A 71571-nucleotide genomic window follows, 5' to 3' on the forward strand; every position below is an offset into this window, starting at 1 on the left:
CTCACCTAGCCTAAGGACTTTCACCCGAGGTAAAGCTGAGTTCCTACCAGCCTGGACTTGTTCTCAGTGTCTAGCTGCAACTCCTAGCCAGCCAGAGGGATCTCTGTGGTGAAAAACCACAGCAGCTGCCTTTGGCCGAGCAGCAAGGGCTGGACGAGCCCAGACACGTGCTATCCGGTAATATTGGAATATTATTCCAATAGTCTTGTCACCCACATCCAGCACCCTCAGCCTCTACCAGCCATGGCACAGCCCCAGGTGAGTGGTGGTGTGGTTTGCCACCCTGGCTGGGATGGAAAGTGTCAGTGGGAGGTGGAAAAAAATACTCCTTCTCCTCTGGAGGGGGCCCTCAACCCACTTGCTTTTTGCATGGAGGGATGAGGAGGCTGAAAGGGTCCCCTGGATAGCACAGGACCAGCACCCTCAGCAGGCAACACCTGTAGGAGTGGGGCACAGCAGCTTCAACCAGCAGGTTCCATCCCAAGCATGAGTGAACTGACTCACTGAGATGCCTTTTTGTGGGGGAGGAAAAGCAAGTTGTTGCTCAAATATTTTCAAGTACTTCTGCTATTTGGCCCTGACATCCTATTAAACAGTACAGCCAAGGAAGGAGGAGCTCAGCTGTGTTGTGAGGAGTTTCATTTCTGCTGTTCACTAAACATGCAGGGAAATGAAATTGAAAACCCAACACATTGCATTGTTATTTCCAGGACTATCACAAAGCTATCTCAGCAGCAGGGATTTCACATTTGCCTGACAGAACCCCTCCAAGGCCTTTTTGGGAGGCAGTTTTGTCAAGTCAGGAATTGTATTTTGAGGTGACAGCTGTAACAGATTCAGAATTGCCTTCGATAAACGCATTTGCTGCATTAGTGCTAAATATCCTAAGGCAACTCAGTGATTAATTAATAATTCACAATTCACTAAAAGTTCAGCAATAATTAAGCTTAGCTTCACCTGGATATCATCTGCTGAATGCTGAACTGCTGTACAGAGGTGTGGCTGCTCTTCTGAGAGGCTTTGGTGAGAAGAAGGCTGAGAGATTTTTACAAGGGCAAGTAGTAATAGGACGAGGGGGAATGCCTTTAAATTGAAAGAAAGTAGCTTTAGATTGGATGTTAAGAAGAAATTGTGCCCTGTGAGGAGGGTGAGGCCTTGGCAGAGGGTGCCCAGAGCAGATGGGGATGCCCTGGATCCCTGGAAGTGTCCAAGGCCGGGTCGAACAGGGCTTGGAGTAGCCTGGGACAGTGCAAGGTGTCCCTCCCCATGGCAGAGGGGTGGAACAAGATCATCTTTATGTTCCTCCAACCCAAACTATTCTAGGATTCTCTGGCTCTCTGAACTGGCTGTGAGGTGCCCCCTTGTCTGTGGACACAATTCATGTGTTAGGACATCCGTTTCCTTAATTGAGCCAAGTGCAAAGTAAGCAAGTGGTGCCCACTCGTGGCAACTCTCTCTTTTGAAGCAGCCTGGTCACTTCCACAAAAGCCAAATATTTCTCCTTGAGAATTAGTTTCGTTTCTGGTCCTTTTAGTCATAATGGGAAGGTGGAGCCTGTAAATAAAAAAGCATCTGAAGAAGTTTCAGAAAGTCACTGCTTCTCCTTCCTACAGGACGCTTACAAGGGTAAGTTTCTCCCTTCCTTCTTCTAAAAGAATAATGCAATTTTTTACTGTTATCTTCATTCCTTTTAAAGCATTCCTGCATAAAGCATCTAAAGTAAGTGTGATTAAACAGGGTTGTCAGGAGCAGGATTTTTTGCTTTCTGGGGTAGAAAAAAAAAGAAAATATATTCGTATTATTATTTCCTCTTTAAAAGGAGACAACTGAGAGATGGCATTTTATTTTTTTAAAAAGCCATTATTCAGCAAGATGATCTAGCCAGCACTATTTATGATTAGGATCATAAGCTTTGCATTGCTTCATTTTCTTTATGAGAAGACAGCTGGACTTAATAACCATACAACATGGAAACTGTGAGGTTTACCCAAATATCCTGAAGTCACAGGATGTGTCATGAGAAGTCCATGTGCTCCTCTGGCTGGACAGAGAGTGAATAAATCCAGGAACTCTGTGGGTTCAACACTGCAGCTCTGCACCTTGGGTTTGAGAGGGGATTTTTTAGAAGGGGCTTTTCATCTTCTACAGATGCAAAGCCAAAGGGTAGTTACAGAATGTGAAAAATGCATATTTTATGATTTCCTTTTCACAAATATTAAAATGAATATTATATGTGTTGTGTTGGAAAGTAATGCTGTGTTAATTCTCTTGAGTAGTGTGTTAAATATAGTTTTAGGTTATAAAAAAATGTTAAAATAGAAACTATGCTATGTAGGATACTTTTTTTAAAGAAAGGACTTGCAGGGAGATAGCAGCCACAGGACACCAAAATCTTTCAGAGAAAAAGAATTTATTGCTCTCTTATCAGAAGAAACAAACTTCTTCCTGCCTCCAAGGTGCTGTTAGGATTCAGAGGAAGAAGTTGAGGATGACCAGACAGAATCCTGTGTTTGAATGGAATTTATGCATCATGTATGAGATGTATGAATATGCAACAGGCTGTTGCTTTTAAGGGTTAATCCTCTGTTAAGGTGTGTCCTTTTTGTGCTGCCCAGAAAAAGGTACCCGGACTGTCTGTAACTCTTTGTTTCTATTGTCTCATATTATCCTAATCCAAATTGTCCAAATTATTATTACTCTAATTGTATTACTATTTTTACAATCATTTTATTACTATTAAACTTTTAAAATCTTAAAAAGAAGTGATTGGCGTTTTTCACACAGAGAAACAAAGGAACTCATCTTCAGAGCCATGGGCAGGTTGGTGTTTGTGCAGATGTGGGTGCGCAGAGAGCGCTTCGTGTTGTGCTGAGAGAGGTTTCCCTCACACAGGCAGGAAAATTCTAAAGATAAAGCTCAGTGAGATCAGTATTGTCCCGACAAAGGAGGAGGGGCAGCTCTGGGGAGAGGAAATTTTTTGGCAGACTTTCAGTATCATCGCGTCATCCGGGTGTCGTGTTTCACAAGTGGCTTCTGGCCCATTGTAGAAGGGCTCAGGGCTCTCTTTACAATTGCAGCTTTTTTGTTTCCATCTCCTCCTTTCTTTCATCCGATGTTGTCGCGGCTCAGTACACAAAGAAATCACTATGCCTGAGTGGCGCAGGGAAGGGTTATAGAACCCACCCACCCTTTCCTGGTCCAGGAGTGTAGCCCTAGAGATCCACACGGGTGTTTATTCTGGTGCTGCCTGCAGGTATCTTTGTGCAGAGGTGTTGAGTGTGTGTGTGCACCCTGTGGTCTGCACCCCACCTCGATGTTTGTAAAGGTTAACTAAAGATAGTTGGATCTCCTCAGCCCTCCCCACATCCCTTCCACTTCTGTGATGGCCATGGGGTTTGTCCTGGGTAAACACACCAGGTGGGTATTGCAGGATATCTGGATGTTTGCATAATTAATTCATTCCAGAGATCGGGAACTGAGATGCTTGTGATTGAATTTGGTGCACATTGACCACAAAAAAAATATAAAATGCTGGGGGAGGCTTGGCCAACAGGGCAAACTGGTGTCACGAAGCTGCAGGAAGTTTCTGGGTTGGTTTTCCCCCTTCTCCATCCCCTTCTCTCCCCATCCCCACCAGGGATGCCTACAAGGTAAGTCCAGCTCCAGTGCTTTTGGACAGGTGTTAAAATACCCAAGGTCCACCTAAACACAGGCATAAAATCCTAAAGTAGCTCCAGAAGTGCTTTGTTGCTTTGCAATGATGAATTCTGCAAGGCCAAAGACTGGAAATCTGTACATTTCCACCTTAACCTGCTCATATTGTAACCCTTTAGACATGGACTGCTGACCAAATCTGGGACTCAAGTGGAGCAGCTTGCACCTAGACTGCTCTGAGAAGTTTTGGAAGCAAGGGGGTCTCACTTGAGACTCAGCAGAAGGACCATGACCTGATTACAATCCATTGTAATAGATGATGGAGTTGTTATTTTGATATTGCACTGGCAATATTTACATGCTGTATTAGCAATCAATCTAATTATAAATTCCCACACAGCCACTGTATCCAGTTTCTCATGCCTGACCCCAACCTTCTTTCAACTGCTTTGCTACAATGTGTGTTTTTTTCCTAAACTTGTTTTATACATTGAAAGTATAACCTACATTGTGTCTGATCATCCTATTTTGGCATCTGTTTAAATTAGAAAGCCTGTAAACTTAAATCAACTCCCCAAAAATTAACAGGAAGTTATTTCAAGCAAAAATGTGGTTCTCTTAATTTGTTTGAGTTAAACAGATCTTAGTTTTGGCAGAGGGAAGCTAAAAAAAATCTGGGTTTGAAAAATGGCTCTTGGGTTTTTTTCTCTTAAATCACTTTTTCTGGAAATCCCTTTCCCTGGATAATGTCACACCAAAAGCCGCTACTTTCCTCAGTCACCCATAGAAAACAAAACTTTTCCACAAGGAAACACTGAACAAGGAAATAAATTTTAAAATGCCTCCTATCCTCCCTTCTCTAACATCATGTGAAGCAAAGTCTGCTTTTGGCAGAGGGTTTTAAGCTATAGAGGAGGGGACCAAGATACAGAGCTTCAAAAAGAGGTGTCAGACTTGCCCCTGACAAGTGTTTCTTCCACAAAAGAGGTGAGATGGGCACTTAGCAGACTACGGATGGGAGCCAGCCCACAGCCCTACACTCCTGACCGCAGGAAGTCAAGGATTCCCATTCCTCCAATCCTGCCCTGATACTGACTGAGCTTCTCCAAACGCCTTTCAGCAATTTTTTTCATTGAGGAGAATTGGCTTTTTGCAAAAACTGGTGTAAACTTTGTTTTTCCCCAAAAACCAAATATTGTTTTTCCTGTGGCAATTTTTTTTTAATACCAAAAAGGGAGTTTAAGAGAGGTAGGGAGAAGTGTTTCAAGTCTATCCTCTGGAGAGCAATTTCAGTGATTTGAAAAGAGCTGTGGTGCTTGGTACCTACCTAGGGTTTGGATCAGGAAATAAAAGTGGTGTTTGATTTTCTCAGCTCTGATCATTAATGCCAGGTGGAGTCACTCACTTCCCCATGTTTGGTTTCAGAATCTGCACCTCAGAGTGGTTGGCACTGATCAATGTTCAGTGGAGCACTTCCAGACAACATACATTCAAGCCCAGGAAATCATCTGGCCATGGACAAAAAGAAAGCAGCATTCAAACAACATGAAAGAACCAAAAATACCCCCAAGAAAGAGGGGTTTGCATTTTCTTTTGTAAAACCATTTCCAGAAGCTGCTACTGTGCCTCTCCCACCAGAACCAGAAGATGATCCTGGGCTGTCAGAGAAACTGTTTGAGAGCAAACCTAACTATGACCAGGACTTGGAGAAGAAGTTTTTCGCAGAAGAGGACAAGGTAAGGCAAGGAGAGGGCACAGATCCTCCCTGCTCTTACTCTGTTGTTTCATTTTGTGCCCCAAAATTAATTCCTTTGTCTCTTGGGCAATCTGCACTTGTTAGGTCTAAGGAGAACTTTTGGGATGAGGCCTAGCAATTACTCATGTAAGTGGCCATAGAGGTACCTGCAATTAATCTGCAAAAATGAAAAATGCTGGTCTAAAAAAAGAGATGGCTGCAGCCTAGAAGCCAATTTAATGTGTGACATGTGTCTGTTTCAATCCTAGCCACAAATGTTGAACAGAAATCCTAAAAGCTGAGGGCTCTTTTTCTTGAAGCTCTTCAACCCTTAACAGAAATGCACAGAAAGGTTAATAATAACCTGCTTGGCTATTTAACACTGAACACAGGTTGGTTTTAAGTCTGTGATGCAGTTATTGAAGTTTTTTGAGAATTTACTAGCTATTAAACATTGTAGTGAAGAGAGTGGGCAGGGGTTACCAAAAAGGGTTTAAAATGCCTGCCTCCAATAATGTGTGCTGCCTTCCTCATCTTGAACCAAAAAATCTGCTTTGTTTGAGTGCATTTGATCCATAGACATACTTCTAGAAGTATTTTTCTTGGATAAAAGTGATTCAGAGAAACTTCAGTTTTTCTTTTCAAAAAATCAGGTTTGAATGTGCCTGGCCCAATATGTCTGAAACATATTGGTGTTACCAAAATTGCAGCAGTCACTGGAATATGGAGAGAGGAACAGGGAGAAGAGACCAAGCTGATCTTTATATACTTTAGCTGAGCATATTTAACAGCAGATGGACCAGTTTTGCCAAAGACTGGAAATTATTTGTTTTGTTTCACATAAATGAAGAGCCTGTGTTAATATCTGGACCTGTATCAAATCCAGCAAATGACAATAATCAGTCATTTAAAACAACCCACTCATATTCATGCCTTATGTGAGCCTAAAATGAGGCAAAGAAGGAAGTGCCATGATGATCTGAAAGATTTCAGCCACCTGTTCAGAATGTTACAGCAGAACCATTTTGGTGCCTGTGCACAAACTAAATCTTCAAACTGCAAAACAAAGGTCTAATAAGCTATTTTTTTCCAAAATCAGTGATTTCTGGGATCAGTCTTCATTTGCATACACATGCCTCAGTACATCTGTGGATGAGTGGAAGAGAATGGCAGTTGTTAAAAAAAATGTTATTAAAAAAATTAACAAACACACTTAGTAATGTGTTCTTTACATTCTCAGGATAGCTTCCAAAATTTGTTATTTTTACTAAGAATGGTCTGCCTCAACAGTTTCATATTTACAGACACCTGTTTATTACATGGAGATGCAAGGATGCACAGTGACACGAAGTAGAGCTTGATGCCAGTAAATAACTTTTACTAAAGAACGATGAACAGAAAATACATCCTCTTTATTATTATTTTTTTTTTAATTATGGAAAATTCATTGTAAGCTTAACTCTAACAGGCTGCAGAACACACCTTGTGCAACCAATATGAGCAGAAGATCCGACCCTGCATTGATCTTGTTGACAGCCTGAGAGCTCTTGGAATAGAAAAGGACCTGTCCTTGCCAGCGATTGCGGTGATTGGAGACCAGAGCTCTGGGAAAAGTTCTGTCCTCGAAGCCCTGTCTGGTGTTGCTCTCCCCAGGGGCAATGGTAAGAATTTGCTTTCTCACTTTTTCTCTTTGATGAGCTGGAAGGGATTTTTTTTTTTCTTCTTTTCTTTTTTTTTTTTTTAAATTTTTGGTCTAGAATTGGATAATTCCATTACTGAGAAGTGGAGGTGCAAGTGAGGCACCACAAGGTAAATCCAAGGCACATGTTCCTGGTGGTCAAGACACCAGGATTAAGTGTACTGTGATTGTCCCAGCTGACCCTGTGCATTTCCCAGAAAGCAGCAGTGCAGCAAAGTATTAATTTCACATGGAAAACCAGCTTTTTAATTTGCTTTTGGGGTGGGTTTGGGTTTTTTAAACTACATTTTCTTACAGATAACTTATTATTATGTAAAAAGTGTACAAAGATCTTTCCTTAAAGCATTATTTAAGTCAGAGATGAATAAAGACTTTACAGCTCAAGAAGAGTTGTAAAGTCTTTCCAGCTCTGTGTGTGTATTTTTGCACACATAAATTCTGCACAAGTTCCATGTGAGTTTGCAATATAATCTAGTCTTTCAGGCTGGAGTTGTGGAAAGGTTTTTCTTAGGATTTAGTTGCAGCACTGAAACAGAACATCCAGGGAGGAGCAAAACTCCATCTGTGGAGGTTTGCAGGGCCAGACATGTCTGGGAAGAGCCATGGTTGACCTCATCTAGCACTGGTGACAATCCTGCTCTGAGCAGGAAGCTGGACAAGTCCCCTCTGGCAGCATTTCTTGGAACATTTCCACGTTTTTGTGTGAAAAAGGCTACCCTGTGCACACCACACACCTCAAGGCTGTGTTTCATGCACAACCTCTGCCTTTGGAACTGCTGCAGGTATTGTCACTCGGTGTCCCTTGGAGCTTAAACTGAAGAGGTTGCCTGAAGGGCAAGCCTGGAGAGGGAAGATCTCCTACAGAAATGTGACCCTGGAGCTCCAGAATGCCTCTGAGGTGGACAGAGCAGTAAGGCAAGGTGAGTGGATTTGGCTGGCTCCATCTCCTCTGAATCCTCCTCTTAGACTGAGCAGCATCCACAGTGATTGTGGAGTTACACCAAGAGCTGGATTCAGAGCAGATAAAGCTGGGTCAGCAAAACTCATTTCTCTCAAGGGAGTTGTACCGGTGCTTCAGCGGTGAAGATGATTTGTGATGATGACCCCAGAATGGCCTGGATTTGAAGGGACCTTAAAGGTCTTCTGGTTCCAACACCTTGGGCACTAGATCCATGATCCTTTTATCCTGATCCATGATCCTTTTATCCTGATCCATAATAAAGGCTCAGGCTGTGTCCTTACCTCTGTGGTGGCTTCCTGGTTTGGGGAGGTTGTCTGTCAAATTGTAAACATGCGACCTGCATGGTTCCTATCATCAGTTCAAAAGCCCAGAGAGTGCTTGAGGTGTCTCTGGCTGGAAATCTTATTATTTTGGAGGACATAGCAAGAAGGCAGAGGGGAGGACAGAGAGCTTCTGCCAGGAACTGTGACCACAGGCTCAGTCACTTCCCTTCACATGTCTCAGCTTTACTGTTATGACCCTTCATGCTGGGAAAGAAATCAGTGTTCCTCCCCAAAGGGCAGTAAGCACTTGCCCTAAGTGTGAAAGTTGGATTGTCCTTACTTCCTTGACTAGCATGATTCCTAGAGAGGCTACCTGGAACAGAGGCTGGGCAGTGTTGAAGGAATAAAGCAGGGATTTATTACAAAGGCCTTCAAAGGACACACCTTGGGCAGTACCAGAGCCTGGCCAAGGCTACACCCAAGATGGTCACACCTTTTCACATGTTTATAAGTTTTGGTCCGTTTACATATCAGGGTTAATTGTCCACTTACAGCTCCAGGTTATACAGTCCCATCTTCCCAGATTGCTCTCCTCAAGTGTTTGCACTTTTTGGGCCTGAAGCTGCAATGGTTATGAATATAGTTAGTTATATATAGTTATACATAGTCATATATAGTTATGGTTATAACTATAATTACTCCTTGGTTCTGGGGCTGGAAAAGGATTGTTTTGTCTGACTAAACTGTGAGGAGAACTTGCTAATACTTAATATGAAGTTCAAAGTCACACACTAAGGCAGTACAGAATCTAAACTAGATGAAAGCTAAAACTTAAGGTATCAGGCACAGCTGTGAAAATTGTTATTCTTTCTATTTTTTAAATTACCTTTTCAATACATTATTTGGGTATTCTCAAAACTGGCCAGGCGATTGATATGAATTAAGGTAATTAAAGAGTTAAAAATCTCTGAGAATGACTGGGGTTTCCTTGCTTCTCTGTATTCAGAGTTCAAGCATTGTTGCCTTGTAGTATCTGGGACAATTTACTCTCAATCTCCCTATCAGATTAGGAAGAATATAGAACAACACCTATATTTCTTTCACAGCACCCAAGGATTAATTAATGCTTACAAAGTCTCTTGTTGTTGAAGAAGCATTTCTACAACTGACCATGGTTTTACCTGACCCCTTTCATTGTGCTTTATTTACATGTATTTTGTCTGCAAACATGAGAGTCCATAAATATATGCTCTGTAAAATATTACAGCTCATATTCCAACAGGAATTCACATCAACTTGTTCTGCATGATAATTTCCTTTAGATTATTATTCTTTCTATTTTTTAAAATTAGCTTTTCAATACATTATTTGGATATTTTCAAAACTGGCCAGGCAATTGGTATGAATTAAGGTGATTAAAGTGTGTGGCTGGATCTGAAAGAAAAGCCAAGCCTGAAAGAACCTTTGGGGATAGTTGGTACATTTCAAAGTCATTGTGTGCAGCTTTGGTTTGGTGCATCATTTGAAGCTTGTATTCATTGCCTTGCTCTTTTCACAGCCCAGGATATGGTGGCCGGTCCTAGAGGTGCCATTAGCAGTCAGTTAATTTCCCTGGAAGTTCAGTCCCCTGATGTCCCAGATCTGACACTAATTGATCTCCCTGGAATTGCCAGGGTGGCCGTGGGGGACCAGCCAAAAGACATCGGGGACCAGGTAAAACTCAGCCTGGGTGTGCCAATGTGTGCCCAGGGTCTCATCCCTTGAGGGCTCCCAGCAGACCTTTTGTGAAGTAAACAGAATAAACAGAGGGGATCCCTGCTCTTCCTCTGGCTGCTTTTAGAAGAAATGCTGGGAAATGCAAAAAAACCTCAGGTAGGATAAGGCCTGCTGTGAGGGTGATCTGCAGGAGCTGGGTGTGTAGTTTCTCCTCAAATACCTTTAAATGGGAACTTGCAATAAAAGGAGCCCAAACTAAACTAGATATACCAAATAGAAATGAGACAAGATTGGATTGTTCTGGGCTTTACTTTCTGGGAGGAGAGTAATTTAATTCCCTGGTTAGATAGCAATCTTTCTCTTGTATTGAGAAGAAAGCAGCAGATGTGATAAAATCCAAACATTTCCCTTGTTCCCAGCTGTCTGCATGCTCCAGAGATGGAGTCTGCAGTACTGCAGCCTGTCAGAAGCTGGGATGGGTGGGAAGTAGAAAAGAGAAGCATCTTTACCAAAATCCAGGAGGAAAAAAAAATTATTTACTGTGGAATAAGTGCCACAGAGCTCTGTGAAGCTTCTACAAAACAACATAAATTATGAGGAACTCGTTTAGTTTAGCATTGAAACATAGAAAAATGTCAACTGGATGTCATGTGCATCTTCAGTTTTGGTGCTTTTTAAAATTTTCCTACAATTATTCCACTGAAAAATAAGCCAAAGACATTTGTGCTCCTTTCAGAGATACAAATTTGAGATTCACCAGCACAATCGAGCTTGCTTTCTTTCCATAAGTGTATACCTACCCATCAGAACCTGACTTTCTTACATGTGTTAGATATCAAATACCTTTAATATTTCCATAATGAAAGATTATATATGCACAAGAGGTTGAACTCCACACAGCTGTCAAGACAGGCTTAACATTAGTCTGGTCTCATTCATGCCAGAATTAATCCTGGCATAAGAAAAGAGGCTGCATTCTTCTGCTGGCCCCTTTCCATGCCATCCTCTAGCATGTAACACTATCCTCAGCATATGTGGCATTTAATGTCATCAGGCAGTGGCTCATATTGCTAGAAATTGTCACATCCTACAAGGAAGTGTCTGATTTCACTGAACCTCCTCACTGCTGTATTGAATTGCAGATCAAAGAGCTACTTAAAAGAATTATTGGCTGCAAAGAGACAATCAATTTGGTAGTGGTGCCATGTAACGTGGATATTGCAACAACAGAAGCATTGAAAATGGCTCAAGAGGTGGACCCTGCTGGAGAAAGGACAATAGGTGAGATCATTTTTTAAGCTATGAGCTGAAAAGGAGGTCAAATCTTTTTTTTCCCTTCCCATGAGGTCTGATGTTCTGGGCTTTGTGAAATTAGCTACTAGAAGAAGAGGGGGGGAAAAAAAAAAACAGCCTAAAGAATATATTTGCAAGTATTTCTAGTCACAATTCTTGAGTTGCTCCAAGAATCCCTTAGTTTGGTGTCTTGCTGGCACTCCTGTTAGAAATAACTGGAAGCTGAAAATCTCAGTTAATGGTAGTTGATCTGAAGTGAATGGTAAAAAAGCTGTGTTTTTAAAAAAAAAACTAAAAGAAAGGTTTGCAAAGCTAAAGGCGTGGTGGGAGGAACTGCAGAGTAAATTTTACAGCCTGGGAGCTGAGAACTTTCTAGGAGAGAGAATACAAAAAAAAAAAAAATTGTTTTATTAAACATGGTAGAGAATGTTCCTGCTTAGTGGTTAACTTTCTCTTTTCACTTCGCAGGAATCCTCACAAAACCTGACCTGGTGGACAGGGGAACTGAAGAGGCCATTGTTAAAATACTGCGAAACAGGGTAATCCACCTCAAAAAGGGCTACATGATTGTGAAGTGCCGTGGGCAGCAGGACATCCACAACAAACTGACCTTGGCTGCTGCAATCCAACAGGAGAGAAACTTCTTTGAGAATCACAAACATTTCAGGTACTCCTCACAGAAAAGTTCTCATCAAAAAACATGTTAAAGTCAAAGCTTCCTGTTGATTTGCTGAGATTTAACTACTTAGGGGTTACAAACAGGTATTAGTTATACTCAGTATTTCTCATTGCCCATGTAAGGTTGTGTTTCAGTAACCCAGAAGATTTTTACATACCAAATAAACTTTTTAAAATGCTTTTGGGTTTTTTTTTTTGGATGCAAAATGCATGGGGGAAATGCTATGAACTTCAGAAGTTCTGAATAGTCTCCCAAAGAATTCAAGTTAAAGCCTCTGAGCACTTCAATCAGGCACTGAAGTATTTCTGTTCACTGGAAGACGTGGAGGAAGAGCATGAGAAAGAAAGGCTGTGCTGAGGACACAGCCTGCCCAGATGACTCAGCAGCAAATCAATCATAACACAGAGAATGGCAGCTGACAAGGGTTGTGGACTTCACACAGGAAGAAATAATAGAACAGCACATTCATCTGCTGTTAGAATTTGCTTTTTTCGGATTTTTCTCTGTTTCCCTTTGCTCAGTCAATAGCTGTCAAACAACTCTTGAATAAACCCAGAGAGTCCTGGGCAGTTGCCACATCTGCACCAGCATGGCCCAGTGAGCTGTTCTTTACTCAAACTGTGTGATAGAATTAGTGAACACAGAGCAGAGCATCAGTGCTGCCTCCTTGCCCTGCACAGCCTGGCTATCCAAACCCACTTTTTCCTCTTTTTTCACAGGGCTTTTATGGAAGAAGGAAAAGCTACTATCCCCCATCTGGCAGAGAAGCTCACAAATGAACTTGTGAGACACATTATTGTAAGTAACAAAAGTCCCATACTGAGCTGTTTGTATCAGTTACTACCTAAAAACAAGTTCAACCCTTCAGCCTTGGACTGCAATTGGATTTCATCTTTTTGTGCTTAATGATGCTTCAACTCAGTGATCAGAGAACAAACTGAACTGAGAGGCAGAGGTAAAAAGCCCCATGCTCTATCCTCAGATTTGCCTTTTAACTGCAGATCAGCAATAAACAAATTATTTCATCTATTTGTGACTCATAATTCCTGCCTTTTCAATGACAGCCATGATATTTCTTTGTGTTTATGAGTGTTGATCACCTGGGTGATGAGTTACTGCTGCCAGCTTACTGAAACAGTGATTTCTATTCCACTGAAAATGTCTTCAAAACATCAAGATATTCTACTATATTAATATACTAGTGTAGGGCTATTGGGGGTTTTTATTTGGTATAAATATATCTGCACATAATATATCTTATTCCATTAAGAGAAGATGCTAAAATATAGGGAACATCTAAATTCAGTCACAAATGAGAACAAAGGTTGCATGAGGTATTTATCAGGAATGGAGCAATCACCACTTTCCTGGCACAGCCTGTGAGGACATTGGTTTTGGCTCACTGTGGGTGAAATTTTGCCCTAGACTGCAGCTGTTCTGCCCAGCTCTCAGTGAGGTCCAGCCTGATCCCTCAGGCAGATCCTGCCTCCTGAGTTCCCTCAATAAAGGCCACATTTGCTTTTCTGTGTCATCCCACTATCATGCATGGGACACAAATCCAGCAGCAAGCTCCTGGATTTGTAAAAACAGCCAAGATCCCATGCAGGTGTAGATCACTCTTAGAGGGATTTTGTTTTCCTTCCAAAATCAGACAGGTTCAACCTATCTCAATGCTCTTCTTCACTGTCTCCTCCCCAGAAAACTTTGCCAGCACTGGAGAGCCAAATTCGTGACACCCTCCATAAAACATTGCAGGATCTGCAAAGGTACACAAGAGGCACACCCCAAACAGAGTCTGAGAAGCTGTTTTTCCTCGCTGATGTAAGTATCAGTATTGGGCATAGAGCAGAGCAAGGAGGTAACTGTAACAGAGAAAAAGAAAATTCCTGAATTAATCAAAACATCAGCATGGACCACTGGGAAGTTTGTGGTATCCATAATTTCAGTGAGGGTAACATAGACAAACCACACCTGCAAAAATAATGGACCACAGGAGCTCATGGCCTCTTCTAAATTGTTTTTTCCTGTGATTATGGGACATGAAAAATAAACAACTTGGTTGATTGGGTCAAAATCATGCATCTCAGCAAGGGAAAACAAACTCCTGCATGCTCAACACTTTGAAGGGTTCCCATTGTTTACACTCATAAGATCAAATGTACTCCTGATGTCAAAATGTGGTTTGCAGGCTCATCTATCTAAGTGCCTCATCCCATGGAGTAACTCCCTGATTGAGCCTTCAGTAGGCTTTAGAGGTGTTTGTGGGAGCTCATCAGACTTCATACAAGTCTGGCCTATTAGAATTTAGTAAATGGCTCTAAAAGTCTACAGGGGAAAAAACAAAAGAATATAAAGTTTGTTCTCCTCTAGCTGTTACAGTTTGGTGGGGAAAAAATAAAAAAACCAAACAAAGCAGGAGCTAAGACCATCAAAGATGTAAGAAAGGGATGTTTTTTATTAACTGTGTCCCTGCTTTAACATCAAACAACTGCACATTTATTTAACATCAACAAATTAATCTGCAGAAATGAAACTTCACTAAATTGCCTTCTTGTTGTTCAATTCACTGCAGTTAATCAAACTCTTCAACCATAACATCTCTCAGAGCACGCGGGGAGAGGAGCCGGTGTTTGGGGATGAGGTCAGGCTGTTCCCCAAGATCCGCAAGGAATTCCGCACGTGGGGCATGATTCTCCTGGAGTGTGCTGCGAAGGGTAAGCACAGAACAGTCTCAAGCTGGGCCAAGGGAAATACAGGTTGGATATAAGGAAAATGATTTTTACAGAAAGGGTGATAAAAGTACTGGAATGGCTGCCCAGGGAGGTGGTGGAGTCACCATCCCTGGCTGTGTTTAAAACAGAGTGGATGTGTTGAAAATTCAGGTCCACTGACAAAGGAAGGAATTGATGAGGAGGACTCCATATTATTAGAAGGCTAATTTATTACTATATTATACTATATTATATTAAAGAATACTATACTATACTAAAGAATACAGAAAGGATACAGACAGAAGGCTAAAAGATAATAATGAAAACTCGTGACTCTCTCCAGAGTCCTGACACAGCTTGGCCCTGATTGGCCAAAGAGTCAAAACAACTCCCAGCAGAATGCAATGGAACAATCACCTGTGGGTGAACAATCTCCAAACACATTCCACATGAGCACAGCACAGGAGAAGCCAATGAGATAAGAATTGGTTTTCTTTTCTCTGAGGCTTCTTGCTGCCTTTCAGCTTCCCAGGAGAAAAACCCTGGGCAAAGGAGTTCAGGGAATGTGAACGTCACAGGATGTGGCACTGGGTGCCAGGGTTTAGTTGAGGTGTTTGGGCTGGCTTGGACTCGATGATCTTGAAGTTCTCTTCCAGCCCAGTGATTCTGGGAACTCTGTAATTTGATTCTGTGAATTCTGTGAACCCATCCTGGCAGCTGACCTGAGAGCCCATCCCCTTGCTTTTAAACCCAGACACAGCATCTTCAGTAAATGTTTTCCAAGAAAATTAAGAGCAAGAAGCCAGGAGCATCCATCTGTTGTGGTGTCCTGGGGACATAGACACAGTTTGTGTTCAATTCTGTCATTACAGAGAGGTCAGTGCTTGTCTCTCTTCTCCCACCACAGCAATAAAATCAAGACACTGGCACAGAATTTGTTGGTGATATTCTGAAGCATTCTTCTAAGTAACAGCAACACCAATGAATAGTAATAAAAAATAACAATCTGGATAATAATTTTTCTTTTTACTCCTAATGTTTTTATTTTATTATTGTTATTAATATTTTAAAATCTGGGTGGGTTTTTTTCCACTTTAGCTCTGGGCTAAAGTGATACCTCACACAAAAAAAATTAGCAAATTTGTATAGTATCAACAAAGAAATACTGCTGTGATATCTGAAATAAAAATAACTAGTCAACAGTAGATTCCCAGAAAAAGTGTTTAGTGACCTTGGAGGTTTGTTTTTTTCGGGTTTTTTTTTTTAAACTTGGAAGTGACTGGTAATGACCAGCTACTTCTGTGAGGGTAAAAATGCCAGGAAGAACCAGAATTTTTGTGGCCCATCATAATTTCTGTCAGTCAGATGCTTGATGCAATGTGTGAGATGGCTCCTTCAGAGAACAACAACCTGTTAGCTCTGTTCTGTGGTAACAAAAAAACATCTCAGTAGTTTTTCCTCTCAAGAACAACTCAAAGAGGAGAAATAGACTTCCTTCTTAAACCTGAAACATATACATTGAATGATTTAGTAGCAAAGCAATGTATTTTACCATTACAGCTAAAAAAACCGTTCCTGGTAAAGTGTGGAAATATGAAGACCAGTACCGTGGGCGGGAGTTCCCAGGCTTCAGCAACTACAGAACTTTTGAGGACATTATAAAAGAGCAGATCAGAGAACTGGAGGAGCCAGCAATTGAGATCCTGAACAATGTGATGAGTATGGCCCAGCCCCTGGGAGGTTCTGGTGTGGGGGGACAGTGCTGGGCCTGGTAAGTTTATTTTCCAGGAGAAGCTGATGCTCTCAGGATCCTTCAGAGTGTGGAAATAAATCTGATTCAGCTTGGGGATTGCTCCTTCTCTAGAGCCTTCATTGTCTACACATGGTCTCCAGCATTTGTTAATACTTTTCCCAGTGGCTCTTGGAAGGGAATTAGAAAATAAGTATAATAAATAGAGCATAACTATAAAAAATAGAAATAACTATAATAAGTAACACAGCAAGGAAACAGTACAGTAGAAGTACCTGGTGTTAAGTGGTCACATTCTTGGACCTGGAAATCTAAATTTCTGCTTGTTTGTATGTGCCATAAAAGCAGAGTGCACCAGTACAGCAACTCAGTTATTTCTGAATGAATAGAGAAAATGAGAAGTCTTACAAGTCTCATATTAACAATAGCTTAAAACCCTCACTTACTTACCTGACTTTATTTTGTCTCTGTCTTTCCCTTAGAACTGGTTGAAGAGAAATTTATGGAACTTGCTACAAGGAATTTTGCCAATTTTCACAATCTAAGCAGAGTTGCCAAGGTGAGACACTACTATAACCTGAGATTCTCAAAAAACAGAATGGCATTTGTAAATACATCCGTGCTTGTGGTACCTGTCTCACCACATTACTCTTATGCAAGTGTGGAATTTCTTGCAGGAAAATAAGAAAGGGCCTGAAAATGATAACATGATTATAATGGCACTAATGAAAGTGCATTTTGCACAACTTTGACAAGATCTAATATGTGCATTTATTCATTCTGCTCACATTCTTGACATTTGCAATACAATGCAAAGAAAACCTGGTGTGGCTACCTTCAAGAGTTTATCATTAATTTCAGATTTAAGTCCTGCAATGATTTCTCAGAGTGCTCAACTGTTTTTCCCTCTCTGAAAGCAAGGCAGGTTTTTACCCAGTGCAGGAATGTCATCTTTGCTGAAAGTGAGCAGGAGCAGGCAAACCAAAAATCATCCAGCCATGACAAAACTGGAAGGTGACTGTTCACAGTTTGGACCTGAGCATGTTTTGGGATGGAGTTCAGTGGGGTGGATGACCTTGAAGGCTTTTTCTTAGAGCTTTGAGGAAAAGATGAGAAGCATTGAGGAAAAGACAAGAAGCAATGCTGGCAGCCAAGAAACAGAGTCCACTCACAGGGTACTGCTGAAAAAGGAAACTCAGAGGCAAATGTGAGTGAAATAGGTGGTTTGCTCTTTCACTTGCCTGGTCAGAGCCTACTGAGCTCCCAGGCCAACCAGACAGTGAAGAAATAAATTACTTCATCCGAACACAGAGGTGTTCAGGCGTAACACAGTGAGAGAAATGAAGAGGGAAGAAGTTCTGGCAAACGCTGGACATGAGAAAATACATGGGGTGTTTTCTTAGGGATGCTAGGAAAGCATTTTAAGGGAATTTGAGCATGACTGAGGGAACTTTGCCACCTCCACAGACTTTTAGGTGGAAGTATCAAAAAGACCAGAAAGAGTCAGATGGCTGAAATAAAAGCACCAGACAGAGGGGGGTTAGACTGGGTAGGTTTGCTGACAACAGATATTTTCCTTTGGGTTTCAAACACCACGTTTGGAGTGATCCTACTCATGTGTTAGGAGGGGACAAAACTACCACATTTTCCTGCTCTTTCACAGGAGAGAGATCACAATCCAAAGCATTACTCCATGTTCCCATGTTCTGGGGTTAGACAGGGCTGCACAAGGGCAGTTGAACACTGTGCCCACCTTGCCATTCCCTGGGGACACTGCTAAGCACTGGCACCTTTCCAAAGGGAGCAAATATCTCAGAACTTCTTGTTCCTTTCTTTTTTAGGTGCAAATTGAAGGCATTAGAGAGAAACAAGCTGCAGATGCTGAAAGACATATCCGGACCCAGTTTAAAATGGAGAAAATAGTGTACTGCCAGGATGACCTTTACATTGGTGATTTAAATAATGTTAAGGCAGAAAACGCTCTCAACGCGTCCTTAGGAAAAAATCTGCAGTCTCAGATTGCTGCAAAGGATCCCTCTGTTGTCGTGGAGATGGTTTCTCACACCAGTGCCTATTTCTCTGTGAGTTCACAGGCAGATTTGCTGCCCCCTGAATGCCACAGCAGATCCCCCTCAGCCAGATCTTGCTGGAGTCAATACAGCCTTGTATGCCCTGCTGGTACTGTGCAGGGAATAGCCAGGGGTATCTCAGTGTCTGGTTCAGGTCCATGCTCAGCTTCTCTGCACACCACTTGGAGCTTCTGACCAGTGATGAGAGTGTCAGGGCAAGGCTGGGCTCTGTCAGCAGGTTGCAGGATGCAGGATTTGGTGATTAGAAAAGCCTGAGTGTGCCAAAGTGACAGCTGGCTCCTAAAGCACTTGTTAGCTACCTCCCAGTCTGGCTCAGGTCAGCCTCAAGCCACTCTTCACAATCCTGCAGCCAGCAGAAAGTGGTGTCAGTGGCTTGCAGTCAGATCCTAAACTGCTACAGCAGGAGGAACAATAATAGAACATTACAATAAAATTTATCAGCTGTCTGTAGAGATCAGAGTGCATCTGCTATACTGCAGAGAGCACCCTGTAAGTGAAGCCTCTGAAGACAAGTGGGGTGTTTTAACAAAGAATCACATAAAAGAAAGGAAAGAGAACATGCAGGATCAAGATTTGCTTTGTTGTAAAACTCCCTCAGAAAGCAACAAGTTCAATATTAATAATTCAGGAGGGTAGGTAGCAGCTCACTTTGAATTCCAAGAGCAGGCTTTATGATGAATCCCTGCAATTAAATGGACAGGCAGCTCAGGCTGATGAAGACAAAACCCTTGGTTTTCATTGAACAAGAAACAAAGCCCTAAGTGCATAAGCACCTCCATCCCACCTTGCTATACACTCTGCTATGTGTTTTATCTGCAGGTAAATATTTTTGTAAATGCCCTGAGAGCCATTTTTAACAATCCCCCAAATGCCAGGCACCACAGCTCCTTGGGACTGACTTATGCAAGGCCAAATAGAATTTGAATGAGATGGAAGTTGTGTCCATAAATCCTATAGGACCTACAAATGCCATTTTTCAAGCTGTGCTACAAAAAGATAGACAGAACCTCTCAATTGCAGCCAGGCACTTAGGTCTAAGTGCTCACCCAGCACCAGGAGGGCTGGAGGCAGCCACTTCCCAGAGCTGGGAGAGGTTTAGAACCCAATGTTGCCCTAAAGCACCAGGTGGGCCCCCAAATCCTGTGGATATCCGTGGGAAAAGGGCCCCAAAAGCCCTTCTGGATCAATTTATTTCAGTTTGTATCCAAAAATGAACCAGGCAGTTGGTCAGGTCAGACAGATTATCTCATGGGGATAAAAACAGAAGTAATGGAGGCACAGTCTGGCCTCACTGCTGCTGAGGACATTTCCCCTTAGGGCTAAAGCTTCCTCCAAAGCTGTCTTAAGCTTAGAAGGACAACCACATCAGAAATACCATCTAAATAGCACCATCTAATAGAGGAATTTACCAGCTGTAGGAAAAATCACTCTGTGATTTCCTGCATCAAAACAAATTGTTGGCTTTCAGTGAAGACAGGTTGGACACCAGAAACTGGGCACAAGTTCTGTTTGTCAGGAGTGTCCTCCTTTAACTTGTCCCAGAGGCAGATGACAGAGCTGAGCAGAGGACAGTCTGCCTTGGCTTTAGTTTGCTGAGGGAAGAAAAGCAACAGCTGACATCCCCATTAGTCTTAATTTCTAGATTTCAGGCACAAAAGACATTGGTTGCAGACATTTTAGTTCATAGCAGCACTCCCTTCTTGAACAGTAGCTCAGTCCAACATTTTAAAACCTCGAAACCACTCTTTTTACCAGATTACCTATAGACCCTTCATTTTTCAGTTCTTTTTACCAGTTTAGTATTTTGCCTTTTTCTTCCTCCATCTCACAGGAAGCAAGTAAACGCCTGGCCAATCAGATACCTCTGATCATCCTGTCCTCTGTGCTTCACGACTTTGGAGAAAACGTGCAGACCTCAATGCTGCAACTTTTACAAGACAAAGAGAAGTTAAACTTTCTCCTTGATGAGGACTCTGAAGCTGCTAAAACCAGGAATTACCTCAGCCAGAAAGTTGATCGTCTCACCAAAGCCTGCCAGTACCTGAGAGAATTGACCTTGCTGTAATTTCTTTGTTTTTCACAAGGTTTTTTTTTTTTCTCCTCATCTTCTAGCATTACTGAAGAATTTAGTATAATCCCATAAAAATGTAGCATCAGCCTAGACCTTTAATACTAATTTCTAGTGTTTAGCTTTTCTTTATTTTCCAGAACCATATGCAAACAGCTGCCTTTGCATAAAGAGCTCCACTGGGGGAGTTGTGATTAAATAAACATTATCACATTTTTAAACATTTTCTTTGTAAACTCTGTGCAACCACTGGAATAATCATTAAAATGCTAACACTCCGAGGATTGTATGTTTTGTTGGGTTTTTTTTAATCTTATTAATGATGGAAGCTGAATCATCACAAACTGTAGAAATCAAATTATCTAGCTTTCCTCCATGAAGCTTAATGCATCACTCTGATGATCTCCCACTGCCCTTTGTGATTTTGGCTTGCTGGGGTTGTTCTCTTTCCTGCTATCACCTAAAAGACGCCTCTGCAAAGCGTCACCACTAAATCTCAGCCCAGGAGGGAGAGAGGAGCACACAGCAGGCATGAAATCCTTCCAGCCTAGAAGGAAAAGAAAGTTTATTTCCTTTATGTGACTGGTGCATCCAGAGGATGCTGTTGGCTCTGTTCAGTCTCCTTTCCCAGCTCTCTGACTTGCAGAAGGCCAGGAGGCTCTTCCTCTCAGATGTCTGCAGCATCACCTGAAATTTTGGGATTGATGGGCAGGATCCGGATGTCCAAGAGGAAAGAAACCTCCCAGGATGTTAAACATTACAAGGGTGTCTCAGCAGGTGTTTTGCTGCCTTTCTCCTTTCCCTCCCCAGGGCAAGGAAAACCTTTCCAAAAGCCCTTTCATTTCATGAAAGCTGATGCAAAATACATCACACACTGTGTTCATGACATTTTTCACAGGGAAGATTTGGTTTGATAACCAAAAGTAATGTCTGCATCCAGCTAGAAAAAAATGTGTTACTACCAGCGTGTGATGGAGTCATTTCCAAGTTTCTTACAAGAAAAGCCTTCTCCTCAGGCTAGGTATGACAGAAAGGGTTTGTCCCTGTGGCATGGAACTGCAGCTGGTGCCTGACTTTTGGTACAGCATTCACCCCAACATCCAGGTTCCTCAACCTTCTTGCAGCCAGTTTCCCCTTTCTCCCAGCACATTATTTTGCTATTAGTGACTTGCAGTGCTGCAAAAAGCCACAGAAATAGCATCTCATACCTATAACAACTAAATTTTTAATTTCTGCTTTGAAAGTACTTTAAAGTCGTTGGTTATTTCATGGTATTCCCCCATGCCCCGAGCTGCACAGGTGCTATTGCAAACATCCATCTCACACCTGGAGAGGAGAGGCAAAGACACATTGTTCCAGGCAGCAGGAGGGGGAATGACAAAATAGGGTGTGACTCCCTCAAGCCACTGCCTGCAGGCTAAACTTCCTTATCTAATTCAATTAAGTCAGAGTGATTTCATGGGACCCAGCCACCAAAACCACTCAGTACTCCTGGACACGCTGCCCTATTTCCCTGGGTTTGTTCAAGGACCTGAAATATTGAAATTAAAATAAACTCTCAGCTCACCCCCTTGAGTTTTCTTTTTGTTGTTGTTGTTTGTTTGTTGTTGGTTTTGATTTTTTTTTTAATCAGACTCTTAAAGCACTTCATACACTGAATCCAGCAACTACTTTCAAAAACAAAATCCAAGTAAACAGATATAAAGCACAACTAAGAAAAGCTATTTGTAAAAAAAAAAAAAAGAAAAAAAAAACCAATTTATTTGGTGCAATGTTTACATGTAAGATAATTGCATTTCAGTACCAAAAGAGAAAACAAGACTAGTAGAGTCATTTCATTCAATCAAGATTTATCCTTCTTAACAAAGTGACTTGATATGGCTTTTTGATCCTCTACCACGATTATAAATTATTCTCAAAATCCTCAGTTGGGTGGCACTCGGATTCAAATTACATTTTGCTCAAAACATACAGGTGGATACATAAAGGAGAGCTCTAAGGAATCAGAAGCCAAATTTAACAAATGAGGTAGTTCATCTCGTCCTGCAGAAACGCAGCTTTGTGTTTCCTTGTACAAAACATCCAGTCCCTGTGTGTGTGTGTGTGTGTGTGTGTGTGTGCAGCTCGAGGTGCAGCACAGCCTGCCTGGACTCCTTTGCCCTTCCACAGCAGGGAAAGACCAAAAGTCACCTTCAATGTGCTCAGCCAGGGACCTCAGCACTGAGACTGCGACTGCTGCAGCTCTGGGGCATCCCTGCCCAGGGCATCCCTGTCCGGGGCATCCCTGTCCGGGGCATCCCTGTCCGGGGCATCCCTGCCTGGAGCATCCCTGCCTGGAGCATCCCTGTCCAGGGCATCCCTGTCCGGAGCATCCCTGCCCGGAGCATCCCTGCCCGGAGCATCCCTGCCCGGAGCATCCCTGCCTGGAGCATCCCTGTCCAGGGCATCCCTGTCCAGGGCATCCCTGTCCAGGGCATCCCTGTCCGGAGCATCCCTGTCTGTGACATCCCTGTCTGTGACATCCCTGTCTGTGACATCCCTGTCTGTGACATCCCTGTCTGTGACATCCCTGTCTGTGACATCCCTGCCTGTGACATCCCTGTCCGGAGCATCCCTGTCTATGACATCCCTGTCCGGAGCATCCCTCTCCAAATCCCACATCCACAACTCACCCATTTTGGGTTCAGAGCAGCTTAAGGCACATTTTTGTAAGGTCTGAGGCAGCCAGACTGCACCAGTCTGACTCTGATTGACGGCTGTGTTGAGATCCTGAGGATTTTTAACTACCTGAATAGACAGTGTATTTTTTTATTTTCTTTTATTTTCTGTGCCTGTACTGTAGTGCATGAAAAATTCCCTTCATATAAATGCCTCACCCTCTATTCTCCCGAGACCCCACCTGGAGGACTGCATCCAGCTCTGGGATCCCCAGCATGGACCTGCTGGAGCCAGTCCAGAGGAGGCCACAAAGGTGTTCCAAGGGCTGGAGCACCTCTGCTGTGGAGACAGGCTGAGAGAGCTGGGGTTGTTCAGCCTCTAGAAGGCTCTGGGGAGACCTCACCAGCTTCTCCAGTCCCTAGTGAGCCTACAGGAGAGCTGGAGAGGGACTTTGGACAGAGACATGGAGTGAGAGGACAAGAGCTAGTGACATCAGACTGAAAGAGGGCACATTGACATTAGATTTTAGGAAGAAATTCTTCCCTGTGAGGGTGGTGAGGCACTGGAACAGGTTGCCCAGGGATGATGAGGATGGTCCAGCCCTGGAAGTGTTTAATGCCAGTTTGGATAGGGCTCTGAGCAACCTGGGATAGTGGAAGGTGTCCCTGCCCATGGCAGTGGGGTTGGAAGTGGATGATCCTTAAGGTCCCTTCCTAGCCAAACTATTTTGTAATTCTATACTAAAAAAAACATTAATTTCTTTTAAAATTGCCAACCAGCAGCTCGGAGATTCAACATTCACATTACTTAACATTTAATTTAAAAACTACTAAACCAACTGTCTCAGCATCCTGCTACGAAAATCTGAGATTAAATTGTGATTGAAATTGTCATTATAAGCCTGATCATCAAGTGAAAGTTACTCAACAAAAGAGAGACATTTCAGCAAGCAGTTGACAGAATGACTCTGCCAGGCACCACAAGGAGAAGAAAGGGGCTCATTGTGATAATCCTTCACTGATTAAGATCTGTCACTGCAGCCAGCACAGAACCAAGTGTGCAATCCTTCATGTTACTTTTAAAAAGAAAAATCAAAGAGGAAAAATAAAATCAACCACAAAGTGAATAAATATCCCAGGCCCCCATGGCTTCATTCATTCTTGTCCTCAGGAACATCAATTAGCAATGAGTGTTGTCATCTGTTTGCCTGTTTAAAAGACAAAACAAAACAGAAAACAAAGGTTCAGGTTCTGTCTTAATCACTTGGATGCTTCCCAAAATAGCTTAGTTATCATGCAAGTCACTTTTTTTTTTTTTTTTTTAAAGTAAAACCACATTTCAGGATGTGGGGCCTTAAAATTTATGGGAAAACTCCGAATGTTTTACCTGCATATTTTTATAAATCCAGTCTGTAAACACAGTCATATTCCCATAGACTCCAGGTTTGTTGGGAGTGGCACAGCCAGTGCCCCAGCTGGTATCTCCCACCAGCCACCACACTGAGTGGTGGTGAGTCACCAGAGGACCTCCACTGTCACCCTGCAGGGGACACAAACACCTTGTTAGTGGCACAGCCACCAGGAAAAACACGACCCATTTCACCCAGGCACACAGCTTCAGTTTCAATATAAACCTGCCTGCCATTTAGGGAGCCACTAAAACAAGGTATGGTGGCAATTTTGGTGTTTAATGATGCCTGCTGCCAATAGGGATGAAAATAATTTGCCCAGAGCCCTCTAAGTAAGATTGGCATTATTTGCTTTATTGTGCACGAGCACAATGCTGTGATTAATAATATAATAATGATAATAATGCTGTAGTTATGAGGAGCATTTGATCATTTTCAAGCACCAGGTAACAAACCATCCTTGAAGCATTAAAAAGGAGCCTCACCCCCCTTGGGAATTTAGTGAGAACTCAGCACTGGCAGCCATTCAGATGATGAAACAAAAGCTCTCCTCTTTAAAGGGGTGCACCACAAAAGGAACCAGAAGCTCAACCAGATTAAGATCTGGTAATGCAAATTTTTAATGCAGATGTATTGCAAATACAGATGTCTTGCAAATTTTTAATTTTGGTGTGGCATAGGATTTATTTGTAATAGAGAAATAGAAAGATAGAAAGAAAGACAGACAGAAAGAATCCCCACTAGCAAGGCCACGAAAATAATCAGATCATTTCATCTTTTACACAATTAATAGCTATTAATTCAGAATAATTACCTGACAGGAGTCAACTCCCCCTGCTAGGTCTCCAGCACAGATCATTGTGGGCAGAATCATGCCATTGTAGATATAAACAGCATTACACCTGGAACGTTCTATGAGGGGCACCGCAACGTAATTCAAGTTATTTGATGTTTTACCTGGAATTGGAATAGGCACAAACGTGCAAAGACAAAACCAGAATCAGCATCACATTACTTTGCTGCTACAAAAAATCCCAGCAGCCAAGATGAAATAAACTTCCTAGAAGCAGCAGGATGGAAATTCAAGATGTAAGAAGTCTACAAGAGGTCAAGAGGACCTCCCAGCACCAAAAAAAAAAAACTTTCCTCCTTTTCCTTCTTCCAGTCTTGCAATTTTACTTGCATTATTCTCTTTCAGCCTGAGGTGCTGGAAAGGAGCAGCTCCTGCCCTTGCCCACATCCACAGGACACGCCTGGCACACAGCAACCCTTGCTGCAGGAGAGGGGGCCCTGCCAGCAGGGGCACAGAATTATCTCCTGGATGGGTATTTCTGGCCCCCCAAACTGATTTGAGGGTCCCTTTGCAGTCTGCTGAATGCAAAACCTCACAGCTTGCTTTGAGACAGAATGCCCTGGGTAAATACTGGGGGCTGTAGAAATGGGTGCAAAAATAGTGTATGAACAGATGTAATTCAAACTGCCCCATCAGCCCATGCAACAATATTCTTAAGATGAAGAGGACTAGTTTATGTGAAAGACCAAAATATTCCAGGAGCACTTTTTACCTCCTTGGTACTCTGCTCCCCACCCTGATATCCAGCACTGCTGGTTAGGCTGGAACATCATTCCTGGATTGGGCAGGCAAACTGGCCTCACAGTTTCTGCAAAACAAACAGAAAACAGATGTTCAGACAGAGCTCAGATTTAAATGGCCACCCCTTACACACCAGCATCCCCTCTGTACTTTACATTCCTTGCAGGCAGACAATGCAGGAAGCAGAAGAAAGTTTACCAGCTGTCCTCTCCCTGAGGGGTACCTGATCTCCACCTCAAACCTACCTGATCTTCACCCCAAACCTCCCTGATCTTCATCTTCACCTCAAACCTCCCTGATCTTCATCTTCACCTCAAACCTACCTGATCTCCACCCCAAACCTCCCTGATCTTCATCTTCACCTCAAACCTACCTGATCTTCATCTTCACCTCAAACCTCCCTCATCTTCATCTTCACCTCAAACCTCCCTCATCTTCATCTCCACCTCAAACCTCCCTCATCTTCATCTCCACCTCAAACCTCCCTCATCTTCACCTCAAACCTACCTGATCTCCACCTCAAATCTACCTGATCTCCACCTCAAACCTACCTGATCTCCACCTCAAACCTACCTGATCTTCACCCCAAACCTACCTGATCTTCATCTTCACCTCAAACCTACCTGATCTTCACCCCAAACCTACCTGATCTTCATCTTCACCTCAAACCTACCTGATCTTCACCCCAAACCTCCCTCATCTTCACCTCAAACCTCCCTCATCTTCACCCCAAACCTCCCTCATCTTCATCTTCACCTCAAACCTCCCTCATCTTCACCTCAAAGTGAGGCACAAGCAGTTAGTGGTTCTACCTTAATTCATCAGGTTAAACAGAACAATTAACATCAGCGCTTCTGAGCAGTAGAAGACGAAGAAAAAATTCTGAAAACTACAGCTCTGCATTTGCTTTGCAAAAATCTGCTGAAAATAATCACAAGACAAGCAGGATTCACTGCTGATATGTACAAGAAGTGTGCAGCACAAAAACCTGGAAAACAGACAATCTCCCTGCTCTCAGCAGCAGAAAATCCCTTTCAGACTGCTCTTGGTAGCTTTAAACTGATGCACTGAAACACAAAAGGCCTGTACACAAAAAGCACTTCAAGTTTAAATAATGGCTCGTCCTCTGTTTTGTACTGACTGCTTACAAACAGCCTACATCTGCTTTTGTGAAAGGACCTTCTTGTAACGCTGAATTCTGAAGGGATTTTTGACCTGACTGGAGTTGGGATTTAATCAGCTGCTCCAGCCCTGCACCTGTAGCTCTCTGCACACGCAGCAGTGGCTAAACTGAAGGACCACAGAGCATTCTAGGGTAAAAATATATTATTGAGATGAGCCCAAACCCCCTATCCATGTCACAGATTTAAATAAATCCTGCTTAGGAAATCAGAGGCTGTGCCCTCTGTCTCTAGGGTCTTTTTGTGTTCTTCCAATAAGCGTCTACAAGGATTGCTTGATGAAATTCAGAAGTTTTAAAAGGTGTGCTCACTGCCACTGGATTTTTCCCTTATTAAGAGGAGAAGAACACCTACCAGTAAAACTCAGTGGTGTCTCCAGCTTCATCAGGGCAACATCATTGTCCTTAGAGTCTGTGTCATAATCTGGGTGGGAAATGATCAGCTGCACTTTGTATCCACTTCTGAAGAGCATCTCATCCTGATTGAGGATCCCAGCATAAACCCTCCAGCTGTGTGGGTCAGACAGTCGCCTGCAGAACAAAGAAAAGGTCTGAAGGTTTTCTTCTCTGGTGACAAGACAGGGATCAGTACCTTCAAAAAACTGTCTTCAGGAGCTGTAGTCAAATGTTTGTGTGACCAAAAACACACTTGCATTTGACTGCCATTTCTGAAGAATAAGACAGACAAATTGCCAGACGTGTAACTTGAGGAAAGCTTGGCTCTAGTTTCAAAAAAATATTAAATAAAATCTTTGCAGTGGGTTAAGTATCACTGTCCATCCCCTTAATCACTCAGCACAAGAAATTAAGTCTGAGACTGCAACACTGAAGCCTTTTGATTTCCATGACTCAGGGATCAGGCAGGTATTTCTGAAGTCTCACATGTCAGTGGTATCAGCAGAAGCCAGAATTAGTAAAAACATGATCTAGTGAAAGAATTTCACTATCTTGAAAGCACCAGGGTTTTTTTAGGCTAGTTTTGGGTTTTGGTGGGGTTTTTTTTAATGTTAAGCACGCTTACTGGATGTTATTTAAGCAGCCTGTGGTGCTCCAGCACAGTTTACAAAAGCTTAATAGAAAACTTGCCACAAGTGTTAAAACTCCCTCCATGAGAAGTGCCAAGGCAGTTGTGCCTGCAAGTCACCCCACCTCCAAAAAAACCAGACCAGGCTGAAAACCAGGTTTGTGCCAGCTGCAGCTTGGTTGCCATTCCCAAAGCTTTTGCACACTACAGAGCTCAAACCCAGACAACAAAGGAGGGATAAGATCTCCAGGTAGAAATCAACACTTGCATTCCTTTCTCAAGGTTAAGGACAAATAGTCTTCCTTGCCTCAGCCTCAAACTCTGATCCAGCCAACCAGCCATTAAAATGGTTTTGCTTTGTGGGTTTTCCCTCCAACAGAAGCAGCCACCTTTTAAACAAATTTTGCCCTTTCTGAGGGTACCACAGAACCCTCGACTCTCTTTTATAGGTTAAAAATGTACAGAGCACCAGCTATTTTTCTTGTTGATGGCTACATAAAGTGCTCCTTGGATAGATATAAATCTGTATTTAATACTGACTTGGACTTTGCTACCCTGTGGCAAAAAGATACGAAAAAATAAATGGCCCAGGCATCTTTAAATTGATCATATCTACAGCAGTGTGATATTTGAGAATTTGGAGGGAGGGAGTTCCCTTTGGGTTTTCTCAGAGTGTAATTCAACATCTTCATAGAAACATTGTATGGGCTGGCATTCAATTTGGTGCCTCAAGTTTACATTAAATTGGGTGGGTATCTGTGCTCAACATCACCCATTTCATTCTGTAAATAGAACAAAATATAAAATAAGGCTTCCTGCAGAAAGCAGACAGATGAGCTGCAGCCAGCCTCCTCCAGAACCAATCTTCCCTTAATACTTCAAATTTACAATACAGACAAAACACTGCACCAAGCACCTGCATGCCAGGTGGGGGGAGAAATTCAGTTTTAAGGGAGAAAGTGGGGAAAACTGAATAAATTCATGCATTTCAGCTTGAAGATAGGCAAACAGGGAGAAGTTTAATAAATCCAAGTGCTGAGTCCTGCATTTTGGCCACAAAAACTGTAGCCAAAATGCAGGGGGCTGGGGACAGTGTGGCTGGACAGTGCCCAGCAGAAAGGGACCTGGGGGTGCTGGCTGACCATGAGCCAGCAGAGTGCCCTGGTGGCCAAGATGCCAATGGCTCCTGGCCTGGATCAGGAATGGTGTGGCCAGCAGAGCAGGGAGGTCATTCTGCCCTGCCCTGGGCACTGGGGAGGGCAAACCCTGAGTGCTGTGCCCAGCTCTGGCCCCACAGCTTGGGAAGGACCTTGGGACACTGAGCACATCCAGAGGGGCTGGGAACACAAACCCTGAGAGGAGCCCTGAGGGAGCTGGGGGTGCTCAGCCTGGAGAAAAGGAGACTCAGGGCTGCCCTCATGGCCCTGCACAGCTCCTGAAAGGTGCCTGTGCTCAGCTGGGCTGGGCTCTGTCTGCAGCAGCACTGACACAGCCAGAGCACACAGCCTGAGCTGCACCAAGGGAAATACAGGCTGGAGAGCAGGGAAAAGGTTTTCCAGCAAGGGTGAGAAAGTTCTGGAATGGCTGCCCGGGGAGGTGGTGGAGTGCCCATCCCTGGGTGTGTTTAACAAAGCCTGGATGTGGCACTGGGGGCCAGGGCTCAGTTGAGCTGGTGGGGCTGGGCTGGACTCGATGATCTTTAGGGTCTCTTCCAACCCAGGGATTCTGTGATTCTGTGACATTCAGCCCCAGAGAGAGGGACTCACCCTTCCACACAGTGAGCTGCTGTCACGAGCCAGTGTGGGGTGATGATGGAGCCCCCGCAGACGTGGGTGCCCTGCACGTGCAGGCTGACCTGCCACGGCCACTGCCCCAGCACGGCCCCGCTGCCCCCCACGATCCTGTTCATGATGCTCACGCTCTTGCTGGACAGGCCACACTCTGGAAAGTCAGTCACACACAGAGGGTCATCACAGAGGGAGCTGGGAGGTAGATTCTGCACCCCTGGCTCCCCTGGCAGAGGGGTGCACACACCATGCTGGGCACAGCACAGCTCACACCCCTGCCCTGACACCAAGTCTGCCATTGATTGCCCAGACCCCCAACAAATTGCAAACCCCTCCTGGCAGCAGCTGCCCTTGGTTCACCATAAACTCTTCCCACCTTTCAGGAGTCTCTGGTGATTCAGACACCTCTGTGCTGTGCAACAAAGCAGCCAACAGCCAGGAGACTCCTCAGGGCAGGAATCACCCCCAGCAGGCACTGCCCACCCCATTGCTGACTCTTGGAGAGCAAATGTGCCACAGACATCCCAACACAGCTGCTGGGTCACATGTGGAGCTTCACCACCAGGAACCAGCGGCAGCAGAGACAAAAGCAACTGGGGATCCACTGTATTCCTTGGCTCCTCTCCCACCCTGCTCCTAAAACTGCATTACTTGGGAACCAGAGTTAAATCATTTGCCCACGCAAAAGCAGCGATTAATGCCACAGTCCAAAAGGACTTGCCAGCCAGAGCATTTCATGAAGAAGCAGAAGTTTGCAAAAGCCAGTGAGTTACCTATGCAGCGCAGAGAAACCACATATCCTGAGGCACAGGAACCGCTGCAGGAGAAATAAAAACACCAAACAGCATCTTAGGCACTCGGTGAAGGAAATGGTGAGAGAAGTCCACCCTCCAGCTGCTTTCCACCCTTTCCAGCGACGTGCCCTGCCTTCAGCCTCATCTTCCTGCGGAGGGTTCCCTCCTTTCCTCACCACCTGGCCCCCACCATGCCCTGCATTCACCAAAACTGTCCTGTGGGACACTGCAGGCACGGGCACAAAAGGTTTGTGTGCCTACTGAGAAGGTGGATGAAGAGAGAAAGTGGAGCTGATTCAGGAAGTTGTTGCAGAAGAAGTAAACAAGGGAGCTGCAGGGAGTGTGCAGGCACAGCAGTCTGCAGGTTTTGACACTGGACACTTCAGAGCTGTTCAATGATAATAAAAATGATGCTTTCCACAGTGAAGATCCATTTTTGCATGCTGTGTGTTCATGTGACTGAAAAATGTGAATGTGTTGTAGCTGGGAGCTCTTGTCACCATACACAAACTCCAGCTGATGGTCAGAGAGCCTCAGAAAAACACCTTTGACACAGCACAGCAGAAGATGGGACATTTCTTCTTTTAGAAGAGGACAGAGAGGATGGAAAAACGACAGCTGTGTTTTTAAAAAGAGGGAAGAACAGCTGCTGCAATCAGATCAAAAGCAAAGCCCCTTTCCCTCCAACAATCCCCACTGGCAGATGTGCTTGCATTGTGCTGCACCTCTTCCAGCATCTGGAGAGAGCCTGGACGAGAGGAGAGAGGCTTTTATTGAAGCAGGGTACCTGCTGTACAGCTTCTTGTACAAGTCTATATTCCCAGCACTGGTGTTCAGCTTCATGTAGCTCTTGAAGCTGTCTCCAGGTTCCACCCCCGCGCTGCGGAAATACGTATCCCTGCCAAACAGAAAGTCCACCATGAAACCCAGCAGTGGTTCCAGTTTTCAAACAGGTGATAACAACGAGCCCTGACAAGCCAGAGCTTCTGACATGACGGCACTAGAAATCTTTATTTTTTTGTTTATTATATTTATTTTTATTTTTGTGAACGTGGAGCCCGGCTGGTGCAGCCCAGCCACAGTCACTGGGTTGAAATATTATTTTTACCTGATATGTATGCACCTCGTGTAACAGGGCAAGATGAAGAGATGCCTTTGCCAGTGCATTTTCACAGCAAAGTCTCAGACACATTAAAAATGGCAAGAGGGAAATTTTAACCTTTCCTTTTCTGAGCAGAGGCTGACAGAGGTTGCACTTACACGCTGTAGCCCATGTCTTTGCATGCAATCTTCCCATAATCATCATTCCAGTCATCTTGGCAAACAGGATACCAGGATTTGGTGACAGGTGAATAAACCTCCAGGATAAAATTTGGTCCAAAAAGTCTAACTGCCAGAAAAGGAAGAAAGGGAAAAAGGAAAAAAAGAAGGAAACTAAGACCACCACATGCTATTATTACTGCTCTCTCTGCTTGGAAGTAGTTACCCATAATATCCACTTCATGTATGAACTGATCTTAATTTAATGCTCCCTTCTACTCAAATTCTGAGTAAATAGCCAGTTCCACTTCATGTATGAACTGATCCTAATTTAATGCTCCCTTCTACTCAAATTCTGAGTAAACAGCCAGTAGACAGAAATATGGCAATGACTTACTTCTCTATATGTAAGGCAATTTATAAGCACTACCAGTTTTAAAATACAAATGCACAAGATAGGGTTCATCCTTTCACTTCAGCTTTTATACTAACATTTCTCTGTTATGTTCTACCACTGAGAAAGATTGCAATAATGAAAATTTCCCAATCTTTTCTTTATGCAACCATATATTTCTTCATATATTACATCCTGTGTATAAATAAAACATGATCTATTTAAAAATAGATAATGTTATCTTACTAATATCTTTATTATTAAGAGATTATATTATCTCTTAATACACCAAATTTCTCCAGAGAAGTGCTTTGTAAAGCGATAATGCAACCAGGAGCAATTAGCTCTGACATTCCACGTCCCATTATGTATTTGCTTGCACAAGAATTTAATAAAAAATAGTTTGAGCAAAAGGACAGATTGAAGCAGGCTTCTCCAAGAAGCCATTATTCAACCAAATGGAGGGGAACTGCTGCCAGCAAATGCTAACCCAGCGTGAGAATGTGCTGAATACAAGTTTGCAGAGGGAATTTAAAGCACAGCTGAAATTTCCAGTGTGGCACTGGCACGACCCAAGATGCCAAACCTCTGGAATGGACAAATGAAGGCTTCCACCTTCTGCCTTCAGCTCTAAAGCTTCCCTTGGCATCTTTTCAGTTCAAAGCAATGATTAGGCCAGGCTGCCTTACACAAATGAGTTATGGAGTGGTTGAAGAACTAAGGGGAGAACAAGGAATATAAAATACGTGGAAAAAGACGAGCCTGACCGAAGACCACCAGGTTTGTTATCACCTGAGGCTTACTGAGAACCACTGACTGTTCTATCCAGAGACAAGCTCCAGATCCAGTTCTGCACAAACCCCACTCAAATTAAAAAGTGAGATTTAAAAAACTGACTCAAAGTCAAGGCAGCTCAAACCCCTGAGCATTTCATTTCACTTCAGCTTTTCAATCGGGCTGGAAACAAACTGAGTATCTAAACGTAACACACATCCTAAACAGCTTTAAAGACAGACCTTAGGCTAAAACAGCCTTGTTGCAATTTAGGCAAGCTCTGTGCAGGGCAATCTGCTCCCAGGCTCCTGCAGTGATGCAGATTTTGCCCCCAGCCCTTGGCTGCTGTCACTCACCACAGCGGGTCTCGTCCTCCCCGTTGGGGCAGTCGCTCACTCCATCGCACCACTGGGAGGGGGACATGCACACCCCTGAGGATCCACACTCAATCAGGGAGCTGAGACAGTGATTCTCTACTGCAGGGAGACAGAAACACACCACGAGGCTGCACATGGTCACCGTGATATTTTATGAAAAATCCCTTCGCCGGGATTTTTCTCCTGAGAAGCTGAGAAGGCTCAGAAAAGAAATGTAGACAATAATTATCTGATGGCTTGGGATGTGGTTTGGAGGTTGCTCACCAACAGGTGCATCTTTGACTGGTTCCATGTGGATTGTTTTTAATTAATGACCAATCCCAGTCCAGCTGTGCCAAGACTCTGTCTGTCATGGGTTTTTATTGTTCACTCCTTTCTAGCTTTCTGTTGTATCATTCCTCTTTCTTTAGTATAGTTTTAGTGTATCATTTTCTTATCATATATCATATCAAATCAGCTTTCTAAGAACTTGGAGTCAATTCTCATCTCTCACCTTGTCCTCCAACACAGCACATCAACCCAGCTCTCCAAGAGTTTCCCACTTCGATGGAGCAAAACATTGGAAGCTCTCAAACCCAGAGGTGGGAGAGCCCCAGCTGCCACAGCAGAGATGGATTCCTCTGTCCTTTGCACAGATCAATTCTCTGATGCAGCTGATTGGGTTCTGGCCCCTGGCCTCCCCTGAATAATCAGGCACCATTAAGGTGCCAGAAATGAGTCAGCTTTGCAAAGGAGGAAGAGAGCGAGTGCCTCAATTATGTACTTTTGCTCTCATTTAAAACAAGATTACACTCATCCTGCTTAAATCAAAATGAGTCAAAAAATGCCCCTAAGAACACAAAGTGTCATCCCAATAGTTCCAAATGAACTCCCTTAAAGTTATTGAATAGTTTGGAAGGGGTCTTTAAACATCATTTTAGTCCAACCCTAATTCAATGAGCATGGACACCTTCCACTAGATCTCTCTTCCTCTTCTCCTGAGCAGAATGGAAAGGAGAGGCTCCTAAAAACACCAGATTTTTAATTTCCTGCTTTTTTAGCAAAGCAGCTTTCATTGAAAGGGAAATTAAGACAGCACAAGGCAAACTTCACCTGAGCTGAACAGAATTGGTCCAGCCCTGTTTCAGAGCTCAGCCACCCCAGCTGGGGATGATTTCCAAAGCAAACATCCATGGTACAACTTAAGAGTGCTGAGACAGGCTGGGCTCATGCAATGTTTGCACAAAACCCCCACAGAAACAAATAAATGGATGTAAATGACTTCTGCTCCAAGACAGATCCCATTTTAGCAAAACAAAAGGTATCTTGACCATTTACACTCCTGCAGTTAAGGTTTGCACACTTATTGCAATCCCCTCTCTTCACCCGAAATTAAGTGAAGCTCAAATTTGGAAAGTAACAGCAGCATTAAAAAGAAAGAAAAAAAGAAAAAAAAAACCTTAACCCACAAACAAAACTGAGCCATTAAGAAGCAAGATTAGTTCATCTCTTAGGATAAAAGAACAAAGGCTTTTCTGTCCTTACTTCAGAATAAAGCATAAAATGAGAATGGATATATCTAACTTAAAAAGTTTAAAACATCTTTTCTTAAAAAAAAAAAAAAAAAAAGAAAACAAAATAACTTACCAAAATACCAGATGAAGAAAGCAGCAATTGCACAACAAATGACTATTAATATAGATAGTATTATTATTATGGTTTTCCTTAGACCTGAAGTGAAAGCAAGGAGGATAAGAGAAATCAGGTTCAGAAGTAATTTCCATCCACCAGCACTATTTATTTGACATTAAAATCACTGATTTTTAGCCAGACTTTTCCCCATTCCACCATCCTTCCTCCCAAACCCCCCAGCTACACCAGCACTCCAGCCAGCTGTCACTTCTTCATGACAGGAAGAAAGGCAAGAAGGAAGTGGCTCCTTCAATGCACGACTTGGAAGGGAAGGTCCCTTTCCTTTGTTATCTCACTTCAACAGATCTCGGGTCCAAAGCTGTGGCAGTCCCAGTTGTGGGATTTTCTGGGTCTGGATTGAAGGCACTTGAGATGGTGTTTCATGTTCAGACTCAGGGGTTTATTATTTCTTATCAGTGAAACAGTCTCACTGCTGTGAGTGCAGCAGCTTTTCATTAGAAGGCACAAAATGCCCAACAGTCTCTGGTTACAAGGACTTTTAAGGTAAAACTGTCCAATGAAGAACTGACACCTGGATTATTTTCCCTTTTACCCCAATAACTGATCCCACAGAGCTGCAATGGGGACTTTTCTGCCCAATTACAAAATGCCACCCAAACCCTTGGAGAAGGAGGAAGAAGAAGCATGAAGAAGAAACCCAGGACCACACCCTGTGCCCTCCACCTTGCTTCCATCCACAACACACTAAAAACCCCAAAACCTCAATTTCTCACCCAGTGACATACCCACACTGCTCTCTATAATCTATTTCACACTTCTGTGGATTCTAGGAAAACTAGAATTCTAGTGTAGGAAACTTTCTCCATGGATGAGGGTCAAAGTCAGTGCTGCCCTGGAGGGGGTCAGGGCACCCCAGAGCAGACAGACCAACATTCCCAGTGGGCTTCCACAAAAAACCAGGAGAAATCCCCCCAAACTTACTGGCTGCACAGGTTCTCCTGGGTGGGGGTGCTGCTGGCCGGGTGGGCTGGTGGGTGGCAACCCTGGGGACGTAGCTTGGCACAGAGGGAGGGCTGGAGGAGAAGAGCTGCGGGTAGTGGGGAGCACCTGCTGCCGGCCGGGCAGCGTAGGGGGGCTCTGGCTGGAAGCCCCTGTTCTCGTAGTATGGCGGTGGAGGACCCTGAGGGGTGGCGTGGGGAACAGCAGAGAGTGAGAAACGAGGCTGGCAGCAGGACAAAACCTCCCAGTCCCATCTGTCCAATACACCCCCCGCACCCCGAGCACTTACTGGGGACTGCAGTGCACACAGACAGGGAGATTCACAGAACATGCCTAAAACCTCGTGGATTGAATGATGAAAATAACACAGAGCCAGGCTGGGAATCCTCTGGCAAGATCAGTTTCCTGATCTTGCTTTTCCATAGCAGCCCAGCCTAAGAAGGATTCTTGAGCCCAGCCCTCCCAAGCTGTTTGCACAAATGCTTGCCCTGGGACGTCTGACGGGGTGGAAATAAACAGCAAGGACAGCTGTGGGCTGCACCATCCCAGAAAGAAATGCTGACAAGTATCAGCCTTTGTCCAGGTCCAGGATAAATGCTTACTGCCCCATTTCGTGCTGTGACAACAGCAGGTACACCTAAGCTATTTCTGACACACACTGGCCTGCAACAAGAATATTTACCCTGGAAGAGCTTAAAAAACGAGTTAGAAGCCTACCCCACCAAAACAAGCTTAAATAGATCAAAAGCATGTGCTCAAAAGCATAAATCTCCCCTAAAATATCTGGAGCACTTGAAATGTTGGTTAATTTGAGGCTCTTACACCTGCCTCACAGCATCCTTTCCCCTTTCTGCCAAAAAGGAAACACGACAAATAGTCTGGGTTTTGACAGACTCGTTAATCAGGACATCACTCAATGGGATGTTGGGTGTAAAGAAATAAAAACGCGTTAAAAGAAAAAAATCAGAGGAATATTGTGAATATCCTGTTTACTTACTAGAGTAGAGGTCATTTTTCCTTTGTCAACAGTACAGAAACAATTCAAGTGTTGGGGAGTAAAGTGTGAACCTACACAAACAAACAAAAAAGAAAACAAATCACAACTGGAGGCTTTGTCCAGCTTTCCTGTCAGTTTTCCCTTTGGAAAAAAGCCAGATTTGCAGAGAGGGGGAATAAAACAAATTAAACAAAACACCAAAACTCCAAACCAAGCGGAAGTACTTGAAGAGAGGGTACAAATTAAGGTGCAGCATGAAATCAGATCTCAGCAGCCTCCCAACACAAGCCTGAGGATTACACAGTGGCAACCATTCAGTAGCACGAGGGCAGCACAAACTGAGAAGGTCAAGTAAGTGCTCACTCTGGCTGGCAGAACCAGAGCCAGGGAACAGCCTGGCAGAGACCCACACGGTGTCAGTGCCATGCTCAGGCCCTCTCTCAACACCTACTCAAGTGTCTCCCTGAGGTTTATGGCACAGAAACCAGCACAGCATCAGCAAATACAAACCCAACCAGCTCATGATACTCGCAGCCCCCACGGGCCACGCGTTTTTCACTCTGACGTGTTCTAAAGAGTTTTTTTCTTGGCTGTGTGTTGTAGTCACTGAACGAAAAACAGGGAGAGAAGCACAGCAGAGAACCTGTGCCACAGCAATACTGAAAGTTTTGCAAGCAGGGTAAAAGAGAGGCTCTGCACTGAATGTTTCGAGCATCCCGCAGTTTATTTTAAAGTTAAACGTTAACGTTGAGCAAAACCACTGATTGCCACAGACACTAGAAATACAGAAATGTTTGCTGGTGCAGATCTAAAATAGGCAGCTGTTCACCTCCCCAAGAAATCATGCTAATAAATGCTGCTGTCTACTGAGTCCTCTCATGTTGTTCTACAAGCAAAAAAAGCCTAGAAAGTGCCTCAGTCCTGGCAGAGCAAAGCCCTGCACACTGCACCTATGTAAAAACACAACATCATTCAGCCCAAAGTAATAGGTTATTCTTTAGAACCTCTGTCAAGGCATCATCTCACCCAAAACTGAACTGCAAATGTCTCTGAAGCAGATTTCAACAGCTGCTCAGCCCCTCAAGCGTGCCAATTCTTTGTGACACTTCAGGAAGGCTGATGCTGGTATTTGCTCATCAGAAACAAGTAAATAATGCACCACTGCACTCATTTGTGTGGCAGACAGGTGAGCCTTACTCACACTTACAGAAAGTCCATCAGACTGGTGACTAAGGCTCCAGGACTTCTGCTTTGCTTTATGTCCCATCCATCCTTGCCCAGCTCTTCACAGCAGTGGGGCAGTGCAGCTCTGCCCAGACTTGGGGACAAATCAATCACAGGAGGCTAAAACTGTTCCTTGTTCTCTGAAAAGGAGAAGGAATAAAAGAGTTAGGAAGTTCAGTGACACCAGAGAGAAGTGGTGATTCTGAGGGAAGCCAACAGGTACTATGACCAAAAAAAAATCCTAAATACTTTTTTTTATATTACCATTCGAAAAGCTTTGCAAATTAACAGGGAAGAGTGTTCCTCACTCTTTTTTGGGAGTTTCTGGGAGTGGTTTTGGTTTGGCTTTATTTGTTTTCAAATGAACTGAGGTTCATTTGAACCTCAGTTAGCTTAGCTAGTGTTCCACCATCACTCCCAATTTAGTTCTTGTTAATCTATTTCCTATCCAGCTTCTGATTAATAACACTTTCCCTGTTATAAAATGCAGGAACTCATAGGTTCCTGTATGTTATGGTATTATATATACAGTAACATTAATATTATAAATATTATATCATATCACATGGTATTGCATATACACATTTGCCAGTGTTTTAAAACTACAGGAAACCAAAATCACCAAACTCCTGTTAGCTTGGCAAATGTCTCAGGCAAAAATCAATCTGTAGCATCCAATAATGACATAATCTGGGTTTCCTAAGCACACACGACTCCCACACTTCAAAATGTTTTACAAACACATCAAGGGAACTGTGACAGCTTCTCAGATAAGGGAGCTGGGCCATGGAGAAGCAAAGTGACCATCAAACACTCCCCTTCCCAACAACTGGAGAGCTACAAGGGACTGCTCTGCCTTATCTAGTCCAATATTTGGCCTCTAACTCACCTCACACACCAGACAAATTTAAACAGACCATTTAAAAGTCTCCTAAACCCACTCTGATGGTGCAGAAGAGTTCAGTGGGAATGTACAGCTGTCCTTCCCTCTCGCTGCCCTCATTCCTGCTGAGGTCTGCTGAGCTATTCCAACACTTTACAGGCTGCTTCTGAAAAAACAAACTTCAGGAGTCCTTTAAAGGGAGCTGGAGACCCCAGGTAAAGGAACTGGGATGGAGCTCCCCACCAGAGTTTCAAGGTACCACAGGGTACCAGAAGCTTGACGGTTGGCTGGCTAACACCTTCCAGCTCTGGGAAAAGTGCACCCAAATAATGGAAGGGACCCATCAGTCCTGCCCCTAAATTTCAAAAACACCAGTGTGGATGGAGCAGAACCAGCATTTACACCTCCAGCAACACAGAAGGTCCAAAACTGTGTTTTTCTTTCATAACTTGAAGTACAGGAAAAAAACCTGCAGTGTTTCTAATGACAGAAGTGACAAAGAGTAAAAAGCCACCAGTGACACAGTTCACTGATGAATAAAGCAAAATGTGTTGCCTCAGCTGGCAGCTATTTGAAGTATTCAAGATTTTTAAATATGCCTTAGGAGTGTTAATTTTATGCTATCTTAATCATGGGTCATTAAGATTAAAGAAATGCATCACTATTTCCAGTAAATTTGTCGAAAATGAAACTAAAAAAGGATCACAGCCAAACAACACTACAAAAAATAAAAACATTAGATTAATTCAAAATAAATCCAGTCCAATAGTTTTTTTGCATTTTTTATGTTTTCCTACAGATTTCTGGAAATCAGGTCTTTAAATCAAAGTTGCATCACAGCTGGTCTGTACTTCATTTGACAGCATCCTATTTAATCAAAAATGGACTGTCCAGACTCTCAGCCCTCCAGAGGCTTGTCCTCCTCCCTGCCACAGTGACAGTCCCTCTGTGCCCTGGAGAGTTGTGCTGCTCACATGGTCCTCACCACCACGTGCTCCTAAACCCCTCACTGAATTTTGGTGAATTTTGGGCAAAAATGAGACCCTGATTTTGCCTCATTACAGCAGCATCAGCTCATGGCCCCCCTCACACCTCCCATGTCCTCTGCTGGCCAGGAGCCAACATCCCAAAAAGGCAACAGAGAGGATGAAAGGCAGGAAACCCTCAAGGTGTGAGCAGGATTTTGCAATGACACCAGACCTGCTGCTCTCCACGCAAGAAATAACAAGACTTCCCCAGCACACACCAAGTCCTAATTGTTTATTGGTTTCCAAAGCTTTTACCCAGAGATCCCCACAGGCTGTTTCCATGCTCAAGTCAATAGGATGGAATAACCACCTCCAGATATCCTAATGCAACGCTGTGAATTCAACTGGCCAAAGAAGGCAGAGTTATACTGGCAACAGCTTGCTTCCTGCATTGGCAAATTTACATATTGCTCCCATACGTGTTTCAGGCTATTTCCTGAAACAGAATCAACATCAGCTGTTCGCTGAACCCTGTGATGGTTATCAACAATTGAAAAAGAAACCCCAGAACAAAAAAAAAAACCAAAAAACAAACTAGTTCTTCACAGTTAGACCTACATAAATGCAACCACATGTAAACAGAGATGTAAAAGGACAGAACAGTCAAAAACCAAATGAAAGAAGTCAAGTTCATCTTCTAAAGGGAAGAGGCATAAAAGCATCCAAACTTTCTACATGCACCTAGCACACTGCAGACCATCCAAAATATTCCCTGTATCAAGCAAACCAAGAGAACTCACTGGGATAGCAAGGGAGTAATTTCAGTGCAAAGCTCAGCCTTAAAGAAGGGCAAACCAACACATTATGGCATTGATGACACTAGAAAGGAAATATTATTTCTTTTCTTTTTTTTTTTTTTTTTCATTTCCAACCACCTGGAAGTTTCAGCAACATAACTGTGAGCACCACATAACCATGATATGATAGTGTGGGGGGAAAAAAAAAAAGAGAGGGAAAACAAGCAAAGAGGTGATTCCTGATTCATTTTCATGAACTTTTCACAGAGCAATTTCACAGGACAGTTCCTGCCTTGTCACCTGGACAAAAGGAAAGAAACATGGTGAAGATTGCTGCTTAACAATCAGTACTAAAAATTATGATGACTTGGAAATGAAGTATAGAAAGGTCAAAAAAAAAATCCACTTATGAACGAAGAAGGAAAGGAGATAAATAAGGGGTTTTTTATGCCATTTCATTAACAAGATTTCCTCAACACTTCTTCAGGAAGTGGCACTGAGTATTTTTATTGTGATGATTTGAAAAAAATATTTTAATTTACTCCATTTCTCCTTTGGCAGGGATCAAAGAAAATTGACTGAATGTCTCAAAGCCATCAAAATCAGGGTCCTGGCCTTTCAACAAACCTTCTCAACAGAGGTGAGCTCTACTCAGCGTGCCTGTGCAGTAACATCTCAAGTATTTCAGAGAACTTTGTGAGACTAGGCAAATATTTACCTGAAAGGTTGCCACAAATAAAACCTCGTCCTTCTCACCGTTCCTAAGAAATAGTTTTGAAGCTATTCTAGATTAGCTCCTAAAAAGCCATTATAATGTACAACCACTTATCAAGAGGTGTTAAAAACAGTGCCTCTTGATAAGCACTATCAGCAGCGGCTCACTGAAGTCCACAGCAATATTCCCCAGGCCAGGAAATCAAGATTAATTTTACTTCCATGTGCAAAAAAAAAAGGAGGCATTAAAAATCTCCGAGTGTAGCAGTCACATTTTAAAAAGTTACAGGATGCCATACTCATACTACAAATAATTTTTTTATTATTGTTATTGTTATTATCATTATCATCTGTCTGAAAACAGACTTGACTCCAAACTCAGCGGGTCACAAGTACCTCATGTGCTTTGTTAGGAGCTGTGGGGTGAGGAGGGAGGCTGAAATGCTCTGTCCTTTTTTCTCATGTCACTGAGTGGGTGGTGAGTGGCACAAGACCCTCCCAGAAACCAGACATTTCTGAATCAGAAAGGACCCAGAGCCCAGAAGAACCAGAGGCTCTGGCATGGTAGGAGATGGACCCGTAGGAGATGGAACTGCTGTTCAGGCAACAACTGCAAACCACAACCAGATCACAGCAGGAGCTGGAGGATGCAGCAACAGCCAGCTTGGCCTTAGGATTCTTATTTCCCCCTACATGACATCCCAGGTTCTGCCCTTGCCCTTCTTCCAAGGCATAAACTAATAACTTCTGGCAGAAGCATGTTTGCTAATCATTTTCGTATTTGATTATTACCCTCTGGCTAAATTCAAGTGTCTGTCTATGTCACTGAAAGTCTCTGGCAAGGAAATAAACCTCTCAGGAGCACTTGTTCACCATATTTGAGCTGCAAATAATATGATGTGAATAAGGCAGCACTAGGTACCCCCACTGGAGGAAAAATAAAACCCAGCAATGTTAACAAACCAGATTTATTTAGATACCTGTCCAGGTCAGCAATTTTTAACCTGTGACCTACAGGTCCTGAAGAGCTGCAAACCATTTCTAAGAGGTCTGAGGCAGATAAGAGTGAAAAGCAAATCTTGCTGGCAGGAGGTTTGAATTCACTCCACGGGGAGGCTCCTGTTGCCAGAAAGGTTTCAGGATTCACTCATCAAAGCCTGGGGGAAGCACTGATGCAGGACACAGGCACCAGAGCCACCACGGGCACTGGAGCCACTCAGTGTGGACCAGCTCTGGACTGGCACAGGAGGAAAAGCCTGTATCTTCAGGACTGGCAACTCCAAGGTAAATATTTTGACCAGCATCCCACAATGATGTGTTGCTTTGTTTTTCCATCAACATCCAGGAATGTAGTTCCAAGTTATTTCCAATTTCAGGCTAGGCTACCGTGATAGATTTGCTCTAGGTTGGCTGTCCTATGAGCCAGAATAAATTGTAACAGTTTAAGAATGAAAGGAAGAAAGATAAAAAGGCACATGAAGTCCTACTTTGACATCAACATTTATCTTAGCCCACCTGTCTTTTGGCTTTACATCTACACCTGAAGGTAAAAGCCACAACTTGCCATTTTGCGAGTTCACTGATCTATGCCACACACAACGTCCGCCCCTTTCCCCACCTAATATTTACCTAGATGATGCAAATAACCCAAGCTGCTTCCTTGGGCTCTTTCTAAAGCACTGGAGACATTAGCGTCACTTAACTCAGGACAAACAGGGCCACTTAGGACAAAGGCTCGGTGTGACAATGCTCCCTTAAATTGACAGACACCCACCCACCCAGGAAGCTGAGGCTGAGTTTCAAGGTCCAGGTAAGCAATGAACATAAAGCCACCTGTGAGGAGGTGTGGACGGGATTTCCCCTCAGCATGCAAAGCTTCGGCACAGAAATTTCAACAGTACGGCTCTTCCACAAGTTCCTTTTCCAAAATCACTTGAGGACCTGCGCCAACTTTGACCCCAAATTAGCGCTTTTGCTAAAACCCAGCGCATCAATACGCACTGAAGAGGCCCCAGAGCTAAACACTCTTCTGGTTTACTCTCTCTGCGACCTTGAGGAAGTTGCCCAATCTTTTACCCTTCATCACCGGGGCAAGAGATGGACAAGCTCCCCCTGGAGCGGTGCGGGGTGAGCCGGCTCTGGCCGAGCCCTCCGCACCTTCCCCGCTGCGGCTCCTCGGGCCGCGTTCCCAGAGACCCCATCCAGCTCCTTCCTTCCATCCTCCCTGCTCCTTTGCTCCCGGCTATCCCGGCTATCCCCATCCACCTCCTCCGTGCGTCTTTTTCTCCTGTCTATCCCGGCTATCCCAGCTATCCCCATCCACCTCCCCCCTGCTCCTTTGCTCCCGGCTTCCCTTCCACCCCGGCCCGCGGGAGAGCGCGACTTTATCGCTCCGCATCTCCCGCTGGAGACACCGGCTGCGGACAGGGGACACCGGGGACAGCAGGGCAGAACGGGGAGAGCCTCCTCTCAGCTTTCACTCATCCGGCGCCTCCTACCCCGCGGGACTGGGGTTCCCAGACGCCGCCGCGGTCCCTCCTCATCCCCCCAAGAGCACAGCCCAAGTTTCTTAGTTCAAAGCCCAGCCCAGCGAGGCGCAGCTCGCAGCGGCCGGGATGGCGATTCCCTCCCAGGTGGCTCCAAGGGGCCGCGGGCGGGGAGAGCGGCGCTTACCTGGGGGAAGCTGCGGGAGCTCGGCAGGGGCTGGGAGGCGGCGGAGGGAGCCGGGAGCGGGCGGCGCGGCCGGGGAGGAGTCACGGTGCGGGGCAGGGGCAGGTGCCCGCAGGTGGATGCGCCGCCCGGCCCTTCCTCCCGCGGCGGGCGGGACCCGGCGCTGCCCGCGCCCGCCTCGGGCCACTGCAGCCCAGCGGGCCCGCAGGGACACGGCCTTCCCTTCCCTTCCCTTCCCTTCCCTTCCCTTCCCTTCCCTTCCCTTCCATACCTCCCTCCCGCGGGTGCTCCCGAAGCCAGCGAGCCGCACGGAAGGAAAGGGGACGCGGTATCTCAGCCCCCTCCCCGTGTAAGACCCCCGGGTTTGGCTTTCGCCGCTCCAGCCCCTGTTTTTTGAACTCGCCCACGGGTCTCTGTTGGCCTCCGTTTCAGGGTGTTGCAGGAAAATCAGGAGTCTCAACACTTCCCTGAACGGGGCAGGTCAGTACCTGATAAAGATTGCTCATAAAACACCGGCCGGGGCAAATGACTTCCGTTTTCTTCGGAATTTTTTAGGGTCATTTAATAACGGGGCACTCTGGAAAATTACTGCCGTCTCAACGGTCGCGGTACTCAAAACGCTCTGGTTACTTGTGGTGCCACCTGTAAGGCAGACCTACAGTGAGGGAGGGTTTTTCTCTGCTCCACAGCAGGAAAAAAAAAAAAAATCCACTCACATCTCAAAACTTCAGAGTACTACTGGAAAAGTAAGTTCTCAAATGAAGAAATTCCACTCACTGTTAATAACGGCTCCCATTTAGCTGCAATATTGCTGCACGCTGTGCTTAACATCTCTGTAGGGGGACTGCAGATAAGGCAAAGTACACAAGTTTGGCATGCAAGTGTCTGGGCTTTGTTTATATTTCCAAATGCATATCAAGGAATTCTATCAAGATCATACCTTCAGTATTTTTCCAGGTCCGTGTGTTTGTTCAGAGACAACTACGAATCTGCAGACCCCTAGGTACAAAAACATGAGGAGTATTGTCTAAAACATCTTTCAACTTTAGCTTAGGTTTTTATATTGCACCGTTTTGGAGGCTACTTCAGCTCCTGAGCTCCCAAAAGGAATCAGTGAGATTCAGTCATTTTCCAGTATGGACTCGGTTGCAGCAATTTGATCTCAAATTTCACCTGAAGCAAAATGTCAAATCATCCCAGACAAACCAAAACACTGCACTGTCACCTTCTGTGGTTCTCTAGCATGCCCACCTGTGTGGCACGTCCTTGTCTTTAATTTACAGCAAGGTGTTCGGACCTGAGAGGTGTTTTAGGTTTGAAGCAGGGTGCCTGGTCATAAGATTTCCCTGTTAAATTTCCTTACCTAAATGGTGGGAAATAGCCCTTGTTACTTGGCATCATGAAAAAAAAAAAATCCCTCAAGATCTGTTCAGTTCTACTGGAGAAGCTGCACACTTCTTTTCTTTGGAAATTCATACTTTTTTTCTTTGAAAGTCGTTTGGAGGTTATGTACTCCCGTACTGATGGCGTCTCATTTCTCTCTCAAGACATAACCTAATAACTTAGAATTCAAACCTGTATTTCCTCTGAGTTTAGACTATCCTGGAGCTCGGTTTGGATTTACCTAAATGTCTTTATAGCACGATGGCTACGGATAAGGAGAGAGATTTGAAAAATATCCTCTTGTTCCTGTCAGTCTGTATGAAGGTATCACATCAGTTCAGGTATCACAAGAAGAACTGGGCAGGAGGTAAAAACCACTCTGTGCTGCTCTGCCAGGGGAGTTTAAACCTTTGAGGAGGCTAGGAAACAACCCAGAGCAGCCCGGTTCAAATGAATGGAGCTCTGCTTAGTTACAGCCTCGAAGGTCTGGGCGCTCGCCAGCAGCTCGTTGATTACCCCTGTTAACACCTTTTCTTCTCCGGGAGGACCGAGCTGGTCTGGAGCAGGCATTCCCACCCTCTTTCCCCCAGTTCCCCCAGTTATTCCCTCCCTCCTGTTTGGTATCTGGCTCACTAAAGGGCCTCGCAGGGTTCTAGAGTAGTACCTTTTTTTTTTTTTTTTTTTTTTTTTCCTTCCCAGCCTGGGTTAATATTCCGCGAGGTTAACTCAGCTCGCTGACAAAGGTCAGAGGAACAGGAGAGCCGCGCTGGGGAGGGGGTCACTGCCTCCCCTTGGCAGCAGAAGCTGCCCGGTCTGTTCTGCTCCTCCTCCCCTGGTGGAGGGCTGAGCTCGTGTCCCTCTTATCTCACCCCAAATAGCTCCGTGATAACGTAATTGTGTTTTAAATCGTGCCGAGCATTCGTTTTATTAATGGATTATAAACAAGCTCTAAAGGACGGATCAGGGCAGGGTTTGGTTCTTCCAAGCGGCTGCGTGTTTTGGGAGGAGCAGGCAGTGTCTGCTGGAGAGGGATGTGCTCTTGCTGGGCAGCCCAGGGGTTACTGTCGAGAATTCAGGGTGTGGAGACCTTCAGCATGACCCAGCAATTGCTCCGAACACCTTTATCGCACTTAAATATGAATAGGTTCAATGGCATCGATCATTAAAGTCATTAATAAGTTAAATGTTCAGCAAACCACTTCCTCCTCTGTATTTCTGCGGCAGAACGATGTTGGGATGTGCTCCTTTGGTTCTTCACGGGAATGCGAGGTAACCTTTCCACAGACTGGTGCTAAGCATCTGAATAAATAAATAAACTGATAAATAAACCAATAAATAAATAAACTGATGGATAAACTGATGAATAAACTGCTCACTTTGGCATCACTTACATTGTGCATCCTGTGCATTGTGCTCATTTTTGGCATCACTTCCATTGTGCATCCTGGTTGCTTCCTATGGCACCTCCTCAAGGTTCCATAAGGTAGCTCTGCCCACCCATTTATAGGATCATCAAATATTCTGGGCTGGAAGAGACCCATCAGGATCATCGAGTCCAGCCCCTGTGCCTGCCCAGACCCCCCAAAATCCCACCCTGGGCATCCCTGGCAGCCTTGGGGCCGTGCCCATTCTCTGGGCAGTGCCAGCACCCTCTGGGGGAAGAACCTTGCCTAAAATCCACCCCAAACCTCCAGACTCAGCCCTGTGATGTTTCAGTGGTCATGAGAGTGGAGATTGGGCACCTGTCCCTGCCTTTGCCAAGACCACAGTGAGGGAATTTGTCACAACTCCCTTTGTTTCTGCGGGCACTTTGTCAAAGTTCATTTCCCACTCAGTTAATGCCCAACTCCCTTCTGTTCTGATTCCTGCCTGTGTTTCAGGTGTCTAATCAAAACCCCGGGGCAGTGGGAGATAAAGTCTCCCTAAATCCAAACATTCAGTACTTACTCCAAGCACTCAGGGTGAGCTTGCCCTTGACATTTTGGGATTACAGCACGAAACTTCCTTTTACCATTCCAACAGAACTACAATTCACCATCTCCAGGGAATTTCGGTGCTAAAACCCACAACTGGGAAAAAAACCCCCACAAATATTGAATATCCTCTCTGATTTTTTTTCTTCCCTTGGTACCATGAAAGATCTCTGTGGTTGACAGAAGCTACAGGTGCCCACTCACCCATAAAACTGCACCAAACCTGGGAACATAATTAGTCATTTAATAACTAAGCTTAAACTGAATGTATGTTGACTTTGGAAGTACATTTGCATCTGGCTGGTATTACCATGAATGCACACACACAAATTTACCTGCTGCAGGTATAGCTGAAAGTCAAGATAAATGGGCAGGCACCTTCAAATATAATTTTTTTTTATTATTATTCCAGCTGCTGAATGAAGCAGAGGGTGGTCCTTTGTTAGGGTATGAACTAAATAAGCTGAAAAAACACAACTCCTTAAACCAATTTCCCTGTTATCTGGGAAGCAGGAGAGGGTCTCATGGGCCTGCAGATTAGAAAGGTGTGTCCTTGTGAACATTCTCACTTCTAATTCTCACTTCTGTCCCTGCCTTTCAGAAAATATTGTAAGACTTTGAAGCCCCACTCAGATGTTAACCCATAAAATTGCCCAGACTCTTTTTAGTTCTCAATTTATTTTTTTTCCTTTTCCTTCCCAATTCAGTTTTCTGGTACAGAGGCAAAGTTTTAGAGTTACAAAATTAAGTTCTTTGCTGTCTTTCAGAGGGAAGGCAGGAATAATAAGTGACCTTCACTGTAGTTCAGGGGCATGCTGTTTCAATGGATTTCTCCTCTGTTACTGTATAACAAGAGAGAATAAAAATTCAAATCTCTGCTCTTTGTTGGATTTTTCTGGGTGTATCATGTAAATACAGCTGCATTTTCCCATATCAGAAAAGAATTTGACCTACAAATTTGACCTTCTATCCACATTAAAACAATCCTACTCTTGTGGCACAGAAGTTGAATGCCAATTTTCATTTATTGTATGATTTTTTCTGAAACTTGGGACCTTTTTTTTTCTTTTTCACTGATCTGATAGTTTTGTTTTGTCTTGCACTTGTAGTACAAAGCAGCAATAAATCCAAACTGCTCAGCCAATTAAGCCAGGTTTTAGTTACTCATATGCCAGCCTGGTCTGAAGCAGCTACAATGCATCAGTAAATTTGAGTTTCGATGCAGAATGATCTCACTGTTCTCATAAAAAGAAATGTCAAAAGTGCATTTTAAATTAACATTTTAATTTTATTTATTTGCAAAAGAAAACTTATTCAGTTCTTATGTGAATTGGCTTCAAACAACCAGAGGAAGATCTGTGTTTCAGTACAAATTAGAATCAAATGCATTTAGTCATCCTGATACATAGAGAAAAAATACAAATTAGTAAAATAAAAAGAAACAAAGCACAATGCATCTTAAATTAAGATTTTTTTTTTTTCTGAATCAGAAACCAAAAATTATTCTTTGGATGTAATCTTGGACAAAATTAACATTGATTTAATGAAGCCAGATTTTCTCAACTGATCATTTAATCATAAGAAGTTTTTAAAATGTTGACTGTTAACCATGCCATCTCATATTAAAAAAACACCTTATTTTCTATATGTCCCAAAAGATCAGTGGTTTTTCATTTATTTGGTTATAATTCTATCCTAAAAAAATGAACAAGACCTTTTGAACAGCTGAATTTTCTGAATACCTGCATGAGATAACCAGAGATAAATCCCATCTGAAAAGAATTGCCTTTTGTTTGTCTGAATAATAAAGACAGGGGATTTTTTTTTCCACTTTCCATACTAGTTCAGCTCTAGATTTGCTGCAGTTTCTATCTGCCTGCATTCCCTGCTCTGCAAAAGGGAATTAATGGTATTCAACATCAGGTATTCAACAGCTATATTCACATTTAACCAAATATTTGTAAAATGCTTGGAGGCTTGTTGATTGACCTGTTATAGAAGGGTAACAATAAAGTGTCCTCTTTATATTTACCTGCAGCTAGACAAGCTTCTATGGCCTGTTCCTGCATCAGGTATAAAAGTACTTGATTATTATCAACAATTGGACATTGTTTTAATTCCGTGATAAATGGAGCAGATGAAGTCAGAAAACTGTAAATCACTGATTGGTCACCAACAAAGCCCTGATCCACTTCACTGGGTCAGGCAGGTTGTAAAGGAGGAAAAATGCAGCTCAGTTTCATCTGTTTGTATTCTTCAGCAAGTCAGTCATTCACTTAGGGCCAAATATATTAAATTGTGATTAGGAGGAAGTGCTGTTTGCTTCTGCAGTTTTCAGGGAGCTGTGCTTTCCATGCAAGCAGCCAAATGTGCTTTCCACACCTTTTGACAAGACAACTTTGTTTGTGACTAAGGCAGAGTTTTTCACCTTGATTCCAATATTTTCAATTATTTTACTCTACCTCTCTTCTTGATTTTAACTGAAGTGGCTCAATGTAACACTATTTGCACTATGAATATAATTTCAAGTGCAGTTAAAATGATGATTCCTGGAATTATTTCTGAATCACAGTTGCCACTGTTCCATGTCTTGGTATAAAAATTATTAACTTGTAGTAGGATGTCACACTCCTGTCACCCTTGCTGCATTTTCCTCGTTAATGACTAAAATATGTCTTACTTCATCAGTCTTAATTTAGGTCTGACTCTCTCTTTATTCTGCTTCACTGGCTCCTTGAATTGCTTAAGAAAGAATTTGTTTGCTTGCCTGCTGCCTGTGGGAAGAAGCCTTGTGTTTGAAGGCACAAATAAAGCCAAAATACTTCTTATCTGTAGGGAAGGTGGCACAAGGGAAGAGATCCTTTCTGGTCAGCAACAAGAGCTGTGGCATTAGAGTTTTCCTCCAAGACTGATGCTTTAATTCAACCTTTACCTCGTTTCCAACACTTTGTAATTAAGTGAGTAAATTTTCCAAGAGGAAATTCCCATGCTAGGTTAACCAAATTGATTTCTAGATTTTTGGTTCTCTTTTGTTATCAAAACCCAACAACACTGGAAGATATCAAAGCTTCACATGAAGCTGAAAGCAGCTAGCTGGAAGTGTTTGCTTTTTCTGGGGTTGGTTGGACATTGGTCATCAGCCTCCTGTACAAGCAGCAGGTGAGTAATTTTCAGAAGGTAATTTGAACCCATCCTGGGAAAGGAGTACAAGCTGGCTGAGACGAGTTTCTGTTGGTGATGGACCTGTTTTTCTTAAATATTTCTGTGTGCACAGCAGCAACGGTCTCATAAATACCAGCCAGGGCTGGCATCTGCACTGCTGCTGTACATAAAACTGCTCAAAGTGCAGGTGCAATAAAAACCACTTGACAACGTTGCATGGGCACTGTGGAAAATGGCCCTAAGAAATGAGGATTTTCACAAATACCCAAAGCTGACAAAGCCTGTGCTTTAGATCTTAACATTTTACCCCTATCACTAATTGGTCAGGTCCCTCATTGCAAAATACTGATTATCTTGCTGTCTGTGTGGGCAGGTTTTGAAGGAAAAAATAAAGAATGGATGGCATAAATGGAAGCCAGGTAAGTGAAGCTGACCAACTGACAGTTAATTTTATGAGCATGTGTTTATAGTCAGGGATTTAATTTTATTTTGCCACTATTTTTTTGCTGGTACATGCTACCTAATACACAATGAGCTGTATTGATTGTGGGGCAGTTGTATTTCCATTCCCTGTGTTATTTTTTAAAGTCTATTTCAAGATCATCCTCCCCTATCTGATTTTGAGGAAGGCACATTACAATTTATTTTTTTAATTTTCCCTTCTTTTGTCCCTTTATTTATGGCTCTGGTTTTGTAATTTCTGCTCATGCCTATGTACATGTGGCAGCTGTTAATATTAACTACAAAATCATGATATCTTTACAGTGTTTTATCTTTCTCTGCCCTTCTTGTATCTTCAAAACAAAACAGTCCTCTGCCCCAGCTCCCTGTGAATTTATTCCTACTGAACTACTCCAGCTGGATAAAGAGGATTTCCACACCTTTGACCACAGCTGCAAGGTGCCTGTGGTACAAAAACAAGGAGTTCACCTCTTCTTGAACCGGCTGAAGTGGCAGAGAGAGTTTGAACCTCCAGATTCTTGCTCGGGAGTGATGCAAGAGCTGGGTGCTCGTGTCCCCTGCCCCTTCCCAAGGGAGCCTGGCTTATCAGGAGTGCCAGTGCCAAAGCTGGTAAACACATGAAGTGCAGACTTTGGAAAATGAGAATTCCCATGCTGTGGGCTGGATAATCCCTCAAAGAGCAGAAGGAGGTGGACACCTCCACAGAGTAGCATTTGGGTGGGTTTTAATGTATTTTTTTCCTACCGCTTTTAAATACAAAATAACCCTCTTGTTTAAAGTTATCCAATAAGTGTTATCCTATTAGTGTTAACTTAAGGATAATCTAAGTTTTCCTAAATTCATGTGTCTTAATATCAGTCAGATTTGTTGGAAAAGCCTGGTCAATACACAGTCTTTTAATAGTGGACTACGCTTCAAATAACAACTGTGGGATTCCACACGAAAAATACTTTTAAGGGCATCCTTACAGAGACTCAAAGAGGAAGTTACCCTTTAACTGTGAGAAGACTTTAAGGCAAAGAATTCACAAAATAGCCAGATTTTAGCATCCCTTTACACGCCTCAGAAAGGCAGATTTGGAGCTAACAATTCAGGAGAGTGTCTGTACTTCAGCACTTGTTTGATCCCTGTCTGAGAAGACTTGGAATTTCTTAGATATGCTAAAAGTGACAAATCAGCCCAGATGCCCATGAGTCATTTCATCAGCACGAACTGCTTGACCTCCAAGCACTCAGAGTCAGTCACTTCTGAAAGGACTTCCAGGAGGCCACTGGGTCTCCTGCATCCTGTGCACCCCGAGAAGGCAAATTTGGTGTAACCCGAAATTGTGGCACGTGTGACGGGGCTGCAGCTTCTGCAGCCTTGACTCTTACCTAGGTGGGAGGTCAGGCTGTTTGTCAGGCTGGGAATGGGGCAAGAACAGCAGGTTTTGGCTGTGGTGGGATTTCACATATTTGCATGTGACCGGGAAATCCTAATGTGAAAAATTCATATTTTATGATTGGCTTTTTGCAAATATTAAAATGAGTGTTATACGTGCTGTGTTAGAAAGTAATGCTGTATTAATTCTCTTAAGTAGTGTGTTAAATAGTTTTAGGTTATAAAAAATGTTAAAATAGAAACTATGCTATGTAGGATACTTTTTTTAAAGAAAGGACTTGCAGGGAGACAGCAGCCACAGGACATCTAAATCTTTCAGAGAAAAAGAATTTATTGCCCCATTATCAGAAGAAACGAACTTCTTCCCGCCTCACTCAGCCCTGAAGACGCCGTCAGGATTCAGAGGAAGAAGTTGAGGATGACCAGACAGAATCCTGTGTGTGAATGGAATTTATGCATCATAGATGAGATGTATGAATATGCAACAGGCTGTTGTTTTTACGGGTTAATCCTCTGTTAACTTGTGTCCTTTTTCGGGCTTGTGCTGCCCAGAAAAAGGTACACAGACCATCCATAACTCTTTGTTTCTATTGTCTCATATTGTCCTAATCCAAATTGTCCAAATTATTATTACTCTAATTGTATTACTATTTTTATAACCATTTTATTACTATTAAACCTCTAAAATCTTAAAAACAAAGTGGCTGGCGTTTTTTACACAGTGTTTCTGCACAGATTCATCCTCAAAAGGCTCCCAGGAACAGCAGCAATAATCCCTTAACAACTGCTTCAGGTGCTCCCTTCTGCAGGAGGAAAGCAGAAATGATTTCAGCCCAGTTTAACCAGCTTGTCTTGTGAGAGAGGGACAGTCCTCTTGCCCTGGGGACATCCCATGACCCAGAGCAGAAGGTGAGCAGTCCTGTGAAGCACCCCTGAAGTTTTGTGCCCGTTCTTGCGGATGCTGTTGTGCACAAAACGCACCCAGAGCTCAAACTGTGTCCCAGGGTGGCCTCGTGAGGCTTGTATCCCATTGGTGTGTTCTGTCCATGCTGGATCATCTTATGGATGGCAACGCTCTTTGCTTCTGCTCATCAGTTAGTTTAGCTCAGCAGTCTGAATTTTTCCCTGGACTGTTTTTCCTTTCCCTTTTTTGGAACCACTGGAGCCTGCTCAGGACTGGGCCCTGGGAACACCGAGAGTTTGCACCCTGTGGCTGCAGCAGCTGCCCCAGCACTGCAGGGACTGATAACAGAGCGACCACCCCAGGAGAGACTTTCTGAATTTGTCATCTTTTTCAGAGCAGTGAAAGAGTGCTGTCATCCTGTATTGTTCATTTTGTGTGCTGGGGTGCTGTGCCTGTTAAATAAACAGGTTCTTTGCACTTCTCTCCAGGAATCCTTCCCAAACTGGTTGGGGTGAGGGGCCGTGTGGGTTTGCCCCCTTTTGGAGGTTTTCTCCCAAACTTGCCCTAAACCAGGACAAATTGAAAAGCAAAAATGTTAAAAATAGGTTAGAAACTGTAGTAAAATAATTGATAGGTCGTTAAGCATGTACTGTTAGTTTGGTTATGGTTATAAATGAGAAGCTTGACTAGGCCAATATTCAAGCAGCAATCAATTTATTAATTAATATGGTGAAGTATGAGCAACACAGCGCTGGGTACAGTGGGGGAAGTTTTCCCTCCAACTGCACACCGATGGTTGGGGCTCCCAGGTATTTATAGGGGTACTCATGAGCTTTCTCAGCAGTTTCTATTCCCAATTTTGACTCATCAGCAGTTTCTATTCCCAATTTTTACATCACAATTCTATACACTATTGGGATTTAGTTTTTCTCAGGATGTATCCCAGGTGGTGGTGGTCTGGTTTCCAAAAGAAGGAAGGAGTATTCCATCTGGTGATGTCCAGTTTCCAGATGTGGGTCCACCTTTTAATTACAATGACTCTAAATCTCATAACAGTGATGTCCAGCTTCTCTTGGTAGAAACTATTAATCCTTGAGTTGATGTTCATCTTCCTCTCTCAAGCTGCTTTTCACTGTTTTGTTCAGGCCTCAAGATAAGCATGTTTCCTTTTTATATATCCTAAAGCTATAGTTTCAAAATCCTTACTACAAGAAATATCCTAAAATTATACCTCAAACAGTTCAAACTATACTTCACCAGGCTAAAAAGGAAACCTGCATCCCTCTCAGAGGTGCCTGAAAGATTGAGTCAACAGGAGCTCAGACACTTGCTTGGACAAGGGTGGGTTTAAAACCTCCAAGAAGGCAATTTTTTGGTGTGGCTTTCAGAAAAAAGGGTTGCTGTGATACATAAAGAAGGGGCTGGCTCGGCTTCAGAGAAAAGTGGGTACAGAGCATGAAACTGCAGAGCAGAAGAGCAGCTGTGTAAGGCATGGGTCTTTAGGGACAAAATAAAAACACATTGAGGCACCCTGATTTCACTCTGATGCTTTTGAGGTTCTCTTGTTTTTTTTTCTCTGGTCAAGCATCCACAAGAACATTGACGCTTTTTTTTTAGGCTGTCTGGAGTTACCTCCTAAATGTGGGCATCCCTTGAAGTCCCTGGAAGGAACAGGGCTGGAAATGCACTTTTACTCATGCATAGCACTCCAGTCCTCACAGCACATGCTGTTCCCAGGCCACTATTTCTGTCCCCTGGGAGCAGAGCAGTTGCAAATTACCTTCCATTGAGACTATTGTCTAGTGGGGTTATGGATCAGAAGCTTGATTTTCCCTCCTGGGTGGAACACACAAAAGCCTCCTGGCTGAGCCACCCGGGGTGATTGGCTGCCACCCACAAGTTCTGGGTCAGCAGGGTGTTGTCACTGAACTATGAAATCCATGCTGGAAGGAGTTTGAGGGGCACAGTGTACAGCTGCAAATGATGCTGGGAAATGGCACAGGTTTCCATGGGATTCCCCCCCAGGAGGGTTTGTCATTGACAAAAAAACAGACCTGTGCTAGAAGTATGTTCAGAAGGAGGGGAGCCCTGGTGGATCTGTAAAAAGCCTGGTTTAGCCAGTGGAAGTGCTGTGGAAGAGCTCAGGGTCAGGTGGGTGTTAAACCTGAAATCAGAGCTTTCCCCATGCCTGGCATGGTGCAGGCAGGCTGCTGTCAGCTCTGGGGTGTGTGTGTGTGAGTCAGCACGGGCAGGCAGCCAGAACAACCACAAACAGCCACGAATTTGTGATAAAACACAAATAATAAACTGATCTCCATTAGCTCTGTCACCAGGGGATCCCCAAAGCAGAGGCACACAAGAGGAGCCACAGCCACTGTTAAATGGTGCCCATGCCAGGGGATCTCTGGCCCTGCTGTTTGCACAGGCTTATCAAGGGTTATTCCAGCTGCAAGGTCACCTGGGCTGATTTACAACCCTCCTCCAGGCTTCTGCATTTTTAACCCATTCCTCCCAAGACTGAGCATGAAAGAACTCTGCCAAATATCTGATGTGCCCCGTTGAAACCTTGCCTGGAAACAGAAAACAGAGCAGCTATTCAGGAGTGAAAATCCACGGCAAATCAAGAAGGAGCTGGTTCTCCTTCCTGGTGCACACAGAGCACTCTCTGTACTTGTGTGAAACCTTTGCCAAAGCTTTTATGACTGCACCCAGGAAAGCACAGGCTGTAAAGCCCCTGGAGCTTTTTAAGAAGTACATCCAGAAATTAAGAGCTGTGCTCGGTCTGAGAACAAGAGTGGAGCTGGCATCCTCCTCCATCCTTGGCCTTGCTTTTCCATGTCCTTCAGGAATGTCAGTACCTTGTGCCAGCTTGACAGTCACTCAGGCCTGACTTCAGAAGTCACTGAAATGCCTGGGAAAGCTCAGGTACATCATGATCCTTGTTTTAATTAAGAGATTGTCTGATCTTCTTCTCCTCACAGGTGCTGTTCAGTGTGTAGAGACCCACAGCTAAATCTGAGATCTGAAGGGAACACTCAAGAAGCACAGCCTGTGTTTTTTCAAGGAGCTGTCTGGTTTAAAGCCCAGTTTTTCAGGAGAAAGAGGGAGCTAAATTCCTCTTTTTCCCCATGGACATTCATGGATTGTCCATCTCGTGTGGTGCTGCCTTTCACAGCTGCAGTGACAGACTCCATGGAGGATACCACTGCCAAAAAAAAAAATTAAAAAAATTACAGCTTTGTAGCCATGATATTTTCTGCAAAATCCTTTCCTCAGGATTTTTTCTCCTGAGAAGCTGAGAGGCCTCAGGAACAAAATGTAAGCAATGATTGTCTGCTGTTGTGGGATGCAACAGGTGGATCTGGGATTGGTCTCATGTGGTTGTTTCTCATTAATGGCCAATCACAGTCCAGCTGTCCGCTCTGTCTCGGTCAGTCTGAGCCTTTGTTATCATTCCTTTTCTATTCTTAGCTAAGCCTTCTGATGAAATCCTTCCTTCTATTCTTTTAGTATAGTTTTAATATAATATATATCATAAAATAATAAACCAAGCCTTCTGAAACATAGAGCCATCATTCTCATCTCTTCCCTCATCCTGTGATCACCATCACACAACTTTCAGAATCTTGGAGGGAAAAATTAATTTATTTTTTTTTCATGGAAGAGCCCTGCTGACTCTGACAGTGCCTGCATCAAATGTGCCCAATGTTTAGTTTTGTCCCAGAGCATCTGACCCCAAAGCAACGTACAAGAGTGAAATTAGGACCTCAAAACAACACACAAGGGTGAAATTAGGGAACAGGCTCTGCAGCATGGTTTGAGAGATGGAAGACATAAAGAGTTGGCTACAAAAAATCTTCCACATTTTCCAGAGGTTGACTGATGGGCAGACACACTCCTGGGGAGGCTCTATCAGCATCAGAGGGGCAGGCTTTGCAGTTGCAACAGGCTTTGCAGCAACTAGGAAAAAAACAAGATGAAAAACATTTAACAGGGGATTGCATAAAACAGGCTGCCTCGAGACAGCTTGAAAAACTCGTTTCAGTTAAGCTACATGAGAAACACACAGAAAAGCAGTTATTTTGTGTCTTGTGATAGAGTCTTTTCTTGGTTTTGGCTGGGGCTTTTTGGTTGGGTTTTGTTTTTTGGGTTTTTTTATCTGGGTTAGTGAGTCTAAAGTTAGTGTGAGCTTTTCTGTGCATTTCTTACCCAATCTGCTAAACATAAAGTTGCAGGACATCCTCTTGTAAAGGTTTTCCTCAGACAATTTTGTCCAGGGTGTGAGATGCCAGGACAGCATGGTACCACTGGTGCCTGCATCACTTTGGTTCTTTGGGGTTTTTAGTGTCCTTCATCCCTTAGAAAGGAGGTTTTTGGTCATGTCAACAGAGGTTGAGAGGTGCTGGCAGGAGTTGCCTGGATGTGGGCATGAGCTCCTTGCTGACCTGAGCACCTCCCTCATTTCTGTGTGTGCCTGTCTGTGTGACCCACATCCACCTTTTGCTTTTCCTACAAAACCAGCATAGAACTGTCCAGTTTCCTCCTCTTTTGACCCTCCTCTTTCCCTTCCTGACATGTTTTCCTGATCTTGAATTTACAAGACCGTTGCTCCATTCTGGCCTCTCTAAAAACGTAATTCCATTAAAAAAAAACTCAAGACAACACAAGGGACAGGGGAAACCTCTCTGAGTGTGATGTCCATAGGAGAGAGGATTTCAGAACCCTCTTCACTTGCATTTTTGTTATGAACTTCTGCCAATTCCATTTTGGTCATTATATAACAACATTTTAATCTTAAATCTTAGAGATAATTCAAATTATCAGCTGTATAACTGCAGTGGGCACTCAGCTTCTCATGGCCTGTGCTGAAATGACAGCAATGAATGCATTGAAAAACAAATGGCAGCAGCCAGTTCCTTTGAAATCCAGTTTATTTCTTCATCAGGCACCCCATTTTTAAAGGAATACAGTGCATCTTCATCCTTATCAGCAAAGGCTGACCTGACATAGCTCAGCGAGGACAAGCATGCATAGTTTATAACTGACCCTTTCCTGCTGCAGTTAATCTGGTGGAACATCTTGCCTAAAAGCACAAGTTTAGGATTGCAAAGGAGCATTTTTTTTTTCCCTTGATTGCAACACAGGTGAAGTACAGGTAATACCTGGGCTGCTGGCTCTGAGAACTGAAATTCCTCCGGGCAAGCCCTGGCCCCTGGCTGGGGCTGCACTGGGACAGCTGGGTGGGGAATGCAGGGGACAATCAGGTGAGCCTGCAGAGACCTCTGCTTTCCAGCCTGGGGAGGTTTTCATGGCATGGATAAGGAGCCAGACATTCCTCTGGCTGGAACTGGGTGATGTGGAGCTTGGGGTGAGAGCCGTGCCCTTCAGATGTTGAAAACACCCAAAAATCCAGGTTATGTGGAGCTTGGGGTGAGAGCTGTGCCCTTCAGATGTTGAAAACACCCAAAAATCCAGGTTATGTGGAGCTTGGGGTGAGAGCTGTGCCCTTCAGATGTTGAAAACACCCAAAAATCCGAGGGGCTCAGAGCAAAATCCCTGTTGAGGACACAGTGAATCACTGCTGAAATGTTCAGGAGGATGGGGCACTCTGGGAGGGGTTTTAGGTGAGATGATGGGGTTGGTGGTGGGACTGGGTGGTCTTGGAAGTGCCTTCCAGCCTCCAGGTGGTTCCACAATTCCCAAGTGCCCCAACCCAGGTGCAGCACTCAGCCTTGTTGAACCTCGTGAGGATCTTGTGGTCCCACTTCCCAAACTTTTCCAGACCTCCCTGGGCTGGCAGTGGGACTGGAAATTCTCACTGCTATCTCCCAGCCTTGGTGATTTTGTGACTAATGAGTTGGGGCAGACACAGCTTAATTAAAGCCATAACAAAAAAAAAAAAAAAAATTCAGGCTACTTATAAGATTTAAGTACTCTCACTTAAGTGCTACAAGGTGAAATATCATTTACAAAGTTAAGAACTTCAGCTTCATGTATCTTTTCCCTTCTCCCCTTTGTTTTCTGGTCAAAATCATTGATTTAGCTCTCAGAACAGGGACTTCAGAAAGTCAAATTTAATTCAAAACCCAATAAGATAATTGGAAAGTGTAAACTTTTTAATATCATTTAGTTAATTCCTAATATTGAAACAAACTCCATAGGATTTTCTCACTAAAATTTATTTCTTGTTTGTTTGACTTACCAGTACTAAGATTTACTTAAGGCACAAAAGGTTTGTAAAACTGAAAGTGGAAAGCTATTTAGAAAAAAGTTAAGTCAGGTGTTTTACTGAATATGAAAAAGGGCTGTAGAGAGGACAAAATACTTGCATGTTTGAATCCTAGATAGATACTGAAGTAGACACATAGATCCAGACTTCTGAAGGTAAAACAAAGCGTGTGGGTTCAGTGTAAAAGTCTTTGCTCTTCGAATTGCTCAATACTATTTAGTGAAAGAGCTTTTGTGCATAAATATACATAATATATTTAATTATTGAAAGAAGAAAATTGAAAGGATGAAAGTATGTGGGTTTGCCTCCACCTAACTCCTGATAGCAAATAAAAATTAATGACCAAAATGACAGCAAGAGGGGTGAACTTTCTCATTCATTATTCAGTTTTTCTTTTGTTGTTACACTCACTCTTTATGGTTCTTTGAAAATGAAGCTGTATGCACAAAGTACCACTCCTATTATTGCAGATCCTTTGTTTGGCCATAAGTCCTTAAATTATCAAGCAGTAGTTTTTATAAGATTAATGCATTTACATCTCAAATGCATGTGCATGCTGTTGCATGAGTAAACTGAATGAATCACAGCGTCAGAATAATAACTGCAGGCCGCAGTGGAAGGAGAGATTTTGATTTATTTTATGGGTGTGTGTGAGAGAACAGTGAAGTGAGATTTTGGGAAGAGGAGATTGGACTTCATCTTCCTCCTTCCCCCAAAACCTGCATCCAGTAACATGATCAGAAACTCTAAAATTATAAGGCCAAAATGCAAAGCCTACACAAGTAACTATGCTGAATAATAATAATAATTATATAGCAAGAAAGCAGCTGGTAAAGACTTATCAGACTGGATAGCACCACAAGCTTTTAAAAATTTATGTTTATTAATAAAAAATTATGTTTATTACTATTAATTATGTATTCAGTTGAACATAGAAAATTCATATTGTTGGAAACCAGATGAAATAAACCCCAGGGATAACCAATTAAAGGCAATGCAATTATACAAGGACTTATTTGCAGCAAAACGTTGAGGGGAGAGGTGATATTAGAAGGCTTAGAGAAAATTAAGACATGAAATAAAAATAATAAAATTAAAGTTAAAATTAATTTTTTAACTAAAAATTAATGAAAATTAAATTTTAATTATTAAATAATTAATTTTTATTTTTAAATTAAATTATTTTATTTAAATAAAATTATTTATTTAAAAATAAATAATACATTTATTTGTTTTTAAAATTAAAAATAATTAAAATTAGCTCCCATTAAGATGGGAGCTAATCAGAAATGGAATGGGGAAGAGAAATCAGAAAACTTTACTTCTGCTGGAGCTTGGGATGAAGAGGTTCTGTTGACTGTGTGATTTTGCAGTGGGGTGCTTGTGTGAAATATTTTAAAGCTGGAATTTTTAGTATGGTGATCTTAATTCAAAGAGAAACCAGAAAAAACCAAGGGAGTACACAGGAGGAGAAAGCAGGGAGAGGCCACCTGGTTGGTGCCCCATGGCCCTGCAGAGCACGCAGGGATTTGGCTGGCAAAACCAAAGCTCAGCTGGAGCTGAATCCAGCAAAGGATGAGAGGGACAAGAGCTCTTCCTTTAAGTAGATCTTGCAGTGAAATGAAGGCTAAGGAAGATGTTGGCCTGGGGCTTGGGACCCCATGCCTAATAAAAACTGGGCTGAGGTGCTCAGTGCCGTTTTTTGCCTGGTTGATCCCTGCTCAGGTTGGATCTCTGGCTCTTCAGGACTCTGAGCCCCTCAGCAGAACCTGTGGGAGCAAAACCACAGGCAGGGAACACAGAGTTAGTGAGGGCTGGGGCTAATTAGCCACAGAGAAGTCCTTGGGAGGCACCTATGGGGCTGGGGAGGTGGCCTCTGTCACTGCAAGGCCACTCTGTCATTCCCAGCGAGGTTCCCAAGGACTGGAAAAAGCCAAACACAGCGCCCAGCCTGAGGAAGGACAAGGAGCAGCTGGGGAAGCCGGAGGATGGTCAGCCCCAGCTCAGTCCCTGGGGATGTCACACCACAAATCCTCTTCAGAAGCCACTTCCAGGCACAGGAAGGACAAGAGGTCGATTTGGAAGAGCTGACATGGATGTACCCAGGGGTGATTGTGCCCTTCCAGCCCAAACACCTTCAGAGATGGCAGGACAAGCTCTGTGGACAAAGGGAGAGAAGTGGACACCGTATCCTAAACTCCAGCAAGGCCTTTCCCAGTGTTTCCTTCCATATCTTTATTGTGAGATGTGGCCTGGATGAATGGATGGTGAGGTGGGTGGGAAGCTGGCCTGACTGCTGGGCTCAGAGCATTGTGTGTAACCCTCAGTAATCCAAAGTCCAGCAGTGACCAGTTGCCAGCAGCCTGCCTGGGGGATCAATATTCACACCAGGAGTGGTTTAAGCCTTTGTTCATGAGCAGGACAGCAGGACAGGGAGCAATAAAAGTTCCCACTGTGGAAGCAGTCGATGCACTGGGCTGCTGTTCAGAAGGACCATGGCAAATGGCTCCAGTTTGGGGCTCCCAGGTCAAGATATGGATTTTTAGGAGAAAGTCCAGCACAGGGCCACCAAAACAGTCAGTGGGCTGCAGCACAGGGTGTGCAAGAAGAGTCAGGGTGAGCTGGGACAGTTCAAGCTGCAGAAGAGAATTGAAATTCCCAGCACAAGGGAATTTATCACTGCCTGGGGCTAACCCACAGGAGGTTGCAGAGGATGGGGCCAGGCTCTTCTCAGAAGGGCAGGGTGACAGGACCAGGGCAATGGGCACAGGTTGAAACCTTGGAATCTCTGAGCAGGTACCAGAAAAAGGAAATACCAGCAGGAATCAGACTGGGAGCCAGAGAGGTTGTGAGGTGGAGATTCTGAAAACCCAGATGCACAAGCCCTGAGCAGCCAGGGCTGACTGAGCCTCCCATGAGCTGCCTTTCAGAGAATCACAGAATATCCTGAGTGGGATGGACCCACAAGGTTCATCAGGTCCAGCTCCTGGCCCTGCACAGAACAACCCAAGAATTCATGGATTCAAGTGAGCATAAATTTGAAGACAAGAGAAGAGAGTACCAAAGGCATGGACAGGAGCTCTTTGCAGAGCTTGGTGCAAGGACGTGTCTGTGGAATGTAATAGGAGGAAAACCTCATCTGAGTTTCAGGGAAAATAGCAAATCCCTTTCTCCAGGTTTCCTTTCTCTATTATATTTTTAGGACCTAAGTACATCTTTCTTGTTTTAGCATATAATCTCTCCAGAGCTTTTATTTCTGATCAGTTTTCTGCCCAAATTCATTTGATTAAGAAGGCAAAGCACCTATCAGCCCAGTTTAGGCACAAAGTTAAGCAAAATCCTCACTATAATAAAATAATTTTGCATACAATCGTACACATTCAATACAGCAATTTTGTTTGTGGGCTGCTGTTAGAGAACAAAATTTCACCATTGGCCCTAAAGAAGGCAACATGTTTTTCATATCTGTCTGGTGGCCTAAGGAATTACCATAACATGATAAAGGATATTAACAGTTAAACAGAAAACTGAGTCGAAGGTGCCCTTTCATGCCTCCTTATATGAATAAATCAAAAGTTGGAACAGTGACATTTCCGTTGGGCTGTTTTGCTACAGAAGGGCTTTTATTTTATAATCTTATAATCAGTACTTGCACAACAGCTCTCTTCCTCTCAGGCACGTTGCCATCCAGCTGTGCCCATCACGGGCTGGGTTTGGGGGCTCTCAGCACTTCAAGTTACAGGGAATAAATTTAATGCACATTTCAAATAAAGTGAAGTTGTTACCAGGAGGTCATGTGTGCAAGGGACTGCACCAACATCAGGGGAAAACATGGGATTGTGTGTTTGGAGACACCTCTAGGAGTGGGTGGGAGTGCCATGTAGGGGGGTAAGGCATGGCCTAAGCTTCCTCTTCTCCTCCCTGCTTGTCCTCATTTTCACAGGGAAGCAGGATGGAATGGGACTGGAATCTTCTAGATTCTGCAAGAACCTAAAGGAAAGAAACATGGGGTATGAGGATGAAGATGTCCTAAGGAAGGTCACTGATAAGAGAATGAGCAACTCTTTTTACCTGTGGAGTAACCACCATCCTGGCACAGGGAAAATCCACACACAGCAGGTGGGCTGAAGTCTTTGTCTCTGTCCATGTCCCAGCCAGCATTTCCCACCTCACTGACCTTCTGGATCAGATATCTGCAAAAACTCACCCTGGCCCAGGAAGACAGAGGCAGAGATGGCAGCTGATGGGGGCCTGGAGGGGCTTTAGTGGGGTTAAAAATTCGGATTTGGGTTTGATTCCACAAGGCTGGACCTCATTCTTACTTGGTTTCCTTCTCTCAGCTATTGAACGGGGAGCAGACAGTGGTGACCTGCCTGGCTTTGTGAGGATAAGCACAATAAACAGGATCCAGACACAAAGGATGTGAAAGGTAGATTATCTTTTATACAAATAAGGAACTGCTAGGCCTTCTAGCAAAAAAAAAAAAAGAAAAAAAAATAAAGGGAAGATAAGGACTGAAGAAATTTGGCTGCACTTGGATTGAAATGTGTGTTATACACAGCAGTGCTGTGGTGTTTGCATCTCTCCAATGTGGCCAACAAGCAGTTATTGATCAGCAGGACTTATTTCAGCACCTCTCATCCAGAAATGCTGCACAGGCAGTGCTCTCTCTCCAGAAGTTGGGAAATCCATCAAGTGCTGCTTTCCCCCGTATTTTAATCTAAATTGATGCGTGGGAGAATGGGTAAGAAAAAAGCTTGGAGATATCTTGCTGGTTTTTATCACATGCATTTGGGCTGTTGGCATTGGGGTTTTTGGAGCTGCTCCATTTTTCTTCCTCTCCTTCAGTGTTGCTCAATCTCCTGGTCACAACTGGGAGAACAAATAGCATAGTTTATAATCTGTGAAGCATGAGTAAAACATGTTATCTTAAACTGCAGGCTAGCTATAAAAATAGCTGCAAACACTAACTGTAAATATATAATAAAATAGAAATATTAGGGGAAGAAAAAAGCTAAAACATTTTCCAAATGCCATTCATTTCCTCACCTCTGTGTGCAGCCATATCCATGCCCTTTGGAGGATAACTGTGTTGGGGCCCATGTTTTCCCTCTTTCTGTGACTCTGGAGAGCCCCTATAGCCTGGATTCTCCCCTGAGTTAATGGTTAATGGAATTTTAGCCGAGGTGATAAATCCTGCTTCCTGCTTCAGCCTACACAGCCCCTTCCCTCCCCCTCCCAAAAGAGGGTTGAGGGGGGATTTACATTTCTGCACCTCCTCCCCTGCCTCCACACTGGTGCCCTTTGCATCCCCATTGGGGATTGCTGCAGAAGTGAACAAAGGCAAGGGTCTTCAGCCAGGAGAATGGGGGTGGGATGTGTCTAAATGAAAACACAGCAGCTCCTGGTGTTCCTGCTGCTGGTTTGGTGTTTTCCTTCTGGCTCAGTACTGGTTTAGTTTGTCTGGCATCTTCAGGGAATGGGATTGGGTTTTAGGAAAGAGAATTCCACCTTTCAACCCAACAATTGTGAGATCTGCATGGCAGCTCTCATGACTGGGGAACAGGGTTTTTTGGAGAGGACATTGACAGACAGACAGAATGGCAGGGGTTGGGCATGGTTCCAGACACAGATGCCTAAATTTAGTTTCCTGATGTGTAGGTGACTTCATGCAAGCCAAGCTTCTACATCAGGGTAAGCTGAATTGCCCTCCCAATACTGCACATGATATAGTGGAGTCTGAGCCAATGAAAGTAGCTTAGGACATCAGCATTTGGGACTAATTCCCCCTTTTAGTATTCTATCCTAACCTGAGTCAGGCTTTTGAAATAATTTTTGGATGCTACACTTTTCATGTTCTCTTCTTTTAAGGTTCATTTCCTACTTTAGGGTACAGGCAGAGACACAGCCCTGCATTATTGTGACAATTTGCATTATTGTTAACCATTTATTTGATTACATTCTCAAGGGGAATCCACTCAAATATTTTAATCTTGCTGAATTTTCTGCTGCTGAGTGGGAGTAAAAACTTGCTTGGACAGCCATGCCATGAGCAGTTTGCAGTGGTTCACTGTCAAAACAGTGGCAAATTCTGTAGAAAAGACTTCTGGGTCTACAGGAGGTCAAAAGTGGTGGTCAGGAGGTCATCAGTCAGCAATGCCATGGTTTTATGAAAATAAAATAAACACAGTCTGGAAGTATAAATGAGAGCAGTGCCTGCAGATGGGGGAAGGAATCTTTCCTCCCTGCTCCATCACTGGAGTTTTGTACTGAGTACAATTCAAGAAAGCCCCATGGAGAGTGGTGGGAAAGATCAGGAGCAAAACCTCCCTCCCAGGACTTCCAGGGAAATACTGCAGCCTTGTTTAGTTTAAAGCTGTTGAAGCCAAAGGCTAGAGATTCATATCAAAGAGTGATGTACACACAAAGAAATTCTAATTCGCAGTAGGTGCCGGATCAATGTCAAATTTCAGGCCTAAAAACAAACACACAAAAAAAATCTGGTAATTCTTCTCATGCATAGAAACTGGAAGGTGTAGTAGTTTGTGCACCACTTCAGGAGTTTGCATGCAAACCATGTTCATTTTTACTCCTGTGATGTACCTACCCTGGACACAATCTGCAGACCAGCAGAATCCAGTCAGTAATCCTGCTTTTGAAAGCACACAAACTGCATACATGTTTATAAACCCCAAATCAAGTCACTGTGCACGTGAGCAGGGGTCAGGGCTGCCCTCCCTGAGCTGTGGAGCTGTTCCTTAGCAACTGCCAAGGTGGCCTTTGGAGACCACCTGGCAAATGATGGAGAAATAACCTCCAATCAATATTTCATGGAGGAGATACTGTTCATAGATTGCCTATATGTAATTTACTTTCTGCCCTAAGCTGTTAGGTAAAAATTCCTCTGATTAGCAACCACATTGTTATTTCATTTTTTATTTGTGTTAGTATTAATCCTGTCCATTTTATATGTTGAGTATTTGAATTCCAACATTTAGTAGCTGCTGTCCTGGAGGAAAAATCATGCTGAGATGGAGTTTGACATTAAAATGAAGTGATCAAGGAACTGTTAAATCCTCAAGCACTCTTTGTTTCCCTGGCTTGGAACTGAATTTGGAAGCGTGGCTCTGGGTGTAGAGGAAAGAGAGAGAAAGAGGATGAAAGTGATTTTGTTCAATTCCTGTATTAAATTCATGCCTGTGGAAACTGTGATCAGGGGATTCTGATAAAGCCCAGCCCATAACCTCAGCCTAAACACCAGATCATCCATGTCATCCTCAGGGATGGACCCTGCTAATCCAGCCTGGAGTCCATTGCAGGATTGCTGGTGAGTTTTACCGTTCTCCTTAGTTTGTATTCCAGTAACCCACTGCTTCTGAGGCCACTTCTTAGTGTTCTTCAGTTCCTTCTCTGTAGAATGAGCCACTTGAGGACTAGACTGGCAGAATTAAATATCTCCATCCTGAATTAACCTGGTAAATAAGAATGTTCCCTGTGAAATTAGCTGCAATTTTTACACTGCCACCAACCACAATTCTCAGAGTCCTGCTCTGAAAAATGAACTCTTAGTCATAAATGAGCTTTTCCAAAAGTTAAATATCCTGAATATGCATTGGCTTCACTTCTCTGTTGGCAAAGATTGCTCTGTTAGATTGCTCTGTTGGATTTGACCAACTCCCTCTCTTTTCCAAGGAAGTTCACTGAATATGTTACATTTATCCTGTGCTGGGGATTGGCTTCCACCATACACTGGGGCAGGAATTGTCATCTTTGTCACTTGCCTATTCAAAGAAAGAAATTACTGCTCCAAGGACTTGTGGCAACCAATTTGGAAGGACTTAGAGGAAGGGGCCAGAGATTCAAATGGAAGAGTGATGTACACACAAAGAAATTCTAACTTGCAGTAGGTGCAAGATCAATTTCAGATTTTAGGCCTAAAAACAAATCTTGGGCTGCAGGAACATGTTGCCTGTGGCAGAGAAGCTCTGCCCCAGAAATCCTCCTTGTCCTTGGCTGGTCACTCCCTGCCCACAGCATCTCTGCAGATGAGTTGGCATAAATCTCCTCTTCCTTCCCCTTTCCCTTTTTATTTTTTAGCTTATTTATTCCCAGCCCAGATAATTTCAGAACCAACAGCAGCACAGGGAGCAGGAGCAGCTCTGGGAACCGACCTGTTTTGTAACACTGCCCTCGTCTGACTGACTGAAGGTGCCTTGAGCTGTGGAGTACCCTTCACCCCAGAATCCCATCAATGAAACATCAAATATTTCAGCTCCACAGGCACTGCAGAGTGACTGGGGGAGGATGAGGGCTGGATGCTGAGGGGCTTGAAGCAACAGGGGTGATGGAGGCAAAGGGAGGAGCAAGTAGCAAAATTTTGCCTTGAAAGACACAAGAGTTTCCAGGGGAGCAAGGCTGTGTGCAGGAGCAGCAGGTGAATAGAAAGGGAGGTGCTCTGAAGGAGGCAGAATTTGGGAAAGGATGTGGAAGCATAAAGGGTGGCTGTGAGGCAAAGCAGAGGAGGAAGAATAGAACAAGAGAGTGACAAGGCTCCCTCTGGAGCAGACCTGGAACAGAGGATTTAAACCATTGCCTGGAGCCACAGCAGGGCTTTAATTCTCACACAAGGGAGTGATTTGCCCTGTCAGTACTGGAAGGTTACAGAACCAAATTCTTTACCAAGCACAACCAACTCTGCTTTTCAGCAAGGCAAAACACCCCAACCTCCTGGAAGTGATGTTTGATGGACCATTATGATAGAAACAAGGAAACATGGAATGGTTTGGGTTGGAAGGGGCCTTAAAGATCATCCAGTTCCAGTTCCAGCCCCTGCCTGCCACGGGCAGGGACCCCTTCCTCTATCCCAGGCTGCTCAGAGCTCCATCCATCCTGGCCTTGGGCACTTCCAGGGATGGGGCATCCCCTTCACAACTTGCCTGGAAGCAGCAGGGAGGCTGCAGTGCCACAGAAAATTCCCAGCTGCTCCTTTGTCTTTATTAATTGCAATGTAATTAGCTGTCTCATTAATTGTATCAAGGGAGATACAGTGCTGGAGCAGTGGGTGTGGAGGGGACACTCGCTGTAATGCCATGTGCTAATTTGGACAAATCCTGAAAGACATTTGGACTCATTCCTCTACTGCAAAAGGCCCATCCCCTTCACCACAGGAAAAACAAAATTGCCATGCAGCAACAACCCCTGTTCAAACTTGTGACTTGCCCTGAAACACAGCTGAAACCACTTTTGTTTTTCTGCAGAGTCAGACCTTTACAGATCAATCATGCGAGGAGGTTTCCTGCAGCTGTGATTTTTGAAGACCTCCCGGGTGCTTTGTGTTTCCCTCTCAGTGCTCTCAGAATCTATATAAACCGAGGAAGTTACAGGGAGCTGCTCTTTTGCTCTTTTTGATTTGTGTGTTGTTGTTTTCTTAAGAGGCAATGAACATTTTGGGCTAGAGGTGCAATTATTGCAACTTCCCTGTGCCAGAAGAGGCCTCACCTGGGAGGATTATTCCATGAGGCAGCAGGTGAGAATGAAAGCAGCTCAGTGTTATTCTCCTTTTTGTTTGCTTGGTTTTGCTTTCTGTCTTTTCACTGTGAACCTGCCCGTGGGCGCCTTTCAAAACAAGGTGGGGGATGAAAAGGTTGAATTTTGCTTTAGTGAAAGGAAATTGTTGGATTCGAGGGATCAAAGTGTGGCTGGTGATTTTCCCTGGCTGTTGGGAGCTGTGGGAAGGGGGGATGCAGCCAGAGGAAGGCAGGTGGGTATGGGGCACTCTGCTCCAGACTCTGACATTGGTTAACAGGATTTGAGAGCCGCAGGTGCCCTCAGCTCACCCCACTGGGGTCCAGACTCACCAACTCAAGCTTTTGTCTTTCACTCTACACAGATTGGAGGAGATTAAAGGCAAAGTTGCCACAGATATCCTGGGAATGGTGGATCTCCAATGTCCCTTTGTCATTAAAAGTCTGTCGTTCACATATCAATGCACAACTGCTTAATGCAATATTGTAAACAGCTCATCCTCAATAAATACCGCGCTGAGGCTGTAATTGTGCCTCATTCAGGCATCTCCTGGATGAGAATTCCTTTGGCTGAGTCTCACTTTGGGAGCCCGATTCTGTGCCCTGAGCACTTTGTGTTTTCCCCTCTGGATGTTGTACACTGCAGAGCTGAAGGGGCTCAGGACTTGTGGTAGCAAATGCCCCTCTTCAGTGGACCTCATCAACTAAATACATAACTAAATCAAATCCCAAACTCCTCAGTGGCCCCTGTGACTCGATCAGCACATGACCTTGCTCTCTCCACCTGATCCTCTTTGCCCACCCCTCACTCTGGGACATCACCGCCTGAATTTGGGGCTGGGAGCGCTGGATCCCCTCTGGAAGGTCCCATCTTTGTGCTGCTGGTTTAGGTGGTCAAATCTACAACGGTGTGCCCTCACCTGGAGGCTGACGGTGCCTTTGTGGGGCTGCAGTGAATAAACTCCCTGAAGGAGTCCCTGGGGTGAGGTGATGTGAGCGATGCGTTTGTGTCAGAGACACACGCGGGGAGCTGATGGCATTTGAGTTCTCTGGTGAGGACACCAGCTGTCCTGGAGGAACAGCAAACCCATTGTGGGGCCGGACCTGCCTGCCTCCCTCTGGTGCCAGGGCTGCACAAAGCAAGGTTTTGTACCTCTAATGCCATTCAGCTGGGCAAAAGGTACAGCCCGAGATCGTGATTAAAGAATTCTCGGCTCCCACCCCTCCCATAAAGGTCGTGTGTTCATGTTGCAGTTATTTAAGTTCAGCCTCCAGCGTTTGTAAAGTGTCTGGTGCTCTGCAAACAATAGCAAAGCCAAGGCAGAATTAATTTTCAGTTAAATTGTGGCCTTTTTAACGGGGATTAGAACAATAAACAAGTTTTAGAGCCATCCCTCCTCCTCATATGAGAGGATTTGATTTTGTTAGACTGATCAGATTTTATTTGTAAAATTAACTGTAAAATTCAGTATTATTCATCCCAGACAGTCAACACTGACTCAAGCTTCAACCTCTTTTATTCCCTCCAGGTGGGGGAAAATAATTTTATTTGGGGGAAAAAAAAAAGTCTGGGATATGAACAATCTCATTCTCTCTTTCAAAATGTTTGGTTTTCTGTGTCTTATGTTACACTGTTAATCTTCAGAATGTCTTTTAGCATTTCTGACATCTGGAAATATTTAAATATTATTTTTGCTGTTAAATGAAACCTGAGATTCCTGCATAACAGTTTGCCTTTGGGAGTTTATATTTGAGCTTAGAAAAAACAACAGCATGGGACCACTGTGACAAAATCAATAAA

General features: G+C 43.8%; 2 protein-coding genes across 2 annotated transcripts; one reads left to right on the top strand and one right to left on the bottom strand.

The window, feature by feature from the left end:
• The first annotated feature begins 5153 nt into the window (after positions 1–5153).
• LOC311166820 (interferon-induced GTP-binding protein Mx-like) lies at positions 5154–20863 on the top strand. The gene is made up of 13 exons (XM_084227013.1): positions 5154–5390; positions 6858–7050; positions 7871–8008; positions 9871–10025; positions 11171–11309; positions 11790–11988; positions 12720–12798; positions 13699–13821; positions 14573–14714; positions 16272–16430; positions 16944–17020; positions 18303–18542; positions 20383–20863. Exons 1-13 carry the CDS (start codon positions 5169–5171, stop codon positions 20614–20616), a joined length of 2100 nt encoding a protein of 699 aa, XP_084083139.1. The 5' UTR covers positions 5154–5168; the 3' UTR covers positions 20617–20863.
• Positions 20864–24472: 3609 nt separating this feature from the next.
• On the bottom strand, positions 24473–37512 carry TMPRSS2 (transmembrane serine protease 2; the record flags this gene model as incomplete). The annotated part of the gene is made up of 13 exons (XM_084226337.1): positions 24473–24484; positions 24664–24816; positions 25500–25642; positions 26251–26346; positions 27815–27990; positions 30250–30424; positions 31044–31087; positions 31852–31962; positions 32325–32454; positions 33849–33968; positions 35496–35579; positions 36483–36681; positions 37498–37512. The coding sequence occupies 13 exons, from the start codon at positions 37510–37512 to the stop codon at positions 24473–24475; spliced, it is 1458 nt and encodes a 485-aa protein (XP_084082463.1).
• Between the last annotated feature and the right edge of the window lie 34059 nt (positions 37513–71571).

The sequence above is a fragment of the Fringilla coelebs genome (assembly GCF_963513975.1).
Source record: "Fringilla coelebs genome assembly, chromosome: 2".
Taxonomy (NCBI): Eukaryota; Metazoa; Chordata; class Aves; order Passeriformes; family Fringillidae; genus Fringilla; species Fringilla coelebs.

Coding starts and splice junctions, on each gene's coding strand:
- LOC311166820 (XM_084227013.1), top strand. CDS start 5,169: ATGGACAAAAAGAAAGCAGCATTCAAACAACATGAAAGAACCAAAAAT. Junction 5,391..6,857: donor TTTTCGCAGAAGAGGACAAG/GTAAGGCAAGGA, acceptor TAACTCTAACAG/GCTGCAGAACACACCTTGTG. Junction 16,431..16,943: donor GATCCTGAACAATGTGATGA/GTATGGCCCAGC, acceptor TCTTTCCCTTAG/AACTGGTTGAAGAGAAATTT.